General features: G+C 45.3%; 3 protein-coding genes across 3 annotated transcripts; 2 read left to right on the top strand and 1 right to left on the bottom strand.

Moving 5' to 3' along the window:
* Positions 1-35,465: 35,465 nt before the first annotated feature.
* On the bottom strand, positions 35,466-41,350 carry LOC127317536 (probable fructokinase-6, chloroplastic). Its single transcript, XM_051348090.2, has 7 exons — positions 41,039-41,350; positions 39,951-40,165; positions 38,921-39,133; positions 38,605-38,802; positions 38,382-38,519; positions 37,708-37,824; positions 35,466-35,920 (listed from the first exon to the last, which is right to left on the bottom strand). Exons 1-7 carry the CDS (start codon positions 41,172-41,174, stop codon positions 35,786-35,788), a joined length of 1,152 nt encoding a protein of 383 aa, XP_051204050.1. The 5' UTR covers positions 41,175-41,350; the 3' UTR covers positions 35,466-35,785.
* A 6,823-nt stretch (positions 41,351-48,173) lies between these two features.
* On the top strand, positions 48,174-60,888 carry LOC127317537 (probable serine/threonine-protein kinase SIS8). The gene is made up of 13 exons (XM_051348091.2): positions 48,174-48,962; positions 49,729-50,166; positions 50,528-50,631; positions 50,720-52,074; positions 52,342-52,382; positions 53,712-53,780; positions 54,275-54,375; positions 56,933-57,011; positions 57,114-57,212; positions 57,303-57,371; positions 58,300-58,349; positions 58,436-58,612; positions 60,051-60,888. Exons 1-13 carry the CDS (start codon positions 48,483-48,485, stop codon positions 60,163-60,165), a joined length of 3,177 nt encoding a protein of 1,058 aa, XP_051204051.1. The 5' UTR covers positions 48,174-48,482; the 3' UTR covers positions 60,166-60,888.
* Positions 60,889-65,844: 4,956 nt separating this feature from the next.
* On the top strand, positions 65,845-69,183 carry LOC127317538 (uncharacterized). The gene is made up of 3 exons (XM_051348092.2): positions 65,845-66,855; positions 67,960-68,031; positions 68,854-69,183. The coding sequence occupies exons 1-3, from the start codon at positions 65,968-65,970 to the stop codon at positions 68,923-68,925; spliced, it is 1,032 nt and encodes a 343-aa protein (XP_051204052.1). The 5' UTR covers positions 65,845-65,967; the 3' UTR covers positions 68,926-69,183.
* The last annotated feature ends 2,428 nt before the right edge of the window (positions 69,184-71,611 follow it).

Genomic DNA, 71,611 nt, shown 5'->3' with positions numbered 1-71,611 from the left:
GAGGTACACAAAACATTCCCTACAAATTTAACTCGCAAGTTGCATCTGAATGCACGTACCTGAGATACGTCCACGAGCAAGAATTTTGGACCTTGCTCGATGGAGTGGTGTATATCGGTAACTACCTTTTACACCCATCTTTGTCACTAGAATCTACCATTATACTATTAATAGTATCAGAGCATCTTCGTCGGCCTAAATGGTGTCTACCAACCGTGCCAGGCAATAGCTTTGGGGCTGGCTGGCAAAAAGCTACACAAAATTGGCTTTTCAAAATAAGTTTGGCTAAAAAATGTTAACTTAAATCTAAGTCGTCAAGTTATAGTCCAAAGTCGGTCACGAATGTGCCCACATTCTAATCAAAATCTCGTAGGGCATGCAGGTTCAAATTCATCGACCACGAAGCCGGCTACTAAAACACCATCAAGGTCTGGCTCCTATTACAAGTCGAGGGGATAGAGAGACATGAGTAAAATGGAGGAGGGCGGCGTGTTGCCGGTCACATCCATTGTTGGCTCTGTCGCTGGTGTGTTGTTGTGGCGCTGATGATGGTGGTGGTTGCTCTCCCGACATTTCACGGCCCAAACCTCGTCTGACATCCCCTCTAGCTGCTTTGTCACAGGCTTCTTTCTCATCGGCTAGGCGAGCTACGCCATCGGCCGATGATGGCGGGAATTCATGCGGGGAGAGAGAGAGAGAGAGAGAGAGAGAGAGAGAGAGAGAGAGAGAGAGAGAGAGAGAGAGAGAGAGAGAGGCGAACGAGTGGAGGGTGATTTTTTGTGGGAGGGGTTTGGATTGGGAAAGGGCATATTTCCCTTTGTGTTGTTGCCAGGGGGATCGTGCGGCCTATCCGACGTGACTAGCGTTGCCGACACCTCCCACCAGACCCCTCGACATCAGGGCAGGCACGATACTGCTAGACAACATATCGGTCCGCTCGCGCTATCGACATAGATTGGGGGATGTGTCCTTGCAGCTCGTTTTTGCTCTGGCGTCCCCAAAGCCCGAGGGTCTTTAAGGCTGCCGGTGGAGATGATATGAATAGTATGTGCAATTCATGTTAGGGCGAGCATGCGACTTCGGTTCGAAAAGAAAGAAAAAATTCTAAGGGAACTAGTAGCATGGAAAAGTGTCTAAGAATATAACGCACGAAAGTAAGCATCGTGTGGCAGGCTTTAGTACGTTTTGTCCCCATAAATCGCATTGCTAACTTTTTTGTGGTGTATAAAGTCTCTGGCGCATGAGAATAACGTTGAAAAAGTCACTCTCAAAGTCACGACATGCTCATAGCAACCATTAGCATTGTCGACCCTAAAGATCATTATCGTCTTCTGACGGTTACCACATGATTACAGGGCATGCGGCTGTAAATTTATGCGCTTTTAGACGTTGCGTGGGCAGATATTGGCCTAGCTTGCATGTTACTATAAGTAACATCATAATCCTGCTAACTCACTTGGGACTTGCATGTTATAACAGATCAACAGGAGAATTCTCCGTTCCTCCTAGCTCACTTGGGACTTGGGTGGAGGAGTAGACATATATTTTCAGCATGCACGTCAAAATCACAAAACATGTGAATTTGGGTTTTGGTTTCTCTATTTGCATTTTTGTCTTTCGGTCCGTATGCAGATCTTCTGTAATTAAAACTCTTATTCTATCTAATCGGATGGCAGTTGGACTGCCCATTCCTCGAAAAAAAAAATGGTTTCCTCTTTATGTGCGCGCCCAATCAAATTCAGTGCTAATTATGGTGAAGATCTCTTCACAAATATAGAATACTACAAAACGTGTCATAGAAAAAACATAGGAGCAATGTCATGTCTAGATGGTTCGTACATGACTAAAATTTTACCCTAGATTATTTGATAAAAAAAAATCGTCTACAAAATTGGAGCAAACGAAAAAATAGTATTATTTAACAAAAAAAGAATACCCAAGCCTCTACATTGATGGAATCATCCATGGTCTTTTTTATTGCAAAATCATGAACCCTTCCAGAATTAATCAAAAGTGTGTGTTAAAGCAGTATTAACTCCATCCCAAAAAACAACGATCGCGAAGTTTGGTCAAAATCAACCTCGCAAAGTTTGGCTGATTATATATAAAAAAAGTATCAACATCTTGATAGCACATAACTATTGTTATAATACAAATAAAATATACTTTCATGTTATATACATATGATGCTATATAAATTGGTATTTTGTCATATATACTGAGTCAAATATTAGCAAATTTCAATTTGACTAAATCTTATATGCAGAGTAATATGAAACGGAGTGATTATTGAAGAATTACGTATATCCATAGGGTTGCATATCCGTAGATTTTGCAAATGATGCTTCCATCCATTCTTATAAATCATTGAGATTTTCTATAGTAACTTCTGAGTTAGAGAGTCTCCAAGATTTGCTTCCATATGACAATGGAAATGCACCCTTTCGTGGGGCCTCTAGGAGATACCAGTATCGACTAAAGTAGGGATTGCAAAAGATATTTTTTAAAAAACAAAAGGATGAGCAGATGACAGGCTAAGGGAAAAAAAAAGTCTGCCTTGCTCTACCTGGCTGGCTAGCTAGTTCTTTCCTGGGAGGACGACCAGGAAACTAAAATACTACCGATCAAGATTCCAAATGCCCTGCTCGACGCCTGGCTTTATGGTGACACTAGATCATTAAGCCATGCTCCTTCCTTAACTAGACTGGCCCTCCTTTGTGCAAAAGCAATGCCTAGCTGCTAGTAGCCTTCCGGGTGCATTGACAATGAACGGATCCATGAAACGGGGGATTTGGCTCCTAACTCTAGGAATTATTTTTTGATTGCCCAGCCAAGCATGTTTCCTGGAATCAAATTGTTGATAAGAAAAATTCGTTGAGGGCTACATATAGGATGTTGGATGGGGTCTTTGGCTAGTATAGATAGATAGTCGACAGACTAGATCGACTAGGAGGCATATACCAAACATTCCACCATACAGATCGACGGGATATTCTATGTGCGCGCATGACAGCGGACGTGAGCGAGGGGTGGAGATTCAGATGACGATGCGACAGAGTGTGCGTGGTGGGAGCCATGGGGGCATGAATCGGGGCGAGCATGAGTCCATGCATGCTAGCTCGTGCACCGTCGTCGCTCCATCCCGGTGCCGGTTATGGCCGGGCGCACCGGAGAGGGGTCTCCGGGCATGGGCTTCCGGTGCCTCTGATTGCCTGCTTCCATGGATTCAGCTCAGTTCACGTGGCAGGAAAATAAGTCTCCCAGTGGAGCGTTTTATTTTGCCTGCTCTAGGGTTCTCAATCATGGGTTTTTGGTTGACAATAGCACTTGTATCTTCCCACATCATCACTCAAACGAGCCCAGTGGTTTGATTTCTCGGTCAAATCTTATTATGCGGTTTTGTGAAACTGATTTACGGTTTTCGTATGTAAATATATTTAGAAGCTGATTCCTTCATCAAAAAGTAAATTTGACAAAGAATAATGTAGTAAAACGTAATTGAAATGGTTGTACAAAGTGTGTTTTCGGTGAGTCTATCTTTCATTTAACGGAGGAGAAATCCTTTTTTTTCTTCAGGTTATTCATATGGCTACTCATCGGATAGATGGGTGATCCTATCTTCTTCCGGACAGCAATGGGCACATATGAATTTTGGATGTAACCGTCTAGGGACGGTTAAACGGGCTATTTTCAGCCGGGATGTCTGGCGGTCTACTAGACGACTTCGTGATGCTTAACTAGGTGCATAGTTTTTTTTTTCTTGCCTTTGTGATCCTTTAGATGTAAACTTGTTATCACCAGGATTTGACCGAATCAGAGGTGGGCCGCGATCAAGATGGGCTTGAAGAATATACATGGAAGAATATACGTGAATCGGCCTTATATGCAAAGTTTGGGCTAGTTTGCCCGTGTATCTGTAATATAGTAGGATACGTGTCGGTTAGTTAGAGTTTGGCTCGTGCACGGTTGGGATTATTCCCACGTTAGAAAGTCTACGGACTATAAATATGTATCTAGGGTTTATGAAATAAACAACAATCACGTTCACCACAAACCAATCTAGGCGCATCGCCAACTCCCTTGTCTCGAGGGTTTCTTCCGGGTAAGCATCATGCTACCTAGATCGCATCTTGCGATCTAGGCAGTACAAGTTTATTCGTTGTTCATGCGTTGCTCGTACTGAAGCCTTTTTGATGGCGAGCAACGTAGTTATCTTAGATGTGTTAGGGTTAGCATTGTTCATCGTATCATATGCTGTCGTCGTGCAACCCTGAGACATCTAGCCGCCCTTACACCTATCTTAGGTGTAGGGGCGGCACCCCGCTTGATCTTTATTTAGTAGATCCGATCCATTATGGTTGCTCCTTGTTCTTCAAGGATTAGTTTAATATCTGCATAGTTAGGCCTTACAAACGGATTGAAGGATCCAGTGGCGCGTAGGGTGTAGTTTGCCAGCCCTAGACAGGATGTTCCGGGGATCAATCTCATGTTGGTTTTTAGGCCTTGTCTAGGGACGGTTTACGATCACCGTGTGTGGCCGTCAGGCTCAATCACGAGTAGGATGTTCCGATTATGTGGTGAAAACCCTAAATCGTAGTAGATCGTTTTAGCTTTATATTGATCAAGCAGGACCACCATATATTCGTACACCTTGTGCGAATCATGGGTGGATCGGCTCTTTGAGCCGATTCACAGGACAACCTGAGAGCCGATCGAGGCTCGTATTTAATGTTTACGTGTATGCCATGCAGGAAACTAAGCGAGGCATCTCCATCACCTTCCTGACCAGGTATAGGTCAGGTGGCACGCCCTTGCACCAGCATCGGACGTGCGTGCCGAGTCTTTGCGGGCCGTCGCTCGGAGGGACCAGGGCCAGCCGCAGTCCTGCGAGCCTCCCGGCTCTACTGTGTTGCCCGTCGCTGCTCGCCGGTGGGTTTCTGACCGCAACACATTCTGGCACGCCCGGTGGGACAGTCTTCGACACCAACCGCATCGCCATCTACATCTGAGATGGCGGACAGCACCCCAGTCACGTACGAGGATCTGACCGAGGAGCTCAAGAAGAAGTATGACGAGGTCAAAGCGATCCTCGAAGCCGACCTCATCGGCTCTTTTCATAGAACCCGCTCACATGGCATCAGGTGGAAAGGGTTCTCACCTGAAGGCGCGCTCGATGGAGTGGACCTGTCCGCCCCGTCAGAAGAACGCACCAGGTCCCTGCGTCAGGAGGTTAACTTCATGGTAGCTCATTCGCTACACCGCCATTCTGAGAGCCTGGTGAACACTTTGGAGCGTGTCGCTCTTCGGGAGATCCAGTAAATCATGAGGCATCAGTACTCTCCGTCAGGACCAGCTCTCGGGACTTACCAAGGAGAGATGCCACTCCAGTCCCGTCCACCGCTACCATTCGCGTTGGCAGCACCAGAAGTGCCGAATTTACCGGCATACGCCGTTGACATGGTGGAATGCACGTACCCTGGGAGGTGCCAGCCAAGATTCTCGTTCAACATCAACGTGGTACGACTTGGGCGCCACCCTGGTAAGGACAGAGACGAGGGCAGCTTCTCTCATAGCCAGGACAAGGAGGAAGCCGTTCCACGCGATCGGCCCCGGCAATTCCAAAAAGTCCCGGTTACAATCAAGATGAAGGCCGATTCCAGCAATCGGCCCGTATTATCCTTACCACACGTTCTCTCTGTATTTAGTGTCGATCTAACAGGTGACGGAAAGCTAGGGTATGGGTTTACATCGGCTTGTGAGCTCGAGGAAATCGGCATTGGTCATGTCTGCAGAGCCGATGTTCAGGTATAGTTCTGTGGATAACCGCAGAGCCGATATCTGCAGTAACCTGACAGATTCGGCTCGGGGGGCACATAAGCAGATAGACAGATGCTATGAACATGTGCAATACATGGGCAATAAAATATTAGGGGCCGATAGGAAAATCGGCCAGTAAAAAAATGTAACAAGTACAGCCGACGCAGAGACATCAGCTTCAGAAGAAAGGCTCTACTGAAGAAACGCGCTGAGGGCGTGAAGGGCGTCAGCACGGATGCGATCCACCTCGGCGATCTCAGCCTCGTCGTCCTCGTCTTTGCCCGTCACCAACTGACTGCTCAGGGTACAAATTTCAGCCAGATCGGTCTTCAGATCGGCTGTGAGGCCCTTTGCTTCCTCTTGAGAGTGGGCAATAAGGGCTTCCTTGTCTTGGATAAGCTGCTTGGTCACCCTGACCCTCTCTTCAAGGTTCTCCAGTTCCTTACGCAGGGTCTCGAGTTCGGCACTATTGGCAGAAGTGTCAGTTTTAGCGTCTAAAGCAGCCTTCTTCTCGTTGAGCCGTTGACACTTGTCTGCAATATCGGCTCTCAATGGAAGCTGGGTGTGGCGAAGATTAATCCTTTGGCGAGCCGACTGCACCCTTGACTTGAAGACCGACAGAGTCACAGCTGGCCAAAGCTTCACTTGCAGTGTCATAGGGAGATGGGGCTGGATATCTTCGAGGATGCCTTTGACTTCCTCGGAATTTTCAACCAGGGACTCAATTGAGGAAGAGAGCAAATCCTTGAGACGCTGGAGTGGACCATGGACCGTGCTAGGACTGGGCTCTTCACTTGCCTTGGAAGTAGTTGGTTCGATGGATTCAGGATCGAACGTCAGCAAGCTTGAGAGATCACAACCCTGACAAGACGAACAAAAGTGGTGTTAGTATACAACGAAGAAAGTGATAGAGCCAAGGAAGTGGGGTATACCTCTCCCAAGGTAGGAGGAGCAGCCGATGTCGTGATAATCGGCTTTTCCGTGGACTTGGCTAGGTGAGCCACTTGGTCAGCCACGATCGTCGAGGTGGCTAGGTCTAGCGTGACGGACGGCATCAGTACCTCCTCGACGTCTCCGCTAGAGGTATCATTGGTCTGCAAAAGGGAGTAATTAGCCGATCCAAGTGGCAATGGGTTAGCATGAAATATAAACCAGGGAGATAATTACATTTGAGACCTCCTGGCTTGATGGAGAAGCTCGTGGGTCTTTGCGAGCCCTTTTGACGCATCGACGCTTCACGCGTGACCTTGATTTGATCGGGGCTTGGGGAGCAGGAGGCTCGGGAATCGACCTTTTCTTAGAAGCCGGCGCTGGCGAGGCCGTCTGGCTCTGTGTGGTGGACCTCTCGGAGTTGCCCGAGCTCGAATCCCTCTGGCTGGACCCTGCGTCCCCACTGGAGTTCTCTTTGGTGGAAGTCTGTAGAAAGAAGTACAAGCATGTTGCAAAAGATTGGGAAGCAGATAAAAGTGGACAGGGCACAAGTCAACTTACGTGCAAGCTTTCTTGGGCAGGAGCTTTGCGTTTCAGGGTCTTTCTGGCAGCCACCTTCCTCACTGCCGTCCTCGCCTGAGTTGAGGCTCGGGGGGCATCCGGCCCCGAAGATGCTTTACTCTTGGGAGCCGATTTCGGTGAAATCGGCTGACTCTGCATTATGACTTTCTTTAGGGGTGGCGAGCTCTGGCAGAAGAGAACCACTGGGGCCGGAGGAAGGAATTCGAAGGGGGAGCCATCGGCTTGCGTGGGAACCGGGCCATCTTGTTGCTGCCAGGAGATGGAGTCAGGTTACAGACAATCACCATAAGCCATTGCAAGAAATTTATAAGTAATGATACCTGGTCTGCAGGAACATCATACTCAACATCAAGTTGTCTCAGCAGCGGTCCTAGAGCTCTTCTGAAGGCATGGGTCTTCCACATGGACCACCAAGTCTCGAAACCATCGGGAGTGAAGGTGAAACGGAGGTTGTGGGGAATTGGAACGGCCAAAGCATCAAAGAAAGTATAGCACCTTTGGCCAGTGAGGATGTCAGGCAGTTCAGCTCTGCTTGCGGTCAGGTGGTGTAGGAAGAAGTGTGGAGGCACCTGCCCGAGACCAAGCTGTCGGGCTACTACTACCGGTTGGTAAGACTCATAACCGGGCTTGATGATCCGGTTTGAGGTACTCATGCCAACTGGGAGAAAGCAAGGACGAATCATGATAGAGTACAGATGCCGGGTACTAGCGTCATCGGCAAAGTTATCCAATCGGAAGGAGACTGGGTTCTCAAAGTTCTCCGATTCAGTATAAGGAAAGAACAGGGGTTGTCCAAACCTTGGAAGAAAATCTTGAACCACCCTGCTACTTTCTTAGGGATCAGCCTGCTGCCTGGGAGACCATACAAAGCTTGGCCATAGCTGGTGCATCGGATCTCCTTTCCATTAGCATCCGGGAAGGAGCAGGTGGCCAAAGGTGGGAAGTCTGGGATCTGGTTCTGAAAGTACAGCTGAGCCCATAACTGAATAAACCACCAAGGGTCGCCAGTTTTAACTGTCTTTTGAGAGAACAGTTTGACAGACATCAGTTGAAGAGATCGATAGACCTCTCCAAGAAACAGTTTGTCGAGGCCAAGTTGGGTGCCTTTGGCAAGTTCATAGGCCAGGGAAAGGTAATTCTTGGTAGGGGCGAGTGATGGGCCACAGAATATGAAGTGCTCCAACCAGAAGTTCAGGAAGGCTGTGTGTTCTCTCTCTGTCACAGGGCCTTTGGTTTTCATATAACGATTGAGGTAGGCACTGATACGTCTCCGACGTATCGATAATTTCTTATGTTCCATGCCACATTATTGATGTTATCTACATGTTTTATGCACACTTTATGTCATATTCGTGCATTTTCTGGAACTAACCTATTAACAAGATGCCGAAGTGCCAGTTGCTGTTTTCTGCTGTTTTTGGTTTCAGAAATCCTAGTAACGAAATATTCTCGGAATTGGACGAAATCAACGCCCAGGGGCCTATTTTGCCACGAAGCTTCCAGAAGTCCGAAGAGGAGACGAAGTTGGGCCACGAGGCGCCCAAACCATAGGGCGGCGCGGCCCCCCCTTGGCCGCGCGGCCCTGTGGTGTGGGGCCCCCGTGCCGCCTCTTGACCTGCCCTTCCGCCTACAAATAGCCTCCGTCGCGAAACCCCCAGTACCGAGAGCCACGATACGGAAAACCTTCCAGAGACGCCGCCGCCGCCGATCCCATCTCGGGGGATCCAGGCGATCGCCTCCGGCACCCTGCCGGAGAGGGGATTCATCTCCCGGAGGACTCTACGCCGCCATGGTCGCCTCCGGAGTGATGTGTGAGTAGTCTACCCCTGGACTATGGGTCCATAGCAGTAGCTAGATGGTTGTCTTCTCCCCATTGTGCTATCATTGTCGGATCTTGTGAGCTGCCTAACATGATCAAGATCATCTATCTGTAATTCTATATGTTGCGTTTGTTGGGATCCGATGAATAGAGAATACTTGTTATGTTGATTATCAAAGTTATATCTATGTGTTGTTTATGATCTTGCATGCTCTCCGTTACTAGTAGATGCTCTGGCCAAGTAGATGCTTGTAACTCCAAGAGGGAGTATTTATGCTCGATAGTGGGTTCATGCCTGCATTGACACCGGGACAAGGATGAGAAAGTTCTAAGGTTGTGTTGTGTTGTTGCCACTAGGGATAAAACATTGATGCTATGTCTAAGGATGTAGTTGTTGATTACATTACGCACCATACTTAATGCAATTGTCTGTTGCTTTGCAACTTAATACTGGAGGGGGTTCGGATGATAACCTGAAGGTGGACTTTTTAGGCATAGATGCAGTTGGATGGCGGTCTATGTACTTTGTCGTAATGCCCAATTAAATCTCACTATACTCATCATGATATGTATGTGCATGGTCATGCCCTCTTTATTTGTCAATTGCCCAACTGTAATTTGTTCACCCAACATCTTGTTTATCTTATGGGAGAGACACCTCTAGTGAGCTGTGGACCCCGGTCCAATTCTCTTTCTTGAAATACAATCTACTGCAATACTTGTTCTACTGTTTTCTGCAAACAATCATCTTCCACACAATACGGTTAATCCTTTGTTACAGCAAGCCGGTGAGATTGACAACCTCACTGTTTCATTGGGGCAAAGTACTTTGGTTGTGTTGTGCAGGTTCCACGTTGGCGCCGGAATCCCTGGTGTTGCGCCGCACTACATCTCGCCGCCATCAACCTTCAACGTGCTTCTTGGCTCCTACTGGTTCGATAACCTTGGTTTCATACTGAGGGAAACTTGCCGCTGTACGCATCACACCTTCCTCTTGGGGTTCCCAACAGACGCGTGTTGAACGCGTATCAAGCGACTTTCTCGCGCGCGTTGCAGTGAGATCAAGACACGCTGCAAGGAGAGTCTCCACTTCTCAATCTCTTTACTTTGTTTTTGTCTTGCTTAGTTTTATTTACTACTTTGTTTGCTGCACTAAATCAAAATACAAAAAAATTAGTTGCTAGTTTTACTTTATTTGCTATCTTGTTTGCTATATCAAAAACACAAAAAAATTAGTTACTTGCATTTACTTTATCTAGTTTGCTTTATTTACTGTTGCTAAAATGGCCAACCCTGAAAATACTAAGTTGTGTGATTTCACAACCACAAATAATAATGATTTCTTATGCACACCTATTGCTCCACCTGCTACTACAGCAGAATTCTTTGAAATTAAACCTGCTTTACTAAATCTTGTTATGCGAGAGCAATTTTCTGGTGTTAGTTCTGATGATGCTGCTGCCCATCTCAATAATTTTGTTGAATTATGTGAAATGCAAAAGTATAAGGATGTAGATGGTGACATTATAAAATTAAAATTGTTCCCTTTCTCATTAAGAGGAAGAGCTAAAGATTGATTGTTATCTCTGCCTAAGAATAGTATTGATTCATGGACTAAATGTAAGGATGCTTTTATTGGTAGATATTATCCCCCTGTTAAAATTATATCTTTGAGGAGTAGCATAATGAATTTTAAACAATTAGATACTGAACATGTTGCTCAAGCTTGGGAAAGAATGAAATCTTTGGTTAAAAATTGCCCAACCCATGGACTGACTACTTGGATGATCATCCAAACCTTCTATGTAGGACTAAATTTTTCTTCACGGAATTTATTGGATTCAGCTGCTGGAGGTACCTTTATGTCCATCACTCTTGGTGAAGCAACAAAGCTTCTTGATAATATGATGATCAATTACTCTGAATGGCACACGGAAAGAGCTCCACAAGGTAAGAAGGTAAATTCTGTCGAAGAAACCTCTTCCTTGAGTGATAAGATTGATGCTATTATGTCTATGCTTGTGAATGATAGGACTAATATTGATCCTAATAATGTTCCATTAGCTTCATTGGTTGCAGAAGAAGAACATGTTGATGTGAACTTCATTAAAAATAATAATTTCAACAACAATGCTTAACGGAACAATTCTAGTAACAACTATAGGCCATATCCTTATAATAATGGCAACGGCTATGGTAATTCGTATGGGAATTCTTACAACAATAATAGGAACACACCCCCTGGACTTGAAGCCATGCTTAAAGAATTAATTAGTACACAAACTGCTTTTAACAAATCTGTTGAAGAAAAGCTTGGGAAAATTGATATACTTGCTTCTAAAGTCGATAGTCTTGCTGCTGATGTTGATCTTTTGAAATCGAAAGTTTTGCCTAATGAAAATCATCATAACAAAATTGCTACTACAGCAAATGCCATCCAAGTTAGAATTAATGAGAATATAAGATTAATGGCTGAACTGCGTGCTAGGTGGGATAGAGAAGAAAATGAAAAACTAGCTAAAGAGAAGAATGTAGCTAAAGTTTGGACCATTACCATTGACAAGGTATCAACTTGTCAATGCCTATGGATTGTAGGCTAGGGTTTAGTTGGAAGTAGAGGGTAAGTAGATCTCGAAGGTTTCAGCCGAAAAGTACTCGACGATTGTGAAAACTAGGGTTTGTGGACAATGATTCGATTATCTCTTCGTCCCTCGACTCCCCCTTTATATAGGAGATGGAGCCGAGGGATTCGTGCTATACAAGTTACAGAGTCCGGGACGGTTTCTAACTCATCCCGCCAGATTACAAATAACACTTCCTATTACAACTCTTAACTTTCCTTAATATATCTTGGGCTCCCGAATCTTCTTATTCTTCGGGTAGTGGGCCTTCAGTAAACCCCGGGTACTATCTTCGGCAGGCCCATTTGGGATGCCTATGTCAGTAGCCCCCGAGATTTTGCTTGAATCGTAGAGTCAGGGAAAATCTCCACTGTTTATTTTTACTCGAAAGCTTTAACTTTTTTATATTTCTTCACATAAAATTCTATATTGTACAGGGATACTGGTAGTTGGGGCTAGTTCATCTGACGGATCAGGTACTAGTTAACTGCTCTAGTGGCAATCCGCAAAAACCTACTTCAAGATCACGTCCCTGGACATGATCTCGGGATACTGGTGTAAACTTCGACGAGTGCCGCTTAAGGTCTTACCATTACGTCGAGTCCCGAGTCAAATTTATCGGGTACCTAACGCGTCCGTTAGGATTTTTCTTCGTATACTGTTGATACGGATAAAAGTAACAGTGAGCGCAGTCTTTGGCGATGCCACGCCCAGCGAAACGGATCTGGGTCTTACCTTCGCAAATTTGCGGCATTCAGAAATTGATCGCAACTTTGGCGTTCTGAGAATATATTGTCGAGTGCTTTTCCGGCTGTTGGAATGGCACATTTTATCGAGTCAAATATGACTTATATTGCTCTCCCGATGGGAGTATATGTAGAGTTAATTATAACTCGAAATATACTCTCTTGCTTTTCTATCTTTTATTTTTGAACTTCATCGGGTACGCGAACAGCGTTCCCGATGGGAGTAACTTGAGACTACAGCCAAGAACTTGTGCTTGGTTGTAGGCTCAACATTTTAGTCCACCTTGTCACTATATTGTCATTATGTTCCAATATGATCTTCTTTTTATCTCTCGGGTGCGCGAACAGCGCTCCCGATGGGAGTAGCCCCCGAGGCTACAGCCAAGGACTTGTGCTTGGTTGTAGGCTCCCGCAATTTCTATACTGCCATACTCGAAATTTTACTTTTTGTCGAAGTAGCCCCCGAGCATTTGGGCAAAAACTTGTATTTGATCAAAGGCTCCCGAAGTATTCAAATAACTCCTCCTGTCGCCAATCTTCTTTTATTTTCTTGTCGGCATGCTTCCCTTAATCAAATTTACTTCATCTCTGTTTAATAGTCGTGATTTTTCTGCCCTGTGGGTCCATTGCTTCTACCACGTTGACACGTCGTGCAAGTGGGGGACACACGTCCTCCGCTTTTCCTGGCGCACGTACGGTAACGCTTATCTCAGTAAAAATACCTTTTTACCCTTTTATCTAGAAGATTTGTTGTCACCACACGATTTCTTCATCCAACGGTGCATTGCTTCACCCGATTCTTATATAAACCTTTCTTCAACCTCCGTTCACTCCCTCGCTTGCGTCGCACATCTGTTCCTCTTCGCAAAAGCTTCCCCTTCGCCCAACTCTCTCTGATCTTCCGCACTCACGAACATTGCTTTGCCCATTGCCGTTGATGCCACCGCGTACGCGACTCACTCGCCACAGCACTCCAGAATCCAAGATGGCCGCCGAAGATCTTGAGTGGGAGAGATCTAAAATCTCCAACCAGGACGTCAACACTCTGAAGAGGCTTGGCCTCATGAAGAAGGAAGATGCCATCCGCTTTCCCAGCGAAGAAAGCTACCCCAACCCTCCAATGGAGTATCGGGTTAGTTTCGTTCATCACCTCATCCGCGGCCTTTCGGCCCCAATTCACGATTTCCTCCGCGGCCTTCTTTTTGTTTACGGGATTCAACTGCACCAGTTGACCCCCAATTCCATCCTTCACATTTCCATTTTTATCACACTTTGCGAATGCTTCCTCGGAATCCCTCCTAATTGGGCTCTGTGGAAACGCATTTTCTGCCTCCGCCGCAATGGCTCCCACAACGCCACTTATAACATAGGCGGCGTTGTTATCTGTGTCCGAACTGACGTTGATTATTTCGACGTCAAGTTTCCTGATTCTGTTCAAGGATGGCGCAAAAGATGGCTCTATATTCACGAAGAAAGTGCCAACTCTGTGGAACACAACATAATTCCTTTCGACGGAAGTGCCAGAATTCAGCGCCGCCGTTCCTGGGACGCTGAAGCTTCCGAAGAAGAAAGAAAGGCGACAGAAGCTCTTATGTCTCGTATTCATCAGCTTCAAAATACTCGAGGCAAAGAACTATCCGGTGTTCAAATCACTGCCTACTTCCTTAGGATTAGAGTGCAGCCTCTTCAGGCTCGCAAAAATCCCCTTTGGACGTATTCTGGCCAAGAAGGATCCTATTCCCTCCTCTTGTCGCGTGGTACCATACAGCTCCGCCAATCCTCTCCCCGAGGTATGTTGTCTTCTCGAGTTTCTGTCTTGTTCCGAACTTTCCCTGCATCTCATTGTATTGATATCTCCCTAATTTTCCTTTTGTCGCTATTTTTTTGCAGAACCATCCTACTATGGCTTCCCTTCCTCCTCTTCCTGAGGATGGAGAAGTCGAAGAAAGGGCCATTGTCACAGATGACAATCAGGAAGCTCCATCTTTTGTGAACGAACCCGTGGATTCTCGAAAATCTGCGGGTAATTCCGAAGATACTTTATCGGCACAATCTCCTCCTCCTGCTGTCTCCCCAAAAGGCAAAAGGAAAAGGAATGATGTCGAAGATTCCGGCACTTCCAAAGCCGAAGAAGTTGATCCTTCACATCAGAAGGCAGCTTACGATCCTTATCTTGGATCCCTCGTCAGCTCGTAAGTCATCTTTATTTCTTCCTATGTTTGTACTCGAAATATTTATCTTGTCTTGCTTTTTATGCTGCCGATTTTTTGATCAACAGTGATGACGAGGAAGAAGTACCAACTGTTGACGTAGCTCCTCGGACAAGCACGTCATATACTGTACTTGCCTCAGACACGCTAGTTGAAGGAGAAGAATCCTCGCCTCCTCAACAAAACGTCGTCACCACAACTCCACCAGCAAGCTCCCTTGCTCCTTCACCAAAAAGGACAAGGATTGAAACAAATCTTGAACCTGCCCTTCAATTGGGCAGCTCGTCGACTCTGCTCTTAGATGATGTAAGTTTGTCGATATCTATATTTCCGCTATTTTGCTTCTTCGCGCCTTCACTCTCTTTTTCATGCCTATGTTTATCTTGCTGTGTTCTTCTTTAACAGCCCATGATCAAAGAGCTTCTCCGCATCGGATCCCAATTTATTGGGTACCGTGAGTATGCTAGCAGAGCCGAAGGTAACAAGTTTTATACTTGCCGTTTTTCCTTGACTTTTTGCTCCTGTTGCTTGTTGCGATTTTTGATCTTTCTTCTCTCTCTTTTTTATATCTCGACAGAGAAACTTGCAGAGGCCAACAAACGTGCCGACGCACTTGCTCAAAAACTTGAGCAAAGTGAGGCGGCTCGTAAGAAAGCCGAACTTGTTGCTAGCGAAGCCAAGGCCGAGGCTGATGAAGCCAAGGCAAAAGCTGCTAGTGTCGAGGAACTGCAGAAAAAACTTGAGGATACTGCATCTGCCTTAAACGAGCACAAAGCTGCACAAGCTTCTCGTGAACAGGGGATTCTCAAGCGCTGAAAACACAAAGTCGCCGCACTTTCGGTAATATTATTGATTTCTTCTATTTTTATGAGAGCCGTTGTTTCTTATTGTTTGACCAACGCTTTGTTTCCTTGACGGACCAAACAAACCAAGATTTTGATGCGCGAATCCTGTCGATGACCCTCTCCTTGACGCACTTTCCTATCTGGAGTTGCATGGGTCCGAAATTCGTGAAGGCGTGGCAAATGCTAATGCAGGATTGTCGGCGTTGTTCCCCTACTTCTTCCCGAAGAAAGAGGAGCCCTCGACTTTCCTTAACCTTGCCAAGATGTTCAATTCATCAGAAGACCTTGGACTGAAGATGCGTCAAGAAAATATGAAAATTGCCGTCGAAAGCACCTTGTTGCTTTGGTTGTGACGATCAACAGGCCGTTGATTGGACGAAAGTTGGCGACACCGAGCAGATAGAGCAATCAAAATGGAGGTCGCTGATTAAGGCAGCCAAGCCCAACACGAAGAAGATCTTGGCCTATCTCGGGATCAAACCAGCGTCGACTCCTAGCTCATCAAGGCCGGAGGTCTAGTTGCATGCCTCTTTATTTTTCTTTCTATGTTTCTTTTGCTCTTGTCGCCAAAGTAGTCATTTGGCGACACGTACTTCCTTAGCTCCACTGTAATGCCTTTGTAATTATTCCGAGAGATTAATGAAAACTCTATCTTTGCTTGTTGTTTGATGTTGTCTTGTCTAAATTTCAGTTGATATTTGATAACTATACTCCGTCTTCCGCTCCTTCCAATATTTCGCCTTCTTCTTCTCGCTCGAGGAGAGCTTTTGCCGATCTTTGCACCTGTCGAAGATACCTTGTCGCAAGAACTGGATGAACTTCGACAACTACTTCAGTATGCGAAGAAGCAAACACTTGTGATGATGGAGAAGTCTCATAAGTCATCTGAAGCCGAAAAAATTGCACTTCAGCAAGCTCGCGAGGCCGTGGCTGCTAAGGAAATTGCTGCTTCCGAGGCTGAAAAGGCGACTACTCGAGAAAATTTCATGCTCGAGTTAATGAATGAAGCCAGTGCAGATATGTCGGTTATGCTTGTTTCATCCTCCGATATCTTTCATCTTCATGCTATGTCTCTTAAAGGTTTCTACTTCGTTGTTTTGATAGGTTCCTTTATTGATGCTGCTGCCGAGGAAGAGAGGGTAAATACTAGGACGAACCTCCTTGTTAACCTTTCCCTTGACCATGGTTCTCTGTTTTGGGCTACTCCGGAGAGGACCCGCCAAATCGTCAGGTTTCAGGATCGCACCTCTCAAACTCGCGACTTCCTTGACTTCTGTACCAAGACCTTGTCTATGGTTTATAACTCCATGTTTCCTCGGAACATTCAACCAAAAACTCTTCCTGAGTTAATGGAGAAATTCAAAGAAGCTCACAGGATCCATGACTTCGTCAAAGCTCAATTGATAGTTGGCGCCAGATTTGCTCTTATCATGCTTCAGATCTGCCACTCAAATCTTGACCTTACCCAAGTTGTCGCGAAAGTTCATCAGAAGGTAAAACGTCGAAGAGTTGGTGTTGACCGAATTAACACGAAGGTTTCGCCTGTAGCCGAAGAAATGATTGAAGACCTTCTTCGGGTGGACGCCGATTTTTTTGCCGATGGTCATTATGCTGATTTTCTTGGCGCTGCTCCTGAAGAAAACAGAGTTACCCTTGATGACATATTGAATCAAGGCTAGCTATTTTCCCCTTGTAGATAATTCTTCTTTGTGACCCATGACTATGATTATATTGTGAAGCAATCATTATATTTCTATGTTTGTCTAGCCCCCGAGTGTTTTGGTGACTCTTTACTGTATTTGTATATTGCGAGGTTTTGAACCAAGGCATTTATGTATTTATGGCGAATATGAGCCCCCGAGCTTCTTTATTGAGTACTATTTTGTATTTTTATTGACTCACGAGGTATTTTAATACCAAGGCAAGGCTTTTCTTTTTCGATGAACTATATTGAAATTCGTCGGAGCAGAGACTTTAAGCATGTCGATAAAGAAAAGGTTATATTGACACTATCTTTATTATATTGCAGCACCGCGAGCCCGCCTCATTAAAAACCTTTCCCGGCCCCACTCGGTGCCCCGAAAAAGGAAAAGAGTGCGTCTGAAAACTCGCGGGCGTTTCAGTACATTGAAGTTTTACAAGGACTATATTTCAACTCTAGGCGTAGAACCGCCCGAGTTGCGCCACGTTCCGGGGGGTTTGGCTCCTCCACCCCTGTCTTCTTGTCCTTTATCCTGTATGCTCCTCCTCCGATTACTTCCGTGACAATGTAAGGGCCAAGCCATGGTGACTCGAGTTTTTCATGACTTTTTTGCGTGAGCCGAAGAACTAGGTCTCCCACCTGAAAAGATCTTGGCCGCATAACGTCGACCGTGGTAATTCTTCAAGTCCCGTTGGTATTTGGTTACCCGAGACAGTACTTCATCTCGAGCTTCATCAAGTGCGTCGACATCATCTTCTAGCGCTTTTCTCGACACTTCTTCGTCATATTCGACGACGCGTGGAGAGTTGTGCTCTATCTCGATTGGTAATACTGCTTCTGCTCCATGAACCAAGAAAAACGGAGTTTCTGTGTTCTTGTGTTTGGTGTTGTTCGGATGCTCCACAATACACTTGGTAGTTCTTACGGCAGGTATGTCGAGCTTTTTCCGATGGTCCTAACAAGCGTTTCTTGATGCCATTGCGAGATGATGCCATTGGCTTTCTCGACTTGCCCATTGGTTTGAGGATGTGCAAGCGACGCAAAGTGCAACTTGATACCCACCTCTTCGCAATAATCTTTGAATTCGTGGGATGTGAAGTTCTGCCGTTGTCTATGACGATCTTTGTGGGGCACTCCAAATCTGAAGACGAGGCCTTTTATGAATTTTACTGCGGATGCTCCGTCTGGTGAATTTATCGGCTTCGCTTCTATCCACTTTGTAAATTTGTCGACAGCTACTAGCATATACTCCTTTCCTCCTGGCCATGATTTGTGTAACTTGCCCACCATATCAAGTCCCCATTGGGCAAAGGGCCATGACAATGGTATTGGTGCTAGCTCTGCTGCTGGAGAGTGAGGTTTTGCGGCAAACCTTTGACACGCATCGCAAGTTCTTACTATGTCCTTGGCGTCCTCGATTGCTGTCAACCAGTAGAATCCTGCCCGAAAAACCTTGGCTGCAATAGCTCGACTACTTGCGTGGTGGCCACATATTCCTTCGTGTACATCCTTCAGAATTATTCTTCCTTCTTCGGGTGTGACACATCTTTGCAGGACGCCTGAAATACTTCGCTTCTACAATTCCCCTTTGACTACCGTGAAAGCTTTGGAGCGTCGAATTACTCGCCTTGCCTCAACTGGATCATCGGGTATTTCTTTCCTGAGGATGTACGATATGTACGTCTGCATCCATGGTATCTGTATCACCATGACCAGGTCCTGATCTTCTTCTTCTTCCTCTTGCTTTTCCTTGGTAACCCCCGAGGGTTTCTTCTCCTTCTTTTTTGATTTTGTCGATTTGGTGGATCTCTCTCTGTTATCTCTTCCCAGAATACACACGGCGGGACTGCAAGGCATTGCGACCCGATGTTTGCAAGAACGTCGGCTTCGTCGTTGCTCAATCTACTAATATGATTTACTTCGCATCCATCGAACAACTTCTCGAGCTCGTTGTACACCTCCTTGTATGCCATCATGCTATCATTGACTGCGTCACATTGGTTCATAACTTGCTGAGCCACCAATTGTGAGTCGCCAAAGATTTTTAGTCGAGTTGCACCGCAGGCTTTCGCCATCTTCATCCCGTGTATGAGAGCCTCATATTCTGCTTCATTGTTAGATGCGTTAGGGAACGTCATCCGAAGGATGTACTTCAACTTGTCGCCTTCAGGTGATATGAGTACTACTCTGCGCCAGCCCCTTCTAGTCTTTTGGACCCATCAAAGTTCATGGTCCAGGTTCTCGACAAGTCTGGAGGTCCTGTGTTTTGCAACTCCATCCACTCTGCGATGAAGTCCGGCAAAACTTGCGACTTGATTGCTTTTTTTCATACGTGATGTCCCGAGGAAAGTTCTATTCCCCAAAGGGAGACACGACCCGTAACTCTGGATTGTTTAGTATATTTGACAAGGGAGCTTCATTGACCACTATGATCGGGTGTGCCGAAAAATAGTGGCGCAATTTTCGTCTTTGTTGTGAACACTCCATATGCTAGCTTTTGGTGCGAGGGTACCTTTGTTTTGAGGGCGACAAAACTTCGCTCCACGAAGTATCTTGGCCTCTGCACTCCATGGATTTTCCCTTCTTCTTCTCTTTCAACAACTAACACCGTGCTAACCACTTGGGGTGTGGCTGCAATATACAGCAGAGAGGTTCCTTTTCCTTTGGCGCCACCAAAATTGGTGGTGTCGAAATTGTGCGCTTCAAATCCTCGAAAGCTACGTCGGCCTCTTCGTTCCATTGGAATTTATCTCCTTGCTTTATCGGAGCGTAAAATGGTAACGCTTTTTCTCCCGATCTGGCGGCGAATCTGCTCAAAGCTGCGACTCGCCCGATTAGCTGCTGTATCTCTTTCAACTTTGTTGGCTTCCTCATTGTTACTATAGCTTGTATTTTGTCGGGATTTGCTTCAATCCCTCTTGCTGAAACTAGGAACCCCGAGAAGTTCTCCTATTTGGGACGCCAAAAGAACACTTCGTCGGGTTCAACTTGAGCGAGAATTTGTCGAGGTTGTCAAAAGTTTCTTTGAGGTCCTCGATCAGCGTTGCCCTTTTTTGACGTTATGACGACATCATCGATGTATACTTGCACGTTTTTCCCGATCTGTGTCGCTAAACACTTCTGCATCATCCTCTGATATGTTGCTCCCGCATTTTTTAGACCAAAGGGCATTGTCTTGTAGCAGAACACGCCGTAAGTTGTAATAAACGCTGTTTTGGCTTCATCATCTTCTTTTAATCTGATCTGGTTATAACCAGAGTATGCATCCAAAAAGGAAAGACGTTCACGATGCCGTGGAGTCGATGCTTTGATCGATCCTTGGGAGGGGAAAGTGATCCTTAGGACAATGTTTATTGAGACACGTAAAGTCGACGCACATGCGAAGGACTGTCGTGTGTTTCTTCGGCACCATCACTGGGTTAGCTACCCATGTGGCTTCTGTAGATATCTCTTTGATAAAACCAGCCTCCTCAAGTCGATTTATTTCTGATAGCATGGCTTTGCGGTTTGGTTCCGAAAATCGCCGCAAAGGTTGTTTGATTGGTCTCGCTACTGGATCCAAGTTTAGGTGGTGCTCGGCAAGTTCCCTGGGTACTCCTGGCATGTCAGCTGGACACCATGCGAAGATTTTCCAGTTCTCACGGAGGAACTTGACGAGCGCGCTTTCCTATGCGATATCCATGTCGTTTGCGATAGATGTCGTCTTTTTGGGTCTGTCGGGTGAATCTGCACCTCTTTTGAATTTTTCTCGGTATTGAAAGTTGATTCTTTGTTTGGCCTTCCAACGTACGCGATGCGTCGTAATCAGTCATGCTTTTTGACGCCAAGTACTCAGCTTGCATCCCGAAAGTTTCTGCAGCCGGGTGAAAGTCTTTATCGCACTTATCGGCTAGGCAAAAGCTCCCTTTGACTGTGATTGGTCCCTTTGGTCCAGGCAACCTCCACAAGCAGGTATGTATAGTGTGGTACCGCCATAAACCTAGCATATGCTGGTCGTCCCAACGAGAGCGTGGTATTGCGACGGAAAATCCACGACTTCAAATTCGAGCCTCTCGATTCTATAATTTTCTCGGGTCCCAAACTGAACGTCAAGATTGATCTTCCCCAATGGATAACTTGGTTTCTCCGGTGTGATGCCGTGGAACCTTGTGTGCATTGGTTTCAAGTTTGCTAAGGATATGTTCATCTTCCTCAATGTATCTGCATACATAAGGTTTAGGCTCTTTGCCGCCGTCTATGAACACTCGAGAGACATCAAATCCCGCGATAAGCTTCTTTGGCGAGAATAAGTCTTGGCCCACAGTCGAGGAACTTGCTGCGGATGATCTGCTATGGTGAAGCCAATATCTTGTCCTGACCAATTAAGATACTCAACTGTTGGTGGAGGCATTTTTTCTGCCATAAACACCGTGGTGAGATTACTTTACGAGCTCTATTGGACGGCCTTCTCTTGAATCATCGACACCGCTCCGTTGGAGTTAGGATCAACATAAGGTGGTGGGGTAGGTGCTGCCGCTATTCTCGAGCTGATGCCGATTGTCGTCTGTAATCGCGGGAGGAGGCGGCAAGTGAATCTCGCTCGGGTTCCCGAGGATTTCTCTGTGTTGCTCGCGCGTTAGCGTTTTCGCATACCGCAACATTGCCTGAAAATTTCGACAGTCTTTACGCAGTGCCCCGACTGTCTTTTACCGTTGCTATCGAGGAAAAAGTGCACCGACACGGTCCATTCATCATCTCTTCGGGGGACACAAAGGCCTTGGGAATCTAGGCCCGCTATTTTGCCTGTTGCGTGAATCATCCCTGTTATCACCTCGCTGCTCATTGCTTCTCTGATAATCATCTCTGTTGCTTCCTCCTGTGTTTGCCCGAAAGCCTGCCGAAATTTGCCCTGGAGCGTCATAGTTCGGATACTGCCGAGGAAATCGTCGCCTTGGTTGATAGTTTCGACCGCGGTCCTCCTCTGGTGACCTGTGCCGTTTGTTGTGGACAGCATCTTCTCCATCTGCCCATCTGTTTGCTATCTCCATTAACGCGGATATTGTCTTTGGATTGGTCCTTCCCAAGTCCTCGACAAAATCTCCACGCCTAATTCCTGCGACAAACGCATCTATTGCTCTCTCGTCAGATATATTTTCTGCCTAGTTTTTGATGATATTCCACCTTTGGATATACTTTCTCATCGGCTCGTCTGGCTTTTGTCGACATGCTCTCAACTCCTCTAACGACGCAGGTTTTTTGCACGTGGATCTGAAGTTCTTGACGAACACATCCTCGAAACTTTCCCAGCCGTCGATGGATCCTGGAGTGAGTTTCTTTATCCAAGATCGTGCGGCTCCACTCAAATGCACCTGGATGCTTTGCATAGCTGTTGCCCTGGTTCCTCCTGTGAGCTTCACCGTCTCCAGATAGTCGACTAGCCAATCCTCTGGATCTTGAAGGCCGTCGAACTTTTTGAAATTATCGGGTAACTTGAATCCTGAGGGGACTCGAGTTTTTCGGACTCTCCTCGTGAAGCATGGTAAGCCGCACATATCTTCGTCGTTAAGCTCTGGAGATTGCCGATGATCCCTTCTGCTTTGCCGCGCTCTGTCGACCCTTGCTTGTGCTGCTGTGTCTCTTGCTCCACTTGGTCCTTCAGGTGCTGCCGCTGTTGCTGCTGCAGGTCGTGGACTATTTTGCCTTGCCGCTCCTTCGGGAGGCGTTGATACAAACGCTGTCCCCATAGCTCCAACTCCTGCTACCGCCATATTGTACAATGTTTCCCTTGGATCACCTGGAGGTGGTTTAGATGCAAGGATAAAAGCATGTGTCGCCATATACCCAGCTTCTGGTGTCTTAGGGATGATGTTTCCTCTTGTATCTATCGACATGAAGGACATGTCGAGGTTTTGGACCAAGTGTTCTCTTTACGCTTCGGGTATGTGTTGCAGCCTTGATCTTGCTCTGTTCCGCGCCTCCCTGTGGCTATCACCCGAAGTTCTAGATTGTCGACTTAGATCTGCCCTTCTCCTGCTGGATGCAGAAGCTGCCTCCTTTCTCCTGTTCAACTCAGCTGTCTGCTTTTCCTATTCCCTGGCAGCTCGTGCGAGCCTATATTGATATGCTTGTAATTCCTCGGGTGTGGCCGTGGTAGCCATTGGTTCTGTACCGTTCATAGCTCTCGCGGCTCTGTCCCACGCTGCTTGTGAAAGTTGAACTCTATCTCGCGGCTCGGCCCGACGTATTTGTTGCCCGAGGGCCTTGTCGCAGATTGGAGGGATCGACGTATGGATTTCCCAGATCGTCGAAAGCCTCAGATGTTTCCTCTTGATCTTCAATGGCATAAATCTGATGATACTTTGTACTCAGATCTATGTTGGGTTTGGTGACATCATCGTTGAGATTGATGAAGACCTTGCCTTGTGATAGATTTGTCGATGAAGTCATAACTATCGACATCGCTTGAGCCATCGCTTATATATGAGTCCGCAGATGACTCAAACGACATGTCGTTGAAGATCTTGGCGAGTTTCTCTCTTGCTCTGGTGCTGACGTAGCGTGTCGCCGAAGTTTCTTCTTCTCCTGACTCGGTTGACGATGCATAGCTTGAAAAATCGGAATCGACCGCCGACGATCCCGATGAATTCGGAATTTCGACACGATACGATCCCCCCTTCTCGACGCGAAAGTGAAACCTTCCGAACGTCATCTCCATGGGCTCCGCCAGATACGCATATGCATCCAAACGGGAGGGTGGGTGAGGAACAAAATCGACAAGACCAGCAGCGATCTGTTTACCTCGATCCATTGTGTTGCTTGCGGTTGACGATGTCGAAGATCTTGAACGTGCCATCGAGATCAGATCCTTACGCCTCTAGTCCCCACAGACGGCGCCAATTGACAAGGTATCAACTTGTCAATGCCTATGGATTGTAGGCTAGGGTTTAGTTGGAAGTAGAGGGTAAGTAGATCTCGAAGGTTTCAGCCGAAAAGTACTCGACGATTGTGAAAACTAGGGTTTGTGGACAATGATTCGATTATCTCTTCGTCCCTCGACTCCCCCTTTATATAGGAGATGGAGCCGAGGGATTCGTGCTATACAAGTTACAGAGTCCGGGACGGTTTCTAACTCATCCCGCCAGATTACAAATAACACTTCCTATTACAACTCTTAACTTTCCTTAATATATCTTGGGCTCCCGAATCTTCTTATTCTTCGGGTAGTGGGCCTTCAGTAAACCCCGGGTACTATCTTCGGCAGGCCCATTTGGGATGCCTATGTCAACCACCACTAGTAATACTAATGCTACACATGTTGCTGCACCTCCTACTATTACTAATAAAAGAATTGGTGTTAGCAATGTTTCCACTTCTAATGCAAAGCGCGAGAAACTGTCGAAACCTAAAGCTATAAACCTGCTCGTGATAAAGCTGCTGAATTTTTTTCCAACATTGGGGATGATGATCCCATTGCTTTAGATTATAATGGTTTGAATTTTGATGATTGCCACATCTCTGAAGTTATAAAGTTCTTGCAAAAACTTGCTAAAAGTCCTAATGCTAGTGCTATAAATTTGGCTTTCACGCAACATATTACAAATGCTCTCATAAAAGCTAGAGAAGAGAAACTAGAGCACGAAGCCTCTATTCATAAAAAGCTAGAGGATGGTTGGGAGCCCATCATTAAGATGAAGGTTAAAGATTTTGATTGTAATGCTTTATGTGATCTTGGTGCAAGTATTTCTGTTATGCCTAAGAAAATTTATAATATGCTTGACTTGCCACCGCTGAAAAATTGTTATTTGGATGTTAATCTTGCTGATCATTCTACAAAGAAACCTTTGGGGAAAGTTGATAATGTTCGCATTACCGTTAACAATAACCATGTCCCCGTTGATTTTGTTGTCTTGCATATTGAATGCAATGCATCTTGTCCCATTATATTGGGAAGACCTTTTCTTCGAACTGTTGGTGCTATCATTGATATGAAGGAAGGTAATATAAAATATCAATTTCCTCTCAAGAAAGGTATGGAACACTTCCCTAGAAAGAGAATGAAGTTACCTTTTGATTCTATTATTAGAACAAATTATGATGTTGATACTTCGTCTCTTGATAATACTTGATACACACTTTCTGCGCCTAGCTGAAAGGCGTTAAAGAAAAGCGCTTATGGGAGACAACCCATGTTTTTACCTACAGTACTTTGTTTTTATTTTGTGTCTTGGAAGTTGTTTACTACTGTAGCAACCTCTCCTTATCTTAGTTTAGTGTTTTGTTGTGCCAAGTAAAGTCTTTGATAGAAAAGTAAGTACTAGATTTGGATTACTGCGCAGTTCCAGATTTCTTTGCTGTCACGAATCTGGGTCTACCTCCATGTAGGTAGCTCAGAAAATTATGCCAATTTACGTGCATGATCCTCAGATATGTACGCAACTTTCATTCAGTTTGAGCATTTTCATTTGAGCAAGTCTGGTGCCATTTTAAAATTCGTCAATACGAACTGTTCTGTTTTGACAGATTCTGCCTTTTATTTCGCATTGCCTCTTTTGCTATGTTGGATGAATTTCTTTGATCCATTAATATCCAGTAGCTTTATGCAATGTCCAGAAGTGTTAAGAATGATTGTGTCACCTCTGAATATGTTAATTTTTATTGTGCACTAACCCTCTAATGAGTTGTTTCGAGTTTGGTGTGGAGGAAGTTTTCAAGGATCAAGAGAGGAGTATGATGCAACATGATCAAGGAGAGTGAAAGCTCTAAGCTTGGGGATGCCCCGGTGGTTCACCCCTGCATATTCTAAGAAGACTCAAGCGTCTAAGCTTGGGGATGCCCAAGGCATCCCCTTCTTCATCGACAACATTATCAGGTTCCTCCCCTGAAACTATATTTTTATTCCATCACATCTTATGTGCTTTGCTTGGAGCGTCGGTTTGTTTTTGTTTTTTGTTTTGTTTGAATAAAATGGATCCTAGCATTCACTTTATGGGAGAGAGACACGCTCCGCTGTAGCATATGGACAAGTATGTCCTTAGTTTCTACTCATAGTATTCATGGCGAAGTTTCTCCTTCGTTAAATTGTTATATGGTTGGAATTGGAAAATGATACATGTAGTAATTGCTATTAATGTCTTGGGTAATGTGATACTTGGTAATTGTTGTGCTCATGTTTAAGCTCTTGCATCATATGCTTTGCACCCATTAATGAAGAAATACATAGAGCATGCTAAAATTTGGTTTGCATATTTGGTTTCTCTAAGGTCTAGATAATTTCTAGTATTGAGTTTGAACAACAAGGAAGACGGTGTAGAGTCTTATAATGTTTTCAATATGTCTTTTATGTGAGTTTTGCTGCACCGGTTCATCCTTGTGTTTGTTTCAAATAAGCCTTGCTAGCCTAAACTTTGTATCGAGAGGGAATACTTCTCATGCATCCAAAATACTTGAGCCAACCACTATGCCATTTGTGTCCACCATACCTACCTACTACATGGTATTTTCCGCCATTCCAAAGTAAATTGCTTGAGTGCTACCTTTAAAATTCCATCATTCACCTTTGCAATATATAGCTCATGGGACAAATAGCTTAAAAACTATTGTGGTATTGAATATGTAATTATGCACTTTATCTCTTATTAAGTTGCTTGTTGTGCGATAACCATGTTTACTGGGGACGCCATCAACTATTCATTGTTGAATTTCATGTGAGTTGCTATGCATGTCCGTCTTGTCTGAAGTAAGGGAGATCTACCACCTTATGGTTAAGCATGCATATTGTTAGAGAAGAACATTGGGCCGCTAACTAAAGCCATGATCCATGGTGGAAGTTTCAGTTTTGGACATATATCCTCAATCTCAAATGAGAAAATTATTAATTGTTGTTACATGCTTATGCATAAAAGAGGAGTCCATTATCTGTTGTCTATGTTGTCCCGGTATGGATGTCTAAGTTGAGAATAATCAATAGCGAGAAATCCAATGCGAGCTTTCTCCTTAGACCTTTGTACAGGCGGCATAGAGGTACCCCTTTGTGACACTTGGTAAAAACATGTGCATTGTGATGATCCGGTAGTCCAAGCTAATTAGGACAAGGTGCGGGCACTATTAGTATACTATGCATGAGGCTTGCAACTTATAAGATATAATTTACATGATACATATGTTTTATTACTACCGTTGACAAAATTGTTTCATGTTTTCAAAATCAAAGCTCTAGCACAAATATAGCAATCGATGCTTTTCCTCTATGGAGGACCATTCTTTTACTTTCAATGATGAGTCAGTTCACCTATTTCTCTCCACCTCAAGAAGCAAACACTTGTGTGAACTGTGCATTGATTCCGACATACTTGCTTATTGCACTTATTATATTACTCTATGTTGACAATATCCATGAGATATACATGTTATGAGTTGAAAGCAACCGCTGAAACTTAATCTTCTTTTGTGTTGCTTCAATGCCTTTACTTTGAATTATTGCTTTATGAGTTAACTCTTATGCGAGACTTATTGATGCTTGTCTTGAAGTGCTATTCATGAAAAGTCTTTGCTTTATGATTCACTTGTTTACTCATGTCATATACATTGTTTTGATCGCTGCATTCACTACATATGCTTTACAAATAGTATGATCAAGATTATGATGGCATGTCACTCCAGAAATTATACGTGTTATCGTTTTACACCTTCGGGACGAGCAGAACTAAGCTTGGGGATGCTTATACGTCTCCGACGTATCGATAATTTCTTATGTTCCATGCCACATTATTGATGTTATCTACATGTTTTATGCACACTTTATGTCATATTCGTGCATTTTTTGGAACTAACCTATTAACAAGATGCCGAAGTGCCGATTCTTTGTCTGCTGTTTTTGGTTTCAGAAATCCTAGTAACGAAATATTCTCGGAATTGGACGAAATCAACGCCCAGGGGCCTATTTTGCCACGAAGCTTCCAGAAGTCCGAAGAGGAGACGAAGTTGGGCCACGAGGCGCCCAAACCATAGGGCGGCGCGGCCCCCCCTTGGCCGCGCGGCCCTGTGGTGTGGGGCCCCCGTGCCGCCTCTTGACCTGCCCTTCCGCCTACAAATAGCCTCCGTCGCGAAACCCCCCGGACAGAGAGCCACGCTACGGAAAACCGACCAGAGACGCCGCCGCCGCCGAGCCCATCTCGGGGGATCCAGGAGATCGCCTCCGGCACCCTCCCGGAGAGGGGAGTCATCTCCGGAGGACTCTACGCCGCCATGGTCGCCTCCGGAGTGATGTGTGAGTAGTCTACCCCTGGGACTATGGTCCATAGCAGTAGCTAGATGGTTGTCTTCTCCCCATTGTGCTATCATTGTCGGATCTTGTGAGCTGCCTAACATGATCAAGATCATCTATACGTAATTCTATATGTTGCGTTTGTTGGGATCCGATGAATAGAGAATACTTGTTATGTTGATTATCAAAGTTATATCTATGTGTTGTTTATGATCTTGCATGCTCTCCGTTACTAGTAGATGCTCTGGCCAAGTAGATGCTTGTAACTCCAAGAGGGAGTATTTATGCTCGATAGTGGGTTCATGCCGCATTGACACAGGACAAGTGTGAGAAAGTTCTAAGGTTGTGTTGTGCTGTTGCCACTAGGGATAAAACATTGATGCTATGTCTAAGGATGTAGTTGTTGATTACATTACGCACCATACTTAATGCAATTGTCTGTTGCTTTGCAACTTAATACTGGAGGGGGTTCGGATGATAACCTGAAGGTGGACTTTTTAGGCATAGATGCAGTTGGATGGCGGTCTATGTACTTTGTCGTAATGCCCAATTAAATCTCACTATACTCATCATGATATGTATGTGCATGGTCATGCCCTCTTTATTTGTCAATTGCCCAACTGTAATTTGTTCACCCAACATGCTGTTTATCTTATGGGAGAGACACCTCTAGTGAACTATGGACCCCGGTCCAATTCTCTTTACTGAAATACAATCTCTTGCAATACTTGTTCTACTGTTTTACGCAAACAATCATCTTCCACACAATACGGTTAATCCTTTGTTACGGCAAGCCGGTGAGATTGACAACCTCAGCATTTCGTTGGGGCAAAGTACTTTGGTTGTGTTGTGCAGGTTCCACGTTGGCGCCGGAATCCCTGGTGTTGCGCCGCACTACATCCCGCCGCCATCAACCTTCAACGTGCTTCTTGGCTCCTACTGGTTCGATAACCTTGGTTTCATACTGAGGGAAACTTGCCGCTGTACGCATCACACCTTCCTCTTGGGGTTCCCAACGGACGCGTGTTGAACGCGTATCAGGCACCCCAGCTGGTACACTCTTTTTTAGAGGAAAGGGTGAAAGGAACTTTCGGCAGTTTGAATGCAGAAGGGCTTGGGGATGCAATGTCTAGGCCTGTGATCATGGCCACATCCAGCAGAGTTGGTGTCATAGGTCCATGGCCAAACATGAAGCAGTTCAGTGCATCAGACCAGAAGTAGCCGATGGTTTTCAGAATATTTTCATTCTTTTCAAGGGGAGACAATGATAATGACAAGGCATCGGCTATCCCTATGGCTTCCCAGGTGGCATAGTGGGTTTTGGATACTCTATTGTACCATGCCACCCAACCCTCAGGAGGATTAGGCCAGGCTCGCAGGCAGTCGGCCCAGGAAGACAGATCTAAGTTCTGGTTCACGAAGGGGATTCTGTTAGCCTCGCATGAAATTAAGAGGGCGGAACTCTCGGAAGAACGAGGACCGAGGCACATAGAATTTGCGAGAGAAGGATGTGGTAGTAGGATGTCTGAAACCTAAAATTGATAACAGAACAGAATATTAATTCAGGTGTTTGCTATTAATCCTAACGTTGATTCGAATGGCGAGAGGAGGTTAAGGATTACCTTCAGACCGGAGACCATGGTGTTGGATGATTCCGCCATTGGATGCGCTGTAGAGTTGGGGCGGCGCGGTCGAGATCTGGGATGCGGGTGGCCGTGAGTTGGAACTGCTCAGGCGGCGATTTGGGGATCTGAGTTTGCTTTCTCAGACGGAGGTCGCAGGTTACCGTTTGGAGGGGCAACTGGGTCGGCCTTACTCGTGTTTTTATGGTAGAGACCGATGCGATGCCATCGGCTTTTTTGGGAGATCGTTTGACTTTGACTATCAGCAAAAAGTTGATTGGAAATACTTCTTCATTAATAAAAGGAGGGTTTTTTACAATGAAGAGCCGATTGCTCAAGAAAGGGGGAACAAAAGAAGAGCCGGTTGCTCGAGTACTACTGATCCTACTCTACTAATCCTCACTGCCCTCGTCGTCGGCATCGTAGCTGCCGCCGGCGCTGCTTCCGGAGAACTCCTCGTCGCTGCTGCCCCAGCCCTCGGCCGGAGCTTCTTCCTCTTCGTCATCATCATCATCTTCACTGTCCGCCCAAGCGCGGAAGCGCTTCGCCGGCGGGTACCCAGCGGAGGAGGAGTCGTCTTCCTCCTCTTCTTCCTGTTCCTCCTCTTCTTCCTCGTCTTCCTCTTCCTCCTCCTTATCGGAGGAAGTGGGGTTCCTCCAGGAGTGGAGGTCATCCTCGCTCTCGCTCTCCAGTTCCCCTTCAATGAGGAACTGGAGGTCGACTTCCCCATCAGTCAGGGGCAGGTCGCCATCTGATCCGACGAGGGCTTCTGGTGGGCCATCTGACACGAAGTCGAAGTCCCACTCTGGCTCTGACATCGGCTCGCTCGAGGAAGAAGATTGGAAAGAGAGGCCGGAGGAGACGGAGGAAGAAGAAGACATTGCTACAGGGAAAGAGGGTTTTTCGGTGCCGATAGCTAGAACAGAGGAGGGGGATGAAGAGGCGAATCGGTCGGCACAGTTAAATAAGGGGGAGCCTAGTAGAGATTTAATGCCATTGCAGTTTTCCGAGGAAGTGATGCTAAAGCTATCAAATCTTGCAGAGAGGTTGAGAAGGCAAGGCATCATGATGAAGAATACTGCGACGGTTCTGCCACGACATGAGCCGACGAAGAAAAGGCAGAGTGATTTTGGAATTATCAATTCCAAAACCAGGGTGGCATGTGTTATCACCAGGATTTGACCGAATCAGAGGTGGGCCGCGATCAAGATGGGCTTGAAGAATATACATGGAAGAATATACGTGAATCGGCCTTATATGCAAAGTTTGGGCTAGTTTGCCCGTGTATCTGTAATATAGTAGGATACGTGTCGGTTAGTTAGAGTTTGGCTCGTGCACGGTTGGGATTATTCCCACGTTAGAAAGTCTACGGACTATAAATATGTATCTAGGGTTTATGAAATAAACAACAATCACGTTCATCACAAACCAATCTAGGCGCATCGCCAACTCTCTTGTCTCGAGGGTTTCTTCCGGGTAAGCATCATGCTGCCTAGATCGCATCTTGCGATCTAGGCAGTACAAGTTTATTCGCTGTTCATGCGTTGCTCGTACTGAAGCCTTTTTGATGGCGAGCAACGTAGTTATCTTAGATGTGTTAGGGTTAGCATTGTTCATCGTATCATATGCTGTCGTCGTGCAACCCTGAGACATCTAGCTGCCCTTACACCTATCTTAGGTGTAGGGGCGGCACCCCGCTTGATCTTTATTTAGTAGATCCGATCCGTTATGGTTGCTCCTTGTTGTTCAAGGATTAGTTTAATATCTGCATAGTTAGGCCTTACAAACGGATTGAATGATCCAGTGGCGCGTAGGGTGTAGTTTGCCAGCCCTAGACAGGATGTTCCGGGGATCAACCTCATGTTGGTTTTTAGGCCTTGTCTAGGGACGGTTTACGATCACCGTGCGTGGCCGCCAGGCTCAATCACGAGTAGGATGTTCCGATTATGTGGTGAAAACCCTAAATCGTAGTAGATCGTTTTAGCTTTATATTGATCAAGCAGGACCACCATATATTCGTACACCTCGTGCGAATCATGGGTGGATCGGCTCTTTGAGCCGATTCACAGGACAACCTGAGAGCCGATCGAGGCTCGTATTTAATGTTTACGTGTATGCCATGCAGGAAACTAAGCGAGGCATCTCCATCACCTTCCTGACCAGGTATAGGTCAGGTGGCACGCCCTTGCACCAGCATCGGACGTGCGTGCCGAGTCTTTGCGGGCCGTCGCTCGGAGGGACCAGGGCCAGCCGCAGTCCTGGGAGCCTCCCGGCTCTACTGTGTTGCCCGTCGCTGCTCGCCGGTGGGTTTCTGACCGCAACAAAACTTAAAAACCTTGTAATAAAAATCCGTGTGCTATTGATGCAGAAGCCAGTGTATGTTCCTTTTTTTCAAAAAAAAAGAGAGAGAATACTTTAGTTACTTGTATCCAAGAATGATACGCCTCTCTATCATGAAACCCCACGATGCGGCCTATTTGGACTTGGTGCCACTTGGCATTTCGTTTATCATAGAGGCGCGTAGCGAAAACGTGTCCAAGAAAGAGGCCGCCATTTGCATCAGCTGTACAGAGATCTTTCTCAATACTGTACTCGAGAGAGAAAAATGCAACGCAACTGCACGTACTGCCTTGATGTTTGGGACAAAGTTTTCCTTTTTTTCCAAAAAAAAGGTGCAACATGGACATCCTTCCCAAAGCAAAGAACGGAGGAGGAGGCCCGGGTTGAGAAGGGCATGGGCCAGCAGCGACAAGCCCATCGCCGCATAGAGATGGCCGGCCGTGTGGGTGCGTAGACGTTGGGTCCACTTTTTTTTTTTATGGAACTCGATGCCACCAAGCGAGAGAGGGCGGGCTGCATGGGGCATAGTTACGCGTCGCATGTCGACCCGATCAGATTGGCCCGTTCGCATCTAACGGCGAGTATTCCATCCTTTAGAGCTTTGGCCAACTCCCCTGCTTATTATATCATCGTTATCCTTCTAGCTCGATGTGCTTAATCAAACTACATTCCTCGGTTCCCCACGGCCAACGGCATGTGCATGCTCCCTGATGGAAAATCTTCATTCCCCAACACGGGCACACGCCATAGCTTTGACCTGTTTGACCTCAGATCCATCGCCGATCTATTTGACCGGTCAAATCTCGGCCGCCAGTGGCAAACCTGGGGATTTTACCGTACAAACTGCATGGAACAGCGGCGCGGACATAGTATCTCTACATGATATAACGCAGACTAATCGAGTTTTTGGGACCAGGGTCAAATGGCAGGCTGCTCGATCTCATAGAGCTAGGGATGGCATCCGAAAGATATGGGCACAGGGGAGCCACCCATACCTGTATATGTTACCCCCGGCTTTGTTATCCATCATTCGTACCCATATACCTACTAACGGGTATAATTTTTTTTCCCATACCTCATAAATAGGTAACCGTGGGTACATATGTTTGCAACACATTAAGTTGAGCAAAAAATAGTTGTACACAAAAAAAATCCATAATTTAGAAATAACAACACATATTTTATGAACAACACCATATTATAAACAATATCACTAGCAAATAAACAACTACACATTAAAATATGATCACGTAAATAAGACATGGACTGTAGCAGTCATGGAAGAAAGGTGAAGCTATCCTAAGCAGGGACTTAATCCTAACTAATCCACCAGGGGGTGTGAAACTTGAGGCTAGACCTAGCTACATGGATACATGGTCAAGGAGTATTATGTATGTAAAAATATTATTGTGTAGTCCCTACTTGTGAAATTTTGGAGGGGTATATCGTTACGCTAGTATGTACTTTATGATCCGATATATGATATATGTACCTAATGGGTATATGATATACTTCCATTTATAAAACCATATGTACTTTTTTTTGTCACATATCCTTACGTCTAGTGTGATTTGGGTAATGGGTACACGTTGAGTTATTGTGGATACGAACAAAAATAGTTTGTATACCAAGTGTAAAAATTTGTGGAGACGTGCCTTCCGGCTCTTTGTTGGTAGTATTTCTAAATGTTGAATGCTTGTCCCTTTGACATATTAAATGCATTTTTCATATGCATCCACTCTTCAAATGGTAAAACTGATTATAGACTAACAAGGGAGATGATGAGGTGACAAAACAGAGGTGTGTTGTAACTGAGCGATGGCAAGATTGAGATTTCCATAGTCAAATGGCAAATTTGAGATTCGCGTTGGTCATAGTTGCAGGAACGATAGAAACCATTTGGGTAATGGGTATATGTCGAGCTATTGTGGAACGGTGTGTGATCGATTATCGGGGCAGAGGAGGTCGGCCGGGTACGCATATATTTGCGAGATTTGGGGGTGAGATTTTTTTTGAAACAAGGGATTTGGGGGTGAGATTGGGTTGTTGGAAATTTGGAATGGGGCCGAGAAAAAAAAAACCTCGTTTTTAAATAATGCCTTTGGACTTGGGTTCATGCGGATTGCCGATTCTCATGTCGGAAATCATGCGCGCGTGCGCCTGATCCCCTGGAAAACTGGGCTGCGTTGGCTTGCCCCCTTGCTTCATTGCCTGCTCCTGCTTTCCGTGTATCTATCGACCCCATCGTTCCTCTCGTGACCACGATTTGTGGCGATGGGAATGCTGCTTTGCTCCCTGCTGGACACGCACGGTGCGGAATGGAGCAACTGAACAAGACGATCGAATAGGTGACGCGGGGCGGACGTGGACCTAGGCGTTGGTACTTGTTGCCTATCTCGTATAGGCCAGGCAGACAAGATCGCGCGATCTCGGCCAACATTCTTCGGCGTCAGTGCGGTGGGTTCACGTCTAATCCAAGCTTTGATTACGAAGAAGGTAGCCCTCAACTTCAAATTCAGATTACGTGTTCAGATTCAGTCCCTTCAAATGCTTCCGCGCGTACAGACAAGGTGTAAACAAGGAGGAATAATATCTTGTACGTACCTTATCCTTGTCGCAGACTTGAGCTGTGTAGCTGTAGACGCACATGTGACGGGGAACCACGTCGGCAACCATGTGTCAGCTCAACTTGAGATACACGATAAATACCACAGGTAAGCTCAGGGTACCTCTTGTTATTCAAAGATAAAAGGAGCAGACCACTTGCAACATTCGAGCCCATTTGGAGAAGATATATGTTGCGAAAACTGAACCCACTAGGAAAGAGAACCAGCTTCAGTACACCTCCTCCCAACCTTCAGATAAATGCAGGTAAAAAAATAACCTTCAGATAAATGCAGTAAAAGCATACTACAACAGCAAGCCAGCAACAGCAAGTAGGAGTAGTAGCTGTCCGGCTCAAACCCCCATTTGAGCAAAACTGAGCCCACTTCCGAATACAACCACCTTCATTACACGTTGTCCCTACTCCCAACCTTCAGATAACTGCTGTAAAATTTTACAACCACAGCAAGTAGCCAAGTAGCAGCTCTCGGGCTCAACAACCCCAAAGTTTGCAACCGAAATCGGACCGCAAATGGCATCTTGCATCTTATTTGGTTGGCCGGTAACCTGTGTCAGGCCAGCAAGGCGCCAAGCAGTGTGAACCAATTCGCACGGCAGAGATTAAACCTATTCTAGCAACATGATGCTCCACAGGCTACGCCAATTTACACGACTAACAAGATGAGCACCCCGTGCCCGGCTTACTTAAGCAGCAACGTTGGCCAGGGCGTCAGCCACTTGCTGCGGGGTGGGCATCGCGGGAATCGCTCCTCTTTCTGTCACGGTGAGAGCTCCACAGATGTTTGCAAACTTCAGGGCTTCTCTCAGCCGAGCTTCATCCTGTTCAGGCCAGCAACAGCAAAGTAAGCAGAGCAATCAATCACACAGCCACCTTTCCGACTGGTGTTGCAATTGCAGAGTTGCAGAGAGGTAATAGTAGTAGGTTAGCTTGAAAAGTAGTGCCATCACAAGAACATGATTTACTTGTTTTTTGTATTGTTTAGACTATGATACATATGGGGTGCCGCTGAATAGTTCCCAAAACGTCAGATTTACACATTTACGGTGGATGCATGGAATAGGGCACATTCTTTCCTAGACTTCGCGGAGATGGTTATGTGTGTTGTAGCTTCATTTATCAACCTATCATGTCCACGCATGATACAAGATTACAAATACTTGCAAATAAGTGTGTCTACGAAATAACGTGTTGGCCAAGCAAGGGGTTAATGAAACCAAAAATCCAAGAGAATAGTATTAGAGAAATGATCATGCTGTCCATATTGTTGATGGCTCGGCAGTAAGGAATGGTAGTTATTATGCATTTTAACCACACACATTGGAGATATAAATGAGAGCAAAGAGAAAGCATCTTTAATGTGGAGTGCTCGCTTTATGTTTTAGAACAAGTTGCATAGAGTGTGCCTTATAATTGGAAATGGAGGGATTATGTACCAGGAAAATGAATAGCGCAGTATTGACAGTTTTAATGCTATTCTAGAACGAACTATTTTATTGGAAGATCAAATTGACACTGTTATTCCAGATATTTGTGGTATGACAATTACTTTTATAATGAAAGTTTATCATATTCACATTATTTCCATTAAGGAATTCCAATTTTCATTTATGCCACAGATGAGTAATTTGTCCGACGGATGTTTTGGACAGTTTCTCTAGACCACACCGGTTGTTTAAAATCCTCAACGAGGAAATTTTCGAGAAAAATGTGACAGCTAATTTACCAGGAAGTTTGGTGTACATGGATGCATCAGGTATTGAAACATATTCATTCATCATTCAATTAGTAGGAGTGCACATTCTTGGTTTGAGGATTGCAAAGCCTTCAACAAAAACATTTAAGAATGTCAGCTTTGTGGTTGCCGGCAGCTGCTCGGCCCTCGCTAATATGGACGACTAGGCTATCCGTGCCAGCGTTTATGTGGACAACGAAGAAGGTGGTGGGTTCTAGGGCTTGGATGCAGAGGATAAAAAATAACCTGAGCTCGCCAACATGCATTTGCTGAGGCTTGTCCTCAGTCATGATGAGTCTCTGAACTCAGAGTTACTTGGAATGGAAAGCTAATTATTTTCTTATAGCATTACCTAAGACCCAAACTGGACAGAGTTGGGCTCAGACTTCAAAGAACTCACAAACTGAACTCTTTCCGGATTACTCATTCTTTTTGAGCTCAACTCTTTGTCCGTCACTAACTCAAAGTTTTCCCTACATTGATCTTCCTAACATGTCTGCCTTCCTAGACTCAAACTGCAGCACCAGTCGCACTCCTCATGCTGCACCCTTATTTCTACCTCAGTACGCCAATGCAAATGTCCTTCTAGAACTTGGGCCCAAACCGCTTGTATAACTTCCCACAAAAGGAGTCCATAACATTTAGCATATTCTGAATCCTCTTCTCAATGAGGTAATCAAAACTACAAGTTTCGATACTGTGCAGATATCAAAACTATATATCACTTCTTCATTTGGAAATCATTGCATACTTCCATCTACAATGATATTCAGGAAGAGTTGTGTGTGCTTCATTGAGCGCACTCTACTACTCTACAGGCTGAAAAAGAAAACAAAATGAATATACTTACATTTCTGCCAGTACTAGTCATACCTGAAGGATTGAAAAATCCACAGCTAGCTTAGATAATATTCCAGCAACAAAGGCATCCCCAGCACCAGTGGTGTCAACAGCAGTTACCTTTAATCCACCAACTTTTCCACTAAATTCCTGTCGTTTCACAATAGAACAATATTTCATAATGTTATATAGACTTAGTTACACAAGACCAGTATGGCTGTGTGCATCAAACCAATGCAGAGGCAGGAGGTCATCCTCGTTTTCAGAAAAAAAAAAGGTACACAAGACCAGTAAGTGACTGCATGAAAAAGTGAAGGACGTTGTCATCTCCACCCTACAGGTCTGAACATGCTCACAACAGGTAAATTATTACACTACTTGAGGACAAGAAAAGTCTCCAAAGGACAATTGGCCAGCACGCTAGCACTACTCGGCTACACAACTCGGGTTTTCCTCCTCCCTTCTGCTACAAGAGTCAAGAGCAAAATCCATCTTATGCTCTACACCACGTATCTCTGTACTTCAGAAATATTTTTAAATGCTGCATGACTTCTACAATAATCAAGTATGGTCGAGGAGATACTACAAAAAGTCCGTCTGCATCTCAGAAATCACTTACCAACACAAGTACAGGTTACTGCAAACTTGCAACCACTGACCAGAGATAGTAATGAGAAATATATATGCAGGTCACAGATAAACATTACCTTAGAATAATATCTACAGCCATCTGGACCTTCAGTGACAAGAAGCAACTTTGTGTTCGGATGGATAAGTTTCTCAACAACAGAATCATCATATGGATCCTCCCCATTCGTCAAAAAGGAAATCTCCTCTGCACTGACCTATTCTCAAAGCAGGTGAATAATCAAGACAGTAAGCCTGTGGCGAACAAAAATAACTTGCAGGCTGCTGCTTGTTAGTTATTACCTTGATAAGATCAGCAGTGTCCCATATGCTCAGGATACCGTCTCTAGCATCATCAGCTGATGACCACAGTGGGAGCCTCAAATTCGGATCATATGAAATTAGTACCCCAGCATCTTTACCAGCTTTTGAAGCTGCAATATGTGCAGTTTTACATGGCTCGGTTATCAGACTTATTGATCCATGATGGAAGATTTTTGCCTAGCATAGTTGCCATGATAAAGTTTAAGTTCAGCTTTGTCACAAACATATTACATGATTAAATAACACCATGGTAGTAGAGAAGCATCGCTGCCATAACACCATGCAATATTCCTACCTTCCTGATAAGGTCAAGGTCAAGCTCTTTTTCTTCAAGCAGCATGTCTGCACTTGGATTGCGGTAAAACATAAATTCGCGTTCACCGTCACTTCGAAGTGTCACAAATGCCAAAGCTGTTCTAGCATGAGTATCGAACAGCAATCCTTGATTGTTCACGTTATTCTCCTTCAGCATATCAGATAGCATGTATCCAAATTCATCATCACCAACCTGCACGTGTTCACTGTTAAATACAGGAGCTGAGGAACACCATGTACACAAAGGAATGCATTGTGAAGTGCATACTGCATACAATATGGAATTAATGATATTGAGCACACCACACTTTAGGTCTCTAGATATAAAAATCATCTCATTTACCAAACAATTAATAAAAATCATCTTCCTGAAAGATCCTAAACATGGAAATCTTCCTTGAGGGTCACCAAACTTGCAGTTATCTCAGATCAATCATCGGAATATGCAAGCATGGAACCGGCTTCTTGGCACTTGTGCCGCTTTCATCGATCTCTCAATCTCGGTAGAGTAGAGAGGTGAGGTGATGTTGTACTCGTAGGCAAGGTTCAAGGTGTGTACTACCAAAATGTGTAAGCATATAGAACCATAGAAGCATTCAAGTCGACTGCAATAATGAGCAGGATGAATAATTGAATATGCGCAGGTTTCTACTAATGCAATGCATAAGCGCTGGAAAACTATTGCTAGTCATTCCAATGCTTCATATGAGTATGCGAACTAGTAGATGAATTTCTGGCAGTTTTAAAAGTGTAGAAACTTTTCTAGAAGGTCAAACATTTGAGACACGCCTAAGTGAAATTAATGGGACCAAGAGTGCAATTTATCAATAATATTAGAGGTCTCAATGCAATATGCAGTGTTAAGAAATTGTGTATTAAACGATAAATTGGAAGACTGATCTGCATGTACTTTCCTTTTCCAGGTTTCAGCTAAAGTGTATTTACACGCGCTTGATTTTTACTATTGTATTACAGCCTGCAGAAATAGGAAGAAGAAAAATATAAATTACCTTCCCAATGAATGCTGATGACCCACCAAGACGAGCTATTCCAACTGCAACGTTGGCAGGTGCACCCCCTGGAGCCTTCTTGAAGGCAGGTGCATCTGCCAATGATACGCCACTGACAGTTGGGACGAAGTCGATCAGTAATTCCCCAAAACACACCACCTGTGGAGAATCGCTTGTTCCAGGGGCGCCATCACTGTTTATTGCTTTGGTACGAACTACGGTTGAAAATATAATCAAAGAGGAATGATATCAAATTATATGGCCTTGACAGCAACATATATAAAAAACAACACAGCTTATCAAAAACAAAACATTATCTAGGAAACCAATCAAATCCAAATAAAGAAAAAGTTAAATCTGAGCAACCAACCACAATCATTGCACTTGGAACCCACTTCAGTCCACATAGACCTCCTGAATTGTAATTGCATGCCAACAGACCATGGTTTTAAGTTTGAGAAAACTACAGGACCATCAGAAGGACTTGCCTAACAGAATATGCATGCCAATCCCATTTAGACTGTGCAAATCATTTACATACAACAAACCAGCCTACTTTCCAGTCTTCCTCACCAGAAGAAATTTTCCATCATGCATACAGCACCTGACACAGAACCAACTTATCGATATCACAGCGCATGCTTCCCGACCAAGCCAGCGACACTGTTTTCCTCAACACAACAACTTCCAAATATAGGACAAAAATGAAGGATTCACCCATCCATGCCTCGCAGGTTAGGTAGGCATACCCAGTTGTGCATCTCTTTGCCTCTCGGACGGTTGACACGATAACGCTAGTAGCCTAGTACCCTACTCCAGGTTCACTGAGGCCAACCGAACTGCTTCAATCGCACGATTATAGTCTGTGTCCGGAGTGTCCATTTCACAAGGGGGAAAAAGCATGTGTCGGACAGACCTAAACCTACATTTGAACTACACATCAATGGGCTTGAAATCCGCCTGAATACGGACCCCAATCATTGGCAGGCAGCAACAACTACCTCTAACCAGTAACCGTATGGGTGGCATACGCTCGTAACGGAAAGCATATAGAAGCTATAGCGCGTGCATCCAGCAGAGTAGGATACCTGCGGATGCCCGCTGCGGCGCGGGCGCGGCGGAGGCGAGGGATCGGAAGGCGCGCCTGCCGCCGACGCGAGGCGTCGCGGAGGAGGGGAGGCAGCGGCCCGCGGCGCAGGGCGGCGACGCCGCGCGGAGAGCCATGGCGGGGCGGGCACGGCCTTGTGGGTACCGGCGACGGGCGATCGAGCGTGTCGCGCGCGGCGGGCGGAGCACCGGAGGAGAGCGGCGGAGGAGGCGAGGCGAGGCGAGCGAGCGGCTCTGCCTCCCGGGGGGATTGATTTGGTTTTTGCTGCTGCGCTGGCGACTGCCGACTGGGGTGGCCAGCTTGGGGAAGGGGACACAGGGTGTTCCTGCGAGACAAGGGAGGGCATCTTGGCCGTCCGATGCCCAACGGACGGCGCGCGATTAACAGCACAGCTCGGTCGCAGTAAATGGTGAAAATGCTACGCATTCCTACAAAAGTTACCGTTGGTAGTGCAACCATTCTACGACAATAATTTCTTGGGGTGTAAAATTTTACATCACCATTCTAATTTTAATTTATGACAATAGAATGGTTTGGGCTACTGTAAATCAAGGGTGAAAAACTACATCTAGGGTGAATGGACCAGATCGAATCAGATTTCGGTTGTATCATACTATCATTTACTATATTCTGCTGTAAAACAAATCAAACCAGAACGGATATTAATGGGTTGCGAATTTGAATGCGGATATACCGGACAAAAAATTCGAATCGAAAATGCGTAGACTAATTGAAACAAAAAATAACTATATAAATACTCACATGAACTAATAGTTATAGTTCTAGCAATAGGGATTCAGCCAAAATAAAGACATAATTTAGGCTAAAACCTAAGCGTTGACAAGATAAACTAAATAACAGAAACATCACTCTAACGAGCATAGCTTAAGTTTGGCGACGTTGATGCATGTAAAATGCATACATGAACTTTGTCTTTTATCATATTGAATTCTCACATATTTACAACATATATGATGATAATACCATGTTTTACGATGATCTATGGGGATTTACCAATGATCCCCTTTATTTGCTTTATAACTCGGCAGAACATTAAAACCTTGTTTTGTGTATTTTTCACTTTCAGAGATCTATACGGAGTCAAATTGATCTTAATTTTTGGAGCGTCATTTTTTCATCGGGAGAAGCACTCTGGACCCTGGAACCACACCTGGAGAGGCCTGAGGCCTGAAAGAGCATAGGTGGCGCGCCCAGCAAGGTAGGGCGCACCACCCAACCTCTTTCGGCCGTCGATCGTCGAAACCGCGTGATCTTTTCGCCCACCGATGTATTTTGACTTTCTCGGGAGGAAAGTGTCATAGAAAGACAGAAACACGAAAACGGAGGCTGCAGCAGAGAAGATTGGAGGGGGGAACTCCGCCGGGAACACCACCGGAGGGATCTCCACCTTCTCCAACGTCTTCATCATCATCACCATGATCAAGGGAGAGTAATCCACCTCTTTACTATGGGTTTGTGGCAGTAGCTTCATCTACCTCTCTCATGTTCTTCGTAGTTCTTAGTGACATATGAGCTGCCTCACATGATTATGGCCATATTTGTAATACCTATGTGGTGGATCCTTATTTTATGATATTGTGCTATGAGATCTGATCATATCATGTGTAAGATGTATTGATAGATGCATATTATGTACCCCGTTTTTAATTATTTGTTCTGATCCAACATCCATGCAAGAGCGTGTGTGATGTGATGTGTGTATTTGATGGAGTAGCATGGTGTTAGTGATTGGATAGTGACAATAAATTCATGATCTATTATGGCTTTGCCTTTTCTTTTGCTACCTCACTAGGGATAATGTTAATGCATGTGCTATGTTCGTCACGTGACAATAGTGATGATCTTGTAGGTTCAAGTTAGCATATTTAATATTCAAACATCATGTCAAAGTACTTATTGCTATGCTCCGTTAATTCTTAATACAAGATTGCATGGAGTTTTCCCTTTCTTGTGGAGTATAATAGAGATGTGTTACATCATCTCTATGTTAGGACGTGATACCCACATGAATGTCTGCCGAAATTGTCTTAAATTGGAAAAAGCTCATTCCAAGTGAAAATAGAGTTTTTGTATTGTATGCTTACTTGAGTTAACATGGTTAAACCTAGCCGCTAACCGTTCATTTTCGCTGGACGACCCGGACGTTTGGAACCTGGGTGCGCGCGCACCCATTTACGAAAAGTTCAAAAAAATGCTATTTAAAAGTTTCAAAAAAATGTGTACATGCAAAATTTTACTTCACATTTTTTTGAAACTTTTAAATAGCATTTTTTTGAACTTTTCGTAAATGGGTGAGCGCGCACCCAGGTTCCATTCACCATTTTCGCTGGATACATGGTCTTCTTAATTAGCTCTATAGACTATAGCCTTGGCACAATATGACTCATGTTTAAAGCCGTTCAAATGAGAGCTAGTTTGAGTCGTGCAAGTCCTCTAAGAGCATCACTAGTAGAGCCCTCAAACCCTCAAACTCTAAAAAATAACTGCTTTTTTACAGTTTGTGAGAGGAAAAACGCGTAGATCGACTAGAACCCCTAAACCCTCGAACCCTCAAAAAAATTTAAAGGCCCAACCCTCAAACCCATTTTCAACATGTAGAAGTAGGGGTTGGGGAGGCCAAACAGCCCCCAACCCGCACTCCTCTTCCTCGTCGCGCGGGAGGGAAATTTCCCCTCCCAACCTGCCGCCTCCGCGCCGCCTCCCGCCGCGATTCCGGCCGCCGCCCGCCTCCCCTCGACCTCTGCCGACGCCGCGAGCTCCCCGCACCCGGATCCGCGCCTCCCGCCACCCGCCTCCCGCCTCCGCGTCGTCGCCCGCCTCTCGCACCTCCTCGCCGCCCGCCTCGAGCCGCCCCGCCTCCACTGCCACCCGCCGCCTCCCTCGACCTCGTCGCCCGCCTCCCGCCACCCGCCGCCTCCCCGCCGCCCGCCTCCCCGAGCCTGCGGTGGAGATGCCGCCGCGCCCTGCCGCGCTCGTTCACCGGCTACCACGGCGTGCGGCTCCGCCTCTCCGGCCGGTATGCCGCCGAGATCACGCGCGGCGGCGAGCGGTTTTGGCTCGGGACCTTCGACACGGCCGAACTCGCCGCCCGCGCATACGACGTCATGGTGTGGCGCTACGACGGCGGCGCCGGGCCGCGGAACTTCTTCGACGTCGACAACCTCGCGGTGGCCGAGTTCGTGGCGCCGCCGTTCAGCATCGTTACCCGCGCCGAGGAGCGCGCTGTCCGCCGGGAATACATGCGGATGTCCATCCGGAACCGCGATGAGGCGGAAATGGCCACCTTCCGTGCGGCGCATCCGCAGCACGTCGCAGAGGAGCTCGACTTCTACGCGCAACTGGCGGTGAAGCGAGCTGCGGCGGCCTCCTCTCGACCGTCTTCATCCTCGGTGCCGCCTCCCACTATCGTAGTTGACGATAGCTCCGACGACGACGATCCCGATTGGATCGATAAGCTGATCGCGGAGATGGAGGCGGAGGATGCCGCGGAGAAAACCGCAAAGAAGGCCGCGGAGGATCCCGATTGGTACGTCAAGATGGTCGCGGAGATGGAGGCCGAGGATGCCGCGGAGGAAGCCGCCAAGAAGGTCGCGGAGGATGGCGACAACTCCGATTTCGATGAGGACTTCTGGGATAAACCCTAGATGGTGTCAGTGTCTACCTAGTAACTATCTACCTAGTGTCGATGTCAGTGTCTACCTAGTGTCAATGTCGATGTCAGTGTCTACCTAATGTCAATGTCAATGTCTACCTATGAACAATTGTGATATATCATGAATGTTTTTAAGGGTTTGAGGGCTCTACTAGTGATGCTCTAAGCGATGTAGCTCGGCTGCAGCTGTTTCCTTCGGCACACTTTAGCATGACTTGTCAGTTTGGGATTTTTTTTTTGCTTCTATCCCTACTGTTATTAGTGTATTTTTTGTTGCAGAGGTTAGATGTAATTGTTATCTTCGTAATATTGATATTTTATTTCATTTATTGGAAAAACCCCTTTTAGGATATGCGATTCGTTGTGAAAACAAGCGGGCCCAAGATTTTCCTACTACCTAATATAAGTGTCCTGTACCTACCCACGTCTGAAAACCTGCACATGCCCAAATGTCTCGGACAGAACTGAATCCAGCGCTGCATCTCAAAGTCTCCTTTTGGGCAAAACGCACCCAGCTACTAGCAAAGCTGGGATGACAGCGCTCTGGGCAAGCTAGTGGTAAACAGCGGAGGGAAAAATTAGCAGAAACTTGCCATCTTGTGTTATTGGCCGCACAATATATGTCCCGTTAAAAGCAACTGCAAGTAGGTAGACTGATAAGCTGATAGTACAGTCATCCTAGCTTTCGCACCCGTCATGCACGCGCGCTTTTCCAGCTCATCTGGCCATGGATGAGTACGCGCAGACTATAGACCAACCTGCAAACTTTGGTGCTGGCCGTCTACTAGACGAGTAGATGACTCGACAACAACAGGTAGTATGTCCCATTCCGCCATTCGTGCCCCCTTGCTCAGTCATACTTTTCCATGGAATACGTGGCGACTTTAGCATGCCCAGCGTCGTGGATTTCCTAGTGAACAACTTGTTCCATGGATCATGCAGGTTTATATTCATCTGCCGTGAACAGTGAATGACTGACTGAATGTGCTACTTGGCCGCATGGTTGGACCCTTCCCCACCTTAGAAGGCTAGCTCCAACTAGGAGTACTTAGCTGTAGTTTCATTGCATACGCACCACATGACGTTTTTTTTTGTTAAAAGTTTCTACGGAGTATTTTATTCCCGCACCTAGAAATTTCTGAAAATGACGGAAGCTGACTATACTATGCTCAAATACGATAGTTAGGTTGTGACTGATGATGGAACATATAAAATTGCTAGGAAGCGCACGCATTTTTTTTTGGAATGCAGAAAGCATTGGTAAGGCTGAATGCATGGATTCTTAGCCACATTTTGCAGGATATGAACCTGAAAGCAATGTGGTTACACACGTTAAGAGGTCGGCAGACAGAGATCCACACGAGGATGACAGAAACATAATAAAGAATACTAAAGAATATCTAGTTCTTAGCTGATTGGAATTTTCCTACCTAATGAGATGGAGCAAAACTTCTGTCACAGTTTTGAAATTTTCTACCTCTCAAGTCCCACTCGATTTAGGAAAGTTCAACTTGGCATTAACTATAGTACATTGTATTTTACATAAAAGAGTGGGTAGCTGAAAACAAGGTCAGGTTGCACATTTCGCCGGATTAATGTTGCACTTTCCGAATCGATCGTTTATCTTCCATCAAGTTTTGGAGGTACATGTTTACATTTTTTTTTGCATGTTGCACAAGTGATCGGCTTATAGTCAGAATATTTGCAAACATGATCTTTTACGGGTAGTACTAACTAACTAGATGCATCTAAGTTTAGATTAAGTTGAAACATTCTTTGTTGGATGGAGGGAGTATATGAAAATCTCGGGCCCGGGTGCTTGGATGAGTAACTTGTCTAGGGTTTTGCCGAGCTATAATCTTGTGGAAGCTAGAAACGGAGTTGCCAGAGTCATGAGAATCTCGGGCCAGACGCGTCCAGAGTGGAGCTTGGGAAGCGTAGCGGCCGTGGCCAGGACCAGATCAAGCACTTAATACATGCTGCTCTGGCGAGCATAAGACCGTTCGTCGGTGACACTTCTGTTGTACATGTAGGACTAGGTTGACACTTCTCGAATATTTAGAGGACAAAGCTATGTATTTCACTCTAATAATTTTTTGGTGGTTGCCGGTGTCAGACACCTTCCCTTGAACATAGCTCAGCCCTTGGGTATGCAATTGAAAGAGAAAATGTAGGGAAGATGCTTGGGCGTATGACGCGTGCCATCACTTCTTTTTTATAAATCTTGGTTAGAAAATACTCCCTCCGTTCAAATGAATAAGCCTTTTTTTCAATAAAGTAAAATCTGATCAAACTTTTAGAAAAACCTATCAACAGTTATGGGATACTATGGATATCATATGAAAATATATTTCAGTATGTATCTAATGCTATTGATTTTGTATATTACATGTTCATAGTTTTATGTAATCGCTTGATCAAACTTTACATGGTTTGAGTTTTGTAAAATAATAAAAGCCATATTCATTGGAATGGAATAGTCCATACGTCAATAGTTACCCTGCATTCTGAATTTAGCCAAAGTCGGATTTTGTAAACTTTGACCAAACATTTAGTACTGTAAGAAAAACATGAATATTCACAATACATAACAAATATTATTGAACTGATGAGAAAATATATTTTCAGATTACATGTGGTATCATCCACTACCACAAATGTCTATGTGTTTATTATCTATATTATAAGTTATCAGACTTGATAAAATTCAATCTTAATCAAACCTAGAATAACATGGCAGAGCGCGCAAGGGCCGCGTCCAAAACCCAGCTGGAGAAGGTTCCTCTTCCTCCGCTAGGGAACAAGGGCGACACGGCCTCATCAAATTCCACAAGGTGAACCTGGGTCCACCAACCAGCCTAGTGACTGCTCCAAGGGCCCCGTCACGCGCACCACCTTGCCCAGCAGTAGGCCCACCCGGGTGGAGTGTGAGTCATTGACCCTAGCCACTCCCGATTCCGTGGGGCGCGTGGGTCCTCGGTCCGCTCACCGCCGCGTGGGTCCGTACGGGCCCATGGTGCGCGCGGTGTTTACGAGGAATCGGGGCTGCAGCCAGGCCAGCCCGGGCAACTTGCCTCCCAGTCCCTGCGGCAGATCCGGCGGCAAGTGGGCCGTCGCCAGCGCTGAGTGGGTCCCGCGGTGCAGTCCAGTGTGAGCTCGCTTTCTTCCCTGCATGTCCTCTCGTGCAAGTTTCCATCCCTCGCTCAGTCACGGCGGCCCCACACGTCATCGAGACATGGCGCGGTCGTAGAAGCCAGCCAGCCGTGCGCGCGCGCGCGCCCCCCTCGTCCGCACCGCACCAGAACTTTCCTCGGTACGAGAACGAGGAAAAACTTTGTTTATTAATTGCGCAGATTAGCTTGCCCACCAATCAGGCCCAACGATGACGATTCTCAATCAGCAACAACAACAACATGGAATTATGCTAAGAGCACCCCGGCCGCAGCAGAGATCGTCTGAATGGGACGAGAGAGAGAGAGAGCACAGCGCGGCCGGGAGCGAGCAAGCAACCGGCAAGTTGCAGCGGAGCGAGCAGCCGGGTAAGTTAATAAACAGCATTAACTTAATGCGGCGCGCTCGGGGCGCTCGCAGGCAGGCAGGCAGGTCAATACCCGCCTCCTCCTAGCAATAGCACTAGCTATTTCGTTTTCGTCTCCTCTGCTCGCATCCGGGCTAGCCATGCTGGATCCGCCGCCCCACCACCGCAGCACCAGGTAGCGTCGGCGGGCGGGCGTCGGCGGCGGGAGGCGTCATGAAGAACTTCCTCAGGAAGCTCCACATCGGCGACTCCGCCGGCGACGGCGCCTCGTCGCCCGCGCCGCATGCCCCGCCCTCCTCCCGAAAGGGCGGCGGCGGAGGCGGAGCGGGGGCCCACGGCGAGCCCGCGAAGCACGCCTCCGGAATCTCCAGCTGGCTCAGCTCCGTAGCTGGGCGCCCGCCGCCTCTTCCGGCTGCGGCGCTGGAGGCGGAGGAGCTGGCGCTGGCGTCCTCGCTCGAGGAGCGGAGGGCGGAGGACGAGGAGGCGGCGCGGCGGGACTCGCGGAACGAGGGCAGGCAGCGGGAGATCGAGAAGCAGGAGGTGCAGCTGGAGGAGTACCACATGCAGCTCGCGCTGGAGATGAGCGCGCGGGAGGACCCCGAGGCGGTGCAGATCGAGGTGGCCAAGCAGATCAGCCTCGGCTCATGCCCGCTCCAGAGCCCCGCGGCAGAGGTCCTCGCCTTCCGATACTGGGTATACCTGTTACTACTACCTTCTCCACCCATTTCCCTCCATCCGCCCATCTCTTATCGGAGTATGTATTTGCTTATTTCTCATACCTGGCTCGCATTGCGACTGCCATCGGGCCTCGCTCGTGCTCCCATGACATAACATGTCGGTTAGGTTGCTCAAGCACATCCATATTCGGTTAGTGGAAACGTAGATTTCCTCACACATTTCTGTGCTGAAATATGCGTGTACTACGGCATGCTCATGATCATACTATTATTTCAATAACTGGTCAATTTATAATCATCAGAGGGACGATAGTAATAGGCGCTAGTGTAGTTATGCAACTTAGCTGTATGTATGGCCTATGCTCGTTTCCTTTACTGCTTACTGCGCAATGATGTTTCTGAGGAATATCACATCTGGGCTCGAGGATGACTTGGGTTCGACGCCGACTAGGGCTCAGTCAACCGACAAGTTCTTAATTCTCAATTTACACCGTAAGCCCTGGGATCGGCATCCAATTGTAAAAAAGAAGAAGAACATCCTGAGGCAATTCTGGCAGCTAAGCTCGGTCCACTGAGATAAGGATTCTAATTACACACGTTAGCAAATCCAAATGAAATAATGACTGATGCGTCAACACCTAACCAATAGTCCTGAAATATCCATGACAGATATTTTCCATAAGTAGAGAGTATAGACTCTTTGGTGAATATTGCCCTGCATGTTTGTGAATCTTACGATTTCCTTACTTGCCTTATATGGTAGATTTCTTCGTGCTTCACAGAGTTTCAATGCCCTTAGCTACGACGACAAGATCTTGGATGGGTTCTATGATGTTTGGGCCATTGGGGGAAAGCCACCAGTGCCAACCATACCCTCCCTCGTGGAACTGCAGGAGCAACCTTTTTCGCATGGAGCTAAAACAGAAGCTGTATTGGTCAACAGAGCGCAAGACTCTGAGCTTGCGGAACTTGGGCAGAAGGCACTTGTCATGGCTGCGGACTTTCGCTCACAAACTTCACAGTATATTGGCCGTGTTCTGATTCAGAGACTGGCTATTCTAGTGGCAAACCACATGGGTGGACCAGTTTTTGACCCAGAAAATGTGCTGTTGAAGTACCAGAGTATGAGCAGTTCGCTGAGAGCTAGTATAACAAGTGCGGTCATGCCCCTTGGCCGGCTCACAATTGGTCTGGCTCGTCACCGGGCGCTGCTTTTTAAGGTCAGTAACTTATTAATTGTGATCAGCCATCTGGACATCTGTCTTTTATTAATTGCCAAGTTTAACTGATAGGATTTAGAATACGAAATACTGAGGTCCATTTATTTCTCCAGTGGAATGCCGAATGCCTGGTTTATTGTTCTCACTTATAAGTTCAGTACACACATTGACATGAGCTCATTCTCACTCTCCTGGTTCTAGCAGTAGTTCAAAACCTGGCTATGTTATTGCTGTAAGCTTAATAGTCCTCATGCTGAATTCCTGACATAATAAGCGTAGAGCATAAGCATCAAACATGTAAGACTTGTCCTTTAGTTGTGTATAGTATGTTAATACCCATTACTTGCAAACATGAGCGCAGGTGTTGGCCGACAACCTTGATGTTCCTTGTCGACTAGTTAAAGGAAGGCAGTACACTGGATCAGATGACGGAGCCTTGAACATTGTGAAATTGAATGATGGAAGGTACTTAGCAATTCTCGACACATTCGTTCTGATACACCACTTTAGAAATGAGAAAAAAATCGTAAGATTTATGCTTTACATTTTTCAGGGAGTACATTGTCGATCTCATGTCCGATCCCGGTACTCTTATTCCTTCAGATGGTTTAGACTTGGGTAAAGAATTTGAAGAGAGTTCCTTTGCAGATAATCACCACGGTGATAAAGATGATGACAACACTCAGTTGGGGTCTTCTGTTAGTGAAGCTTCAACTCCTGTGTACGGTTCTTTTGAAAACGAGTCAAAAGGATCCACACCTACCAATGCTGGGCACTCGGACCCATATGGGGCAGTAACTGGACAGAGTCGTAACCAAGGATCTTTGCAATCAAGTTCATATGGGGAACTATCAGTTGGCTCACATGCAAGTGAAAGTTTTCCTGTTATCCATGAATCTAGAAGTACTGACCCTCACCCTACCGGGTCTGTGAAGAACAAAGAAAAGCCGATTGCAGCAAATAAGTCAAGTTCACCTTCGTCCTCTGCGGTGGGCAGCTCTCCAGCTGTACGGAGGACAAAGGTGAAAGATGTCTCAGAGTATATGATTAGTGCTGCAAAAGATAACCCCCAGTTAGCTGAGAAAATTCATGCTGTATTACTAGAAAATGGAGTTGTGCCACCGCCTGATTTGTTTTCAGAAGAATCTAAGGAACAGCCAAAGGACCTAATTGTGTATGACACATCTCTGTTTCAAACAAAAGGTGAAATGATAAAGAGGATGAATGAGCTTGAATCCACATCACATGATGAAGGTCCTTCGTTGCCACCTCATCCTGTACATGAACACCAAACAAAGGCTGTTCCATATCGGATGCCTCTGGATCTTAAACCTGTCCAGGGAATGGGTCTTTATCAACCGCCGAATTTCCATGATAACACTAATCCCTCTTTGCCTCCATATGAACCATCTGCGCTTGCCCGGGAATATCCATTTCAACTTATAAAGCAAATGCCTGTTACAGCTGCTGCCGTTGCAACTGCTGCAGTGGTTGCATCCTCAATGGTTGTTGCTGCAGCTAAATCTAACAGTGATATTAGACTAGAAGTGCCTGTTGCTGCTGCTGCCACTGCTGCGGCAGTTGTTGCCACATCCGCTGCTGTTAAGCAATATGAATACTTGGAGCCTGGTTGTCAGTTGTTTAGCTTGCCAAGTTCGTCAGAGGCAAATGGACCAGTCCAAAGAGTTAGACATGACTTCTGGAATAAAGATCAGCTGGAAATTGATCATGGACAAGAAAATTCCCTTGAGCATGGAGATGCTTTGGTTGATGTGCCTCACGAAGCTGAAAGGATTTCTGACAAGTCAATTGGCACGGAGAGTGTAAGATCTGATATAGCTATGGATGATGTAGCAGAGTTCGAGATACAATGGGAAGAAATTACTCTGGGAGAACGTGTTGGGCTAGGTACAATATCTCGATCCGTAAATTATTTGAATTTTTTTACTCTGCTAAATTATTCAGGAGACATGGTTTTCCCATGAAATGAAGAAAACATACCCTGAAATGATGTTGTAGTCTTTTGAACAACAAAATAATGTTGGATTGTATTTCTTTTTTCCACTTTCTCTTTCGTACTTCAAGACATGGCTTTCCCATGGAACAACATGAAGCTGAATGTTGTATTCTAATATGTACCTTTTTCAACTAACAGCTTTTTCTTTTGTGCCTCAGGATCTTTTGGAGAAGTGTATAGAGGGGAATGGCATGGAACAGTAAGTTTTCATTTAAATTGGTCAACGTGTTTCAAAATTATCACCAAGTTGGAATAATGTGTTTACACTTGTTGTCTAATGGGGTTAACTTCAATCAAGAAAAAAGTGAGGTTCTTATATCATAGTAACATATTGCTTACTATCAATATGAAGTCTAACTTTTCGACCGTAGAACTTAGCAACGGCGAATCATCTTCTTCACTTCAACACCCAACTCTTGTTACACATTGCGCCTCGACATCTGAGTGTAATTCAGGCACCAAATCATATTCTCTGATAATGTAATCATGGATGCCTCGTGCAGTGATTGTATTTCGGTACATGCCATTCCGCTGAGACACAGGCTGTTCCTCTGGTTTCCTTTCAAGGCCCCCATCAACACCGTGATAACATGGCCAACAAGACTTGGGTGTGCAGCTGGATATATCTACCACATCATGCTTCGCTATGATAGTGCCCAGAGTCAAACAATAACTGTCTTTGAACCACTTGGCTTCATGCTCGCCCACCATCGGTGTTACTTTGAGAACATGGTGCACATGCTAGCAGCAACGCTATGTGAATCTTCTTTCCCGTTTGTTGTGCTGGCTGTGCCCTTCACCTGTGAAGGCATTGAATATGCTTATTTTTGGTAACCGATCACTGCACCTGGCCAATATCATTCGGCAAATGTATGATCAGTTGCAGCTCTGGACTTCAAGACAAGTGAAAAGTATCTCCTGTCCATGCAAGCTTGGGCTATCCTGCTTAACCACAACTACTTGTTTTTGTTGCTTGTCTTCACTTCTTCTTTTGATCCTCTCTGCTTTGTAGGGATGTTTGGTTAGGCTTATTTCTGGCTTTTGGCAGCTTATAAGCCACACACACCTAAATAGGTTCTTTTAATTTTGGCTTTTGGCTTCTAGCATCATGCATCTATATCCGGTCAAAAGCCAAAAGCCTTATTTAGGTACTTTTCTGGCTTGTAAGCCAAAATCCAAAAGCCAGAAATAAGCCCAACCAAACAGCCTGTTTTCAATAGTTTTTTTCAGTATACTGATAAGGTAGAGTGTGTTCTACCTTTTGCCTCAAGTAATAATCATGGATCAATTAAGATTTTCTTCTAGTTCCCGTTCCTTAATCAAATACCATGTTGCCCACTTGAGCTGTCAGATGCTTGGGAATTAATTAGTGAAAGTCAAAAAATAACATGGCACAAAATTAGTTAATTTGGTTAACATGAATATCCTTCCCTGTTTAACTCTTTTTTCCTTTGGATCCTTAAAATGTTTCTGGCTACCATTTTGGTAATGTTCCTTTTTGCATCGTACTAATATGTTCCTCTTCTAGGAAGTTGCAGTCAAGAAATTTCTGCAACAAGATATTTCAAGTGATATTCTGGAAGAATTAAAAGCTGAGGTATATTAAATTTTTTGCAACTCAAATGTCCAAAGATTACATAATGGAATTTTTTATAGATTTATTACGGTTGTGCTACTTTTGTAATGAGAATGTACAAATTATTATTGTGTCCCTGAGACGGTCATAAGGATTTAAATCTTCACACTTCTTTCATTTGGCTGATGTTAATTTCTTATATAGTACATCTGAAATACATATGGCTGAGTTGATAAGATCTGATTATACATATGTAGCCTGTGGCAACAGTATCTTATTCAATATATCAAGTTCACGCTACTGATAATTATTTAAGATCAGTCCATTGAGCTCCAACCCCAAATACAATTTCCGTTCAATAGAAGCCATGTAACTTCACGATTTTGTTTGAAAATAGGATCTCATTGCTCTCCCTTGTTTTCCTGCCGTCTTCAACTTTTATGAGTAAAACAGCAGTAAAACACACATGGAGATGTACTACACTTAACATGTTTTTGACATTCTTTGCTGTACAGGTGCGAATAATGAAGCGATTGCGGCATCCCAATGTTGTTCTTTTTATGGGCGCTGTCACTCGTACACCTAATCTTTCTATCTTGACTGAATTTCTTCCAAGGTAAGCTTTACCCCCTTGATGCATTTTTAGTCTTTTTAATTTTTATGCAAATATTTCTAAATTTATCAATACCAAGGATAGTTATACTTGCACATCAACTTTTCCCAGAACTTAATGTTTTCTTAATCCAGTATCTTGACTCTAACCTTTCATTCTTTTATTGTTTTGCTAAATTGATGAGTGGTTACTACTTAGTTCACATACTATTATGTCATGTACAAAGGAACTAAAAGATGGTTTATTTGGCCCAAAGGTGGCCAACAGAATATACCAGGTGGTTTGTGTGCGTTGTTCCAAGAATTTATTAAAAGAAACTGTTGCACTCTGTATTTTCTTTTGATACGAATCAACCTTGTGAAAAATTTATAGGTACTCAATCTTTTGTATAAGCTTTTGAACGAACAGAACAACTAGTTGGGAATACACGATCAAGGCAGTAGACTACTCACTCATCTATGGTACTCCCTCCGATCCATATTAACATTGGGGTTTTAGATCAAATTAGCTTAAACTTGAACTAAACCCCAACACTTATTATGGATCAGAGGGGGTAATAACTTGGTTTGACTTGAGACCATGGTTTTAAAGGCATCGCTTAGGCGTCCAAGCGACCCCCTCCGCCTTGGTAAAACGGCCGCTTTAGGGGCCTAGGCGTCGCCTAAGCGTCAGAGCGCCCCTCCTCCGCCTTGAGACGCCTTTAAAACCATGCTTGAGACAAGCTCAAGTGGCCTTGGGGTTCATAGATGGATGGAGTAGCACATTCTGAGAGACTAAGACCCCTGAGCCATTCGCTGGCTGAGATCCATATGTTGAGAACCTACATAGATACAATTAACTTCAGCTTGTTCTGAACACATGGAAATCAAACAGCAACTGTAATGTAAATAATTGTTGGAGAGCGTGCATTTTGGACCAATGAAAATCCAAGTTTGAGCCCATGTAAGAATCCGGTGGTATCTATTTGAGTCTTGGCCCGAATTTAGTCGATAGCAAATAAGTTAAGAGTGTGCACCTCGGTGCCTCAGAGATAACACACAGTTACCCAATACTTCTGCAATAATGTATGCAGTTTTTGTATTTGTCTTGTTTGGTTTATAGAGGAAAACGAATCTCACATACAGATAGGTAGTAACTAATCCCAGGTCTGGTTTATATCCAGTTGGACCACAAGCAACACTCTTGATACCTCTTTGGTTCCTGATTGCACAAATTGTTTCTGGCCCCTCTTTAATTTGAAATTGAGCAGATCATTTGTCATTTCTCTCTCGCTCTTGCGTTCAGCTCCCAATCCATCAAGGCCCTCCTCCATCACTACATGCAATGCCTTAAACACACGCCGAAATTCATGATTAAACTCATCTGTACTGTGGAGAAGCCAAGGACTGTATCATGCGCTATTACGTTCTTTTCATTTGTTCTCTACAGAACAGACAGATTGTACCTTAATACTTCCACATGTTGGTTTCGAACTCACGCACTTTGAAAAATAGGGATACCTGCTCATAGAAGCGGCTAATTCACAGTAGGTAACATCAAATACAGAGGTGGTATGTAACAGAAAATACAGAAGTGAATGTGAAAGAATATTTGAAAACTGATGTACGTTGCAGGACCAGACTGAGACAACAAACAGATGTAGGCATATTAGCTACATATATACTTGTTCCGAGTCACAATTTAGTTTTTTTTTTACAATCTGCATGAGTCACATTTTAAGGTTTGGTCATGTATAAAGAAATATTCAGTAGCACCAAACTGATGGTCAAAGTGTCATCTGGAATACCATTAGGGGTGTGCAAAATCTCACACCGTACAAACCGTGGAAACCGGCTAGAGTGTACGTAGTTCATCTCCTTCATAAAATCAATCCCAACTTCCACGTGATATGTAACAGGAAATACAGAAGTGAATGTGAAAGAATATTTGAAAATATGTAACAGGAAATACAGAAGTGAATGTGAAAGAATATTTGAAAACTGATGTACGTTGCAGGACCAGAATGAGACAGCAAAAAGATGTAGGCATATTAGGTACATATATACTCGCACCGAGTCACAATTTAGTTTTTTTTCTTACAATCTGCATCAGTCACATTTTTAGGTTCGACCATCTATAAAGAAATATTCAGTAGCACCAAATTGATGGTCAAAGTGTCATCTGGAATACCATTAGGGGTGTGCAAAAATCTCACACCGTACAAACCGTGGAAACCGGCTAGAGTGGAGTCCTTCACAAAGTAAATCCCTACTTCCAGTTTAGTGCAAAAAAAAATGAACAACTGCCTCTGATCCATAATAAATGTCGAGCCTTTAGTTCAAATTTGTTCACTCTGATACTTCTTATGGATCGGAGGGAGTAGCAAAAACTGGTTAAACTGTGAGACCGTTTTTTCCCACCCCTCAATACCATGTCTGTGTCCAGAAGGACTTTATCATGACTCTGAGGGAGTAATATCTTTAAGCTTTCTTCAGGTTTTGGTTGTCATGATCTTACTATTTGATCTATAGATTTCTGGACTTGTTGACTACCAATGCTAACTGTGATACTGACAATGCAGAGGTAGTTTGTTCCGGTTGATCCGTCGCCCCAACAACCAATTGGATGAAAAAAAACGTATAAGGATGGCACTTGATGTGGTATGCCTGGGTCTTTGTTATCCTAGTTCACTGATGTGAAGAATGTTGGGCTGAATTTGACAAATCTTTTCTAACTTGCTACTTGGATCTTATTTGCCACAGGCCCGCGGTATGAATTATTTGCACAACTGCACCCCTGTAGTAGTTCATCGAGATTTGAAGTCTCCAAACCTACTTGTTGACAAGAATTGGGTAGTCAAGGTAATAAGCAGGTCCCGCAAACAGTGATGTGTTTTTGATTCTTTGTGCCATTTCTACCTGTCTAACCATTTTCATCTTGTTATTGTTCAGGTTTGTGATTTTGGTTTATCACGTATAAAGCATGATACCTTCCTTTCCTCAAGATCCACAGCTGGAACAGTAAGCTTGCTTCTGATTATCTTTCATCAAACTTTTTTACCTGTATGAGAATAAGAAACCTTTTTGTTGGAAAAGCAGGAAGATATATACAGATTATGTGTTAGTTCTGCTTTTCGTGTGAACTTATTTATTTCACCGTGATATGTGCTCAGTTTGTGCTTGCTGACCTTTGCTGCACTAGACTTATTTTATAACCTGCTGGGGTAGCTGTGGAAATAGAAGCAAGTTGATTAGCAAACGTAAGTATAGGAAAAAAGTAATGCTAGTAGACTCGATTTTAGTGATTGGCGCAAGTATAGCTTGATGGGTTAAGAGAAGGCTGACTTGTAGGCCAGGTCCAGAAGCATATATTCAGGACTCTTTAAACTTGCATATATTTGTGAGGCAAAAAGGCCTCAAGTCCTGAAAGTGCTAGACTGCATTGAATGGGTTTGGATGGTACACCACAGATCTTGGGAGAAGCCTACAAAAGGTAAAGATGTTACATAAGGGCTTCTTTTTATTACACAAAAGAACCTGAATAAAAGCTAAAGCACAAGTTGATTCCTGTGTAGTTGATTTTGCATATTGATTCATCATTTGGTTACACATAGTTACTAGTTACTCTACGAGTATATTTGCATTCCTGTAGGTCTGGGACTGACACGGATTGGAAGAATGGTCAGATAATGAAATATCAGTATATGAACAAGAACAAGCAGCCTTGATATCGCAATTTTCTCATAGGTGCTCAGGCACATCTGTTTTAACTGGTCCCTGACTTTGTATACTGTACTATGGTCAAGCTAGCAGCCTAGCAATGCATTTTTGATCTAGAACTTTGCTATTCTTGCATCTCGGTACTCTTAAGCATAGAAGTTTGCTGTTCTCGTAGATGGTTCTAGGTTAAATACTACTACAGGTTACTGACCACCTGCATCAATTGCAGGCTGAGTGGATGGCACCAGAAGTACTTCGAAATGAACCATCGGATGAGAAGTAAGTTCTTATGTTGCTCTCTCATTTGTGTGCTTTTACCTTACTTTATTTGACAAATGATTTGTTTACCCTTCAATACATTGCAGATGTGATGTTTTCAGCTATGGGGTTATATTATGGGAACTTTGTACTTTGTTACAACCATGGGAAGGTATGAATCCCATGCAAGTTGTTGGAGCTGTTGGTTTTCAGCAACGGCGTCTTGACATTCCAGCCGGCGTGGATCCCACCATAGCAGAGATAATAGAGAAATGCTGGCAAACGTGAGTATGCTTTAACTTGCTATGTTTCTTTAATGAACATATACTCCCTCCGTTCTCATTTAGTCTACATTCTAGAAAAAATGAGACAAATTAGTAGTGCATTTATTACTACTACTTAGATATTTGAACAACCAATCCAAGCTACATTGAAAATAACAACATCCAATAAAAAGAGTAAAATCACCTCGTTTTCAGTGTTGTTGTTGACTAAAAGCTAGAATGTAGAGTATTTCAGAACAAATTTTGGGGCTAGAATGTAGACTATTTCAGAACGGAGGGAGTTCATCATTATCTAATAGAATATTATTGTTTCTATCATCGAGAATTTTCTAGAGTATTTTGCTGCAGCATGCTAGTCCCTTCAAGGTCTTGTGTATTTTGCTAGTCGCGTCATAGTTACACTAGCAACCATGCACATGCAATGCATGTTTCTCGCGCTACATGCATTGGAACTATACAAACTATGTGAAAACTGAAAACCCATACTTCTTGAACATCCAAACTAAAAACTGAGCTACTGGTGAGAGATGTATTTAAGATTGAGTTTGAATGCTTCACCCACTAATTCGAACTTTAGTATTTTTTCGAAAAGCACACTTATCATATGTAATGAAAATCTTGTCTGCTTTTTTACACTAGAAAAGAGCCTAGTCGCCTGCAAACATTATGTTTCTCCTTCTGTTGCTTCATATACAGCAAAGTTTTAGATGACACATTAACTGGGGTAATTGAAATTTCAAGTTTGTTGTAATTTGCTAGTTTCCATTTCAGAAGTCAAAATCTTGTAAACTTGTTCAGATAACATATTTCTTTTTCTGCTTGCATGATATATTGTTAGAAGTTCCTATAATATTTGCACCTGTATAAAATGGTGCAAGCAAAGGAAGCCACTCTGAAATTCACATTGAATTTATAGATTACCCCACTCTACACCATACTTAGTATATAAATTAGTCATTACTATAATACATTATTATCTGATAGTAATGACAGGTAGCCATAGCCATGCTTTAACAAAGTGGTACTCCATCCGTTTCATTGAGTAAGGCGTATAAATTTAGTCAATATTCAATATCTTCTAAGTTTGACCAATGTTATAATCAATGTTAATAGATCCACCATAAAATAAATTTTCAAAAATATTTATTTAATGCTGTAGATATTGATATTTTCTTCTATATATTTGGTCAATCTTAGTGGACTTTGACTTTTGACTAAATTTATACGTCTTATTCATTGGCACGGAGGTACAGTACATGTTACTGTTTTGAGTGTAGATTAGCCATGCTGTTTATTACCTTTTATCAGTCATATCATCATATCCAACTTGTGATTCTTATGTTCTGCGCCTTTTTATCAGTCTTATATTATATCTCCAACTTATTTTACATATAAGCATATGGTCTCAATTATATATTTTTATTTTGTCTGATTGTAGAGACCCAAAGGTACGTCCATCATTTGCAGAGATCATGGTTGCCTTAAAACGGGTATTGAAAAATTTGTCTGCCAACCAACCAAGAAAACAGAGAGTACAGCTAACGGATGAATAAGGAAAAAAATTGGAGATGAATATCAGGTGACAACACAAACAAAAACGAATGCATTGGTCTCTCCTGCCTTGCAGCAGCTGCCCATCTGTAACTACACCATTTTTTGTATAGCAACAAATTCGGTGATGGAAAAGGTGAAATTTTGGTCGTTTTGCCCTCCAATTACAGCTGTAAATTTCCATTGAAACTGGCAGAGACCTTCACAGCATTACTGCTTCAGTCCATTTGTGGGGTGAAAGGGAATCCAGATAAACATATCCATCAAGGGAAAGTGAAGGAAAAAAGGAGAGCAATTCCGAGGAAACTTGCTGCAAAACAATGATGTTGGACAAAGCCATCTGAGCTCACACATCAGTGTCGGTGTGTCAGGTAGAATGTGATCCTCCTTTGTTTGGTCATGCCTTATGTCCTCCACCCAAAGCTGGCTGATTCATGTTCAAGATACCCGTTCTAATGTTATTCAACAGAAGATCCTATTGATACTTCACCTTGCGCATCAAGAGGTACCCTGGCAGGACCTTGTGCATATCACACCATGGCAAATTCGTCAGAATTGGCGGTTAGACTGCGAAAAAAAAACCTGTTGCTTGTACTAAAAAAATCATAACTCTTTACAGGAGCAGTTTTGACTCTTCTATTTTCTTCCTTTTTCTCATTTGTCGCTGTAACAAGTGTACAAAAATATCGTATAGAGTAGAGTGCTAATTGATTCTTTGCTACTCATGAACTATATGCATTTACCCAAAGGTGTAGTCCAACAAGTTCCTACACTTCTCTATTTTTCGTACATGCTCATATTTGCAATAAGAGTCGTGCTCAGGCAGTTGGGTTGCTCCTAGTTGTCTTCGTCATGACTCATGGCAGAGACAGAGAGATCTGCCGCTGTAACTTGGCATATTGTGGACGCAGTAATAAGATTGGCACGCCAACCGAACTTGGTTAACTGTTACTCCCACCGTACAGTTTTACAAGACGTTTAAGTCATTTTATAGGTTCACTCATTGTATCTAATCAATTTACTCACTTTTGTTTGTATCCAATCAATTTGTGATGTGTAAGTTCACTCCTCCTGTTTTGCATGTAGTCTACTTTAAGACGGTCGAAAACCGACCCGGCGGATTGGGACCTGGCAACGCGCGAGGTCGAAATCGGCGGCGTCTGTTGGTGCCGCGAGATTAGTACCTAATATAGCGTGTGTTGAATACGCGATTGACTTTCATTTCTGCATCTTGCATACGCATGTGTATACCAGAGCAGCCTCGTACGATACTGAACGAGCATTTAACGACATTTATTGGCACGGTGCATGGTAGATTGCCGTATGCTGTACGAGGTCACTTAATTGCCATCGGCAGGCGCCAACCTGGTATCCTCTCCCCTGGCCACCAGCTCTCGACGAGACACCATTAAAATGATTAGTTTGGAACACAAAATCTTAAACATACCTTTTATATATATAAATGGTGCAAAAAGTAAAAAAAATGAGTAGTTTGGACTAATAAAAATGAACATTTTGTACTAATGGTGCAGCTTGTAAAAAATGTGATGTTGTACTAATTCAAATCAAGTATTTTTTACTAATGGTTCCCTCTTACTACCAAGAGCAGCACAATTAGCACTTTACACATGTAAACGAGAGATTGTGAAATGACATTATTTTTCGAGATGGGAAGCATTCGAGCATTCGACAGAACTTAGAGTGAAAAACATGGTGTAAGCAATAATTAGCAAACACAGTTACACACGTAAAGTGAAAAGGGTTATCTTAATTAACATCAAATTTTCAGAAAGAACAATTCAACAAAAGTAAAAAAAAAGATAGAATTCAACTAATTGGGAATCTAAATTATTAATCTGGGAACAACCAAAAAATGGAATCGTGCATTTAGTTCTTTTTTCAAAACTGGTCAATCAGATGAATGAACTAAAATACATGATTGCTCAGTCGTCGATGAGATATGGAAAGTATATGAACAACATAAAAATACATATACAATTCATCGCCGAACCATTTTGATGGTAAAAGAAATAACACCATTCAACACCTGTCTGTACCAGATCGGAATGAAATCAAAATAATAGAATCAATTTACCAGAAGCATTTGGATTGGAAGAAAAAAATAGGATCCCTTTACCAGATCGGACTGAGATCAAAGAAAATGCATACAAATCGAACATGCAAGCCAGGTTGAATCTTTGAAACGAAAAGAAACTTCGCCATGTCAACTGAATCTGTCCAAATCATGCACAGGAAAAAAAAAATACAAAGTACTACTGAGACAAAGTGGGAAGAAATCGAACAGCAGATTGAAAGCCGGCTTCGGCACGGGCCGGCACTGCCGCTGTGGCGGGGGCCTCTCAGCTGATGAAGACGGAGCCGGCGCCGCCCGCGCGGCCAAGCGCCGCCTCGACTCGGCCATCGCGCCCCGCGAGTCCTCGCCACCCGACGCCCGATCTAGCCCTTGCCGACGAACGGCCGCCGCGGTGGTCATCAACGCCGGCCAGGAGGCACGCTGCAGCTCGAGGGCGTGCGTGCCGGTGAGTATCTGGACGCGGCGACTCACCGTGGACGGCCGCTGCTCCCAGCCGAACACCACCTTGACGGCCGCTGCTCCCCGCCGCCGGCCTCCGCCACCAGAGCTAGCTCGGCCAACAATCCCTCCTCCGATTCCCGACCTAGCCTGCAGCGCCGCACTGCCGCTGCGGCATCACCGCGCGGTGGAGCTCGAGGGCTCGGGGGCGGGTGATGGTGGGAGGTGGGCGGCGGCGAGCATCTGCTGCAGGAGGAGCGAGGCCGCGTGGGGGCCGACCTGCTTGAGGGAGGATACGAGGAGGAAGAGGCCAAGAGGGGATGCGGCGTGCGGCGGTGTGTCAATCGAGGAGTAATCGTGGGGAAGGAAGGAGGAAAGAAGACAGAGGATTTAATGCGGTCACTGAATACACGTGAATACTTTCTGGACAATGTCAGATACATTGCAGATACATGACATATACAACCACGTGATGCTTTCTGATTGGCTGAGTTTTCATCCTCGCGCGTACCCGGGTTCCGTTCAGCATTTCCGGGTCAAAAACGTCTTATATTAGTGAACGGAGGGAGTACATCTTAGAACCGTGGAAATGTATGTTCAATTCTCTGCCGGCCTAGGTGCATTTTTAGGGCTGGACAGGTTGTCTGTGCGCCCTAACCCACATGTCACCCTCTCCCACCTCTCCTCTCTCCTCCCATCTTCCTCTACATGGCGACGCGCATGCCGAGACAGCGCGAGGTCGGTGATGGTGGATCCAGGGTTGCTCTACTCGCACAACGGCGATGGCATGGGCTTTTTAGATGCTTCGCGAGGGCAAGCGGGAGAGCGCCCTCTACACAGTGCGATCGTCCGTGCGGGTGCTTGTCGAGGTGCTTTAGTCAGGCGGCGGCTCGGCTCCTCCGGAGGCGCGCGAGTACGCGACGGGTGCGCTCTTTGGGCTTACGGAGGAGAACCGCGCCGCCATCGGCGTGGATTTGCCCCTTCTTAACCTCCTCACTCCCTCGCCTAGCACCCGCGTGCGCAACGCCGGGGTGGCAGTCTACCACCTCACCCTCGCTGCTGTACACCTGGTCGCCCACTTCCCGAGGGAGTCCAAGGCCATGCACACCGTCGCGTCGAAACGATAACTTTTGTGTTCATCAGGTGGATGCATCCATATTTTTTCTATACGAAATGTTTCGTAATAGATCGAGCGTTGGAGCTGCCCTACCGGCTGGATCTGGTCCGTGGAGCGGTGATCATCAACTCCAAGTGTAGCAAAGTGTGCCACACGTGCGGGAGAACACTGTTCATACACACACTGGTCGCCGAATTTTTGGCAAAAAGGACCACCTTCACGAGTGAATTATTGAAAAGGACTACCTTCAGATGAAATTGACAAAAAGGACCATCTATACCGTGGCGGCAAGCTCGCCAAGCGACACGTGGCATCTACCGCCACTGCCTGTGGTGGCACGCTCCTCAAGCGACACGTGCCTGTGTCGGCACGTACTGTTCACCCACAACCGTGCCTGCAGCCATGGGTGGTGATTGCAGGTGCCACGTGTCGCTTGAGGGGAGCTTGCCGCCACAACACAGGTGATCTTTTTTATCAATTTCATTCTTTTTAAGAATTCACTCGTGGAGTGGTCCTTTTTCCCAAAAATTCCTCATTAAGGGCATCTCCAACCGCGCGACCCAAACCGCGCCCGCGCGTCCGGATGGGTCGAGCCGGACAAAATCCCGGCCCAACTAGGGGACGCACCGCAAAAGCGGACGGCCGCGGCGTCCGGAACGACGCAAACCCGGCCCAAATCTGGGCTAGGTTTGCGTGGCCGCGGATGGCACGCGCCGTCCGCTCGCGTCCGGGCGCTGGTCGCCTCGTCTCCCTAGGGCCCACCTGTCGGTGACCCGGGAGGCTATTAAATGGGGACTGGAGGGGATCTGGCCCTCCACTCCACTCCCCACTCCACTCCCGCAGCGAAACCGCCGCCATGGCCCCGAAGCGACGGTTCGCTTCCGGAGCCAACAACGACAAGGCGAGCAGTAGCCGCCGTCGTCCGCCGGCGCTGCGGCCTGCGGGAGGAAACCGAGGCGGCCTCCACATCGGAGAGGCCACCCGCGGCGGCGCGGCATTGCCGCAACCGCCGCCTCTGCTACTCGAGCCCAAGCCCGAGTCCTCGGAGGAGGACCCGGACCTCCGCGCCGCGATGCTCATCTCGGCGGCGGAGGAGGACGCGAAATGGCCACACCTCCATGCGGCCATTCGCACCTCCGAGATGGAGGAAGCGGCCCAGCGGGAGGTCGAGGAAGCGGAGGGCTGGGAGCTCTACGCCCAGGCCCGCCAGGCGCGACGGGAGGAGGAGGCGGCGCGGCGGGAAGGCCGAGCGCCGCGCAGACGAGGAGCGCCGCGAGGAGCAGCGACGACGGCGAGGAGGCCGAGGCGGCGGCGCTCCGTGCGCCGCCGTAGCCTCGGGTGGCTCCGGACCCCCACTCGGCCTGGGAGGAGGCCCGGTGGTCTCCGTGGCTGGAATCCCCGGCGCGGTCGAGCCACAACAGCGCCTCGCCGCCCGGGGACGTCGTCCACGACGACGACGCCCACAGGGGCTAGGCGGCCACCGCGCCGCCGACCAAACCCTAATAGAGGGTTTTTAGTTTAAATTTAAAAGCCCATATAGGGGCTTCTTTTGTTAGTTATTTGCCCAAAATAGGGCATATGTTGAATGAAATTTCGTTTAAATTTGCTACTTTTGTTTTGTTTTCGTGTTTCTCCGATTATGCGCTGCGTCCTCGCGTTGGGCGCAGCGCGTGACCCAAACGGACACGCGGACGCGGGCCGCTATCCGCGTGTCCGCTCGGCTACTCAAACGGTCCAAACCGGACGGTCCAGCGCGTCCGGTTTGGGTTGGAGATGCCCTAGGTGGCCGGCCCGTGCCATTTTCACCCCGTGCGACCGTGCGAGCGATCTGACCGGGAGGAAAACAACTCCATTTCCGTTGCCGCGCATCGTGCGCCCCATGTCGGCTGTGCGTCTGCAACCAGGCCCCACCACCTCCGGTGTATCGGTCACCCAGACCCACCGTCCAGCCGCGTATCCCGCCACCACGTGCACCCCGTGACTCCCACACATCTCGCTCGCCTCCATCAATCCATCATCCCCACACGTCGCCCACGCGCTAATCCATCGCTCCCACCATTAAACCACTCACCTCCCCGACGGACTCCCCAAAGTCGCACACCACTCCTGCCTCGCCAGCTCGCCCTTTTCCCGATCTCTGCACCGATCCCATCCATGGCGACCCACTGGGGCAGCTCCCCGGCCGACGAGCACGACGACTTCGACGAGTTCGACCCCACGCCCTACGGCGGCGGCTACGACCTCTTCGTCACCTTCGGCCGCCCGCTCCCACCCTCCGACGAGACTTGCTACCCCTGCTCCGCGCCCTCCACCTCCTACGACGCGCCCCACTACGCCGCCGAGGAGCCCTCCCCATACGGCCACCACCACAAGGCCCAGGCCGCCCCAGGCTTCCGCCCCCAGCACGAGCAGCCGTCCTACGGCGGCGGCGGATCCGGCTACGGAGGATCCAAGCCCCAGCCCGCCTACGGCTTCCGCCCCCAGGAGGAGGAGGAGCAGCAGCACTCCTACGGCGGCGCCGGCTACGGATCCGAGCCCCAGCCCGCCTACGGCTTCCGCCCGCAGCAGGAGGAGCAGCAGCACTCCTACGGCGGCGGCGGCGGCGGCTACGGATCGGACCCGCCCCGGCGCTCCGAGGAGGACACCTACGGATCTGGGTACGGCAGGAAGCCGCAGCAGGAGGAGGACAGCTACGGCTCTGGCTACGGCAGGAGGCCGCAGCCCGAGGCGGGCTACGGATCTGGCTACGGGTCCAAGCCGCAGGCGGAGGAGCAGGCCTACGGCTCGGAGTACGGTTCCGGGTATGGTGGGAGGAAGCCGCAGGCGGAAGAGAGCTACGGATCCGGGTACGGCGGTGGTGGTGGTGGGTATGGTGGGAGGAAGGTGGAAGATGAGGTCGAAGGTGGTGAGTATGGCTCCGGTGGGTACCGCAAGCCCAAGCCCTATGGCGAGGAGACTCAGGGTTCGTATGGCTATGGCCAGAGCGCTGGGTATGAGAAGCCGAGCTACGGCGGGGGAGACCAATATGGCCGCAAGAAGCGCGTAAGTTCCTGTCTCTGATCGTTTACTGTTGTCTGTACATGTATATTGTACTCGTTTAACTTGTTCAGTGTTGTGATTGCTTGTTCCTAGGTAGATCGTTGTGCCTCTGGACTGTAACGTAGTGAATGGTTGAGGAAAGGTTGAGTGTTTGTTACTTGTGAACCTGGTTGCATTAGGTCTTCCAGTAGGCGGGATGTGGTAGATACAACCATTTTTTGCCATGCAACTATATCATTGTTAGATGATAAGAACTCATATAATTTGTTACGGCTTTAAGTTAACATGCCAATGCCAACTTTAGGAATCATGCTTTATATGTCATAAAAGGGAAAAAGGAAGTAGCTGATATAGTAGATTTAGATGCTGAAAACTTGTTATCTTAACACTAGTTTGTTGTTAGTATAACATAAGCATATTCTATTCAGCCGCTAAATGGGAATGTTAATTACTACTTCGTGGTGCACTAGGAAGTAGCTGATCACATGTTCTGTTTCGTTCGAATATTTATAAAACTGATTGATCGTATGTGTTATTTTGTTTTGATTGTTTGAATGCACCCTACACGACCCTTTCTGCGCGTGCAAATTCATTGCTCTCGCTATCTCACTTAGATTCTGATATGGTTTTGAAATAGTTAGGCATATACAATGGTTACCTGTCCCAATAGAATTTGTGAGAACAGTGTAGCTAAACAAATTTGTGAAAATTGCAGTAATGGTCGTTCATACACATTAACCCCCCAGCTATAAGAAAGCAAATCATATGACTCATATTTGTTTGTAATTGTTATATTGTGCACTTAATAATATGCCATCTGTACATATGCAAGCAAGTAAATACTATGTCTAAGAATATAAGTTGAAGAAAGTCTGCCAAAACCTACCGTAAGAGTACTCTCTTAGTCTGTTTCCTCTATTCTCTTCTACCGCTCACATTTTTTGCTTGTACTACCTGTTGGCTGTTTTTTTTTCTGGTTGGACAAGAGTAATATTTGTGCATTTCTTTGTAGCTAACTAACATAGTGCTTCCTATCGAAGCAATCTCTGAAATGTTAATATCAGATGCTTCTTATCAACCCTAATATTTCCTGCTGCTGCATTACAGGATGACGACGACTCTGATGATGAAAAGAAGAAACGTTACGGCGGGGGAGACAAATACGGTCGCAAGAAGCACGTAAGTTCCTGTCTGTGATCATTTAGTGTTTTGTTTCAGCATTGACATATCTGGCATTACTTGTGGTTATTTGACACTACTGATCAACTCTGTGGCATTCCTTTGTTGTGCAATATTTTTTGTTACTAGGGTGCTGATATTGTTGTAAAATATAACCTCCGTTCGGAAATAAGTGACTAAACTTTGTCTGGATACACACTTAAATGCGTTTAGATACATCCAAATCTGAGCTACTTATTTCCGAACGGAGGGAGTAGTAGGCATATGCAGTAGTTTTCTCTTCCTGCAGATTTGTCAGAACAGTGAAGCTAAACAAATTTTGTAAAAGTACAGTAATGATTGTTCATCTACTCCCTCGGTCTAAAAATGGGTGTCTCAACTTTATCTGGATACTGATGTATCTCTAGCTAAAATGCATCTAGACACGTTCTTATCTAGACAAAAGTGAAACACCTATGTTTGGACGGAGGTAGTAGATAAAACACCCAGCTATGTGAATGCTTACTTATGGCCGTCAACAACTTCTATGTTGTAAATTTGATAATCTTCCATCTACGTATTTTCTTAAGTGCAATGTTTGTAAATGTGAGCTAAAGAATTTGTGCCAAAACCAACAGAGATGGGAGTATATTTCCTATATTCTCTTGGTAGCGTTTGCAGTTTTGCTTTTACCACCTGTTTGCTCTTTTTCTCTTGTCAGGCAAGATTAAATTTTAATGCATTTCTTGAAGCAGACAAACATTATTATAATCTTCCTATAGAAGTTATCTTTGATTGTTTAAAATAAAATAAAAAATTCTTACCAACCCTTAATATCTACAGGATGAAGACAATGACTCTGATGATGAAAAGAAGAAACGTTACCACAATCGCCGCCACAACTATGATGACTAAGCCTGCATCCTGGCCTTCAAATGTGTTCGTTATCCCCTCATCTAGCCACTACACGAATAAAAATGGCCTGGTTTCCCTTCCGAGTACCGAATATTGTTCTCTTTTCCGAATTTGTATAACTCCATACTAAAGTGTGCTATGTGGGTGGTTTACACGTTTGAATGTTCTTCTATCTGTATGCGGAAGATGATATGTTCACATATGTGTACACTCTCGTTGATTGCTGTGTCTGAAAGTGGATTCCACGTCTTTGCTTGATTTTGCTGTTCTTCCAACTGCTGTAATTTGTTGATTCTCTGCTATAGAATCTTGAGCCGTGCAGTGGATATTATTATGCTGTTGCTTTCGTTTCATTTGTTTCTGGTGGTTGTACTGAACCCTCATAACGAGCAGACTGAGGCTGGGCTGGGCACCACAGCAGTGGGGGTTAGCTCAATTTTTTTGTGAATCCGCGTGAGTTTCTCCATTTTGTTTGTGTGTACTTTTAGTCTAGGATCCTTTCATAAGGTTTGTCATCAATTCTATGAGGCTATATCTCTTGAAAAATTTCCTACGACTTGCACCCCCAGCAGGAGCAACACTGTTATGGCGGTGGTGGATCCAAAAACCAGCCTGCCTACGGCTTCCGCCCCCAGCAGCAGGAGAAGCACTCCTATGGATTCTGCTCCCGGCAATAGCAGGAGGAGGAGCGCTCCTACGGTTTTCGATATGGATCCAAGCCCCAGCGCTTGACGGAGGACACCTATGGATCTGGGTACGACAGGAGGCCCCAGCAGGAGGAGGAGACCTAGGCTCTTGGTTCGGGAATGATCTGCAGGAAAAGGACATCTATGGTTCTGGCTACGGCAGGAAGCTGCAGGTCGAGGAGAGCTACCGATCAGGGTTTGGATCTAGAATCTAGATACGGGTCCAAGCAGCAGGTGGAGGAGCAGACCTACGGAATCGAAGTATGGTTCTGGGTATGGAAGGAAGCCACAGGCGGAGGAGAGCTACGGATCTGGGTACGGTAGCAGGCCACAGGGGGAGCGGTGGGTATGGTGGGATGAAGACCGAGGAGGATAGCGGCGAATCCTATTCCCCGCTCATAGCGGGCGCTATCTGGCGCTCCGCACAGAGCGGGGTAGGACTGGGCCGGCCCGTTAGCGAGGCCAGGGGCTCTTCCTTCGTTTTTTTTCTTCAGGTTTCTCTTTTTTTTTGGTTTTTTTTTTTCTTTCAGGTTGTGCTGGTTTTACCCTCCAGTTCTGCTTTTTCCGATCGGTTTTTTTCTGAAGTTTTCATTTTGAACTTTTTTTAACTTGAACTAATTTTATTTTTTGGAAAGTTTCAGATTTGAACTTTTTTCGATTTGTTTTTTTTTTTGAATATGAACACTTTTTAAATTTTAATATTTTTTATTTGACCAATTTTAATCTGAACATTTTTGGATTTGAACAATTTTCAAACGTGAACTTTTTAAATCTAGTATTTATTAGAATCTTATTTTTTTATTTTGATATTTCAAGTTTGAATTTTTTTAGATTTGAACAGTTTTTAATCTGAACTATTTTCGTGTTTGAACTATTTTCAGATTTTGAACGTTTTTAGTTATTTTTGTGATTTATTTCTGTATGCTTTTCTTATTATCTTTAATAACTTTACACACCTAAAACTATTAAAGTAACAAAATGTACAAGGTCATATGTTTTCAAATTCAATCAAGGGAAATTACGTTCATTTTTCATAAAATTACAAGGTGGAAATCCGTTCAAAGCTGGAATTCGGTTCAAGTACCTGTTAGATGTCAAGGTGGAAACCGTTCATAAATGTTTAGGGTTGAAAACTATTCAAAATTCACAAGTATTCAAGGAAATCCGTTCAAGGTGGAAACCGTTCATAAATGTATTAAGGTGAAATTCAATTCAAAATTCAAGAATGTGCAAGGATAGAAACCGATCATTTTTTAAAAAAATGTTCAAGGTGGAAATCCATTCAAGGTGGAATTCGGTTCAAGTAACATAAATGTTCGAGGTGTAAACCGTTTCATTTTTCATAAATATTCAAGATGGAGATCTGTTCAAGGTGGAATTTTGTTCAAGTAACAGGAATGTTCAAGGTGTAAACCGTTCACCTTTTTTATATAAATATTTTCGGTTGAAATCCGTTCAAGGTGGATTTCCGTTCAAGTAACAAAAATGTTCAAGGTTGAAACCGTTCACTGTTTTATGAATGTTTTGGTTGAAATCCGTCCGAGGTGGAATTACGTTGATGTAACAAAAATGTTCAAGGTGCAAACCATCCATTTTTTATACATGTTTTCAGGTTGAAATCTGTTTGAGGTGGAATTTCGTTCGAGTAACAAAAAAGTTCAAGATGTAAACCGTTCATTTTTCATACATGGTCAACGCGGAGATCCGTTCAAGGTGAAATTTTGTTCAAGTGCTTGTTAAATGTCAAGGTGGAAACAGTCCGTTTTTCTGAAATTTTCAAGGCGAAAAACCGTTCAAGGTGGAATTTTGTTCAAGTAACATAAATGTTCGAGGTGTAAACTGTTTCATTTTTCATAAATGTTCGAGGTGGAGATCCGTGCGAGGTTGAATTCCATTCAAGTAACAACAATGTTTAAGGTGTAAACCGTTCACCTTTTTATATAAATATTTTCGGTTGAAATCCGTTTAAGGTGGATTTTCGTTCAACAAAAATGTTCAAG

This window comes from Lolium perenne, chromosome 7, assembly GCF_019359855.2.
Source record: "Lolium perenne isolate Kyuss_39 chromosome 7, Kyuss_2.0, whole genome shotgun sequence".
In the NCBI taxonomy this organism is placed as follows: Eukaryota; Viridiplantae; Streptophyta; class Magnoliopsida; order Poales; family Poaceae; genus Lolium; species Lolium perenne.
Note: the sequence above shows the minus strand (reverse complement) of the source record. Positions and strands in the feature narration are given on the sequence as shown.

What these genes read in the sequence shown, in the direction of transcription:
- LOC127317537 (XM_051348091.2), top strand. Translation starts at nt 48,483, where the DNA reads ATGAAGAACTTCCTCAGGAAGCTCCACATCGGCGACTCCGCCGGCGAC. An exon ending in TTGACTGAATTTCTTCCAAG is followed by an intron (nt 54,376 to 56,932) that starts GTAAGCTTTACC and finishes CTGACAATGCAG; the next exon opens with AGGTAGTTTGTTCCGGTTGA. An exon ending in ACAAGAATTGGGTAGTCAAG is followed by an intron (nt 57,213 to 57,302) that starts GTAATAAGCAGG and finishes GTTATTGTTCAG; the next exon opens with GTTTGTGATTTTGGTTTATC.
- LOC127317536 (XM_051348090.2), bottom strand. Translation starts at nt 41,174, where the DNA reads ATGGCTCTCCGCGCGGCGTCGCCGCCCTGCGCCGCGGGCCGCTGCCTC. An exon ending in GCCGCAGCGGGCATCCGCAG is followed by an intron (nt 40,166 to 41,038) that starts GTATCCTACTCT and finishes TTTCAACCGTAG; the next exon opens with TTCGTACCAAAGCAATAAAC. An exon ending in CATCAGCATTCATTGGGAAG is followed by an intron (nt 39,134 to 39,950) that starts GTAATTTATATT and finishes GAACACGTGCAG; the next exon opens with GTTGGTGATGATGAATTTGG.
- LOC127317538 (XM_051348092.2), top strand. Translation starts at nt 65,968, where the DNA reads ATGGCGACCCACTGGGGCAGCTCCCCGGCCGACGAGCACGACGACTTC. An exon ending in AATATGGCCGCAAGAAGCGC is followed by an intron (nt 66,856 to 67,959) that starts GTAAGTTCCTGT and finishes GCTGCATTACAG; the next exon opens with GATGACGACGACTCTGATGA. An exon ending in AATACGGTCGCAAGAAGCAC is followed by an intron (nt 68,032 to 68,853) that starts GTAAGTTCCTGT and finishes TAATATCTACAG; the next exon opens with GATGAAGACAATGACTCTGA.